Below are 72089 nucleotides of genomic sequence, written 5' to 3' on the forward strand. Positions count from 1 at the left end.
ACTACAGGACGATATCCCGGAAGATCCTCTGCACATTTACGTTTGGGACTATGGGACGATATCCTGGGAGATCCCCTATTAAAATCATTGTGTTCTGAGTTGTTATTTTCATTGATCATATTCTTGTGTAAACATTATATGGGTTGTCCGTTCTATTCCTTATACTTACTAGCTGGTATGAACTATGTTAGGACACTTGCACTAATGCATGATTTTGAAGACATGTATGCAATTATAAAATATTTTTGGGAAAAATTAGGTATCAACAACGCATACCCTTGTTATTGCCTTCCATGTGAGAATGACTCCTTTGGGCACGTGAGTTGTCAGTATGATTAGGAGGTGTGATGAGGGCACAGGATGCCAAGTGTTAGGGTTCAGGTATTGAGACCCTTACTGTATGATTATTAGATGAGGTGACACAGGGTGACTTATATTCGAAGATTATCTATTTGAAAAGATTATATTCGAAGGTACTTATTTTTAATTAACTATTTTGAAATGTCACAAGGTGACTTATATTCGATGAATATTTGTTTGAAAAGATTATATTCGAAAAGCATTTATTTTGAAAGAACTCTTTTGAAAAGAACATTTGTTTGAAGGAAATATATTTTGAAACATTTTTATCACTTGAAAGGTTTGATTATTGGATTGATGCTTGCTGGTTAAGACTTAAGGTGAAAACTATCGGAGTTGTTGAGTTATGACTTGTCTTTACTGTATTTGTGATTTCGAATTTGGGTTGTATCCTCACTTATCTTTCCGTGTTTTCCTTATGGTGTTCCGCTGAGTACTTGTTGTTTTCTTTCCTTATTGCAATTACTGTATTGTTAGTCGTGTCGCGTAGTCTCTATAAATATATCATGTTCTGTTTATTAGACCAGTAGATGTCTTGACTGTTCATCGTCACTACTCCACCGAGGTTAGTCTTGATACTTATTGGACACCGCTATGGTGTGCTCATACTACACTTCTGCACTTTTTTTTATGCAGATCCAGGTATTGTTCGCGGATTCTTGCCGGGGAGACTCAAGGTAGCCTTGCTGCTGCGTTCACAGGCTTCGGAGTCACCTTCCTATTTTATATTCACATTGTTGTACTTATTTCCATACGATTGTGTTTAGAAGGTGTAGCGAAACTCTATAGAGCTTATGACTTGTACTACCGGGTTTTGAGAATTATAAAATTTTGTAGGGGTTTCTGCTTCAAGACTGTTAAATTTCACTTATTATTGAGATATTTCAGTATGAGTTAGGATTACTTAGTCCCCAAGACTAGGTGCCATCACGAAACCTGACTGAGAGGAAATTGGGTCGTGACACATGTGTATAAGAGTTGTGATTTTTGACTTATGATTTGTAGTTATGAGGTGTGGTACCTCGAGATAATTCTTGTTGTAAATTCAGTGTTGGAACGACTTGATTACCTAAGTTGTTATTGTTTTCCTTTATTTATTTCATTTGTATTTTAATTGTGTTTTGATTATTTTGTTGTTTATCACATGTTTACTCTTATTGCTATTTATTGCCTTTACCTTATGTTGTTAGCTTTATATTAATATTCTACATAGATTTTCATGTCTAGTGAGTGCCTTAACTTGTACCTCGCCACTACTCCATCGAGGTTAGTCTTGATACTTACTGGGTACCGTTGTGGTGTACTCATACTATCTTTATGCATACTTTTGTGCAGATTCAAGTACTTTAGATTATGTTGGTTATGAGAGTAGTGTATGTGCGGTTGGAAGACTTCAAGGTATACCTGATATTCCGTTCACAGGCCTCGGAGTCACCCTCTTACTTAGGTTATGCTATTGTTTAATTGTAATCCCAAATAGTATTGTATTTTGGAATATCTTGTGTACTCTTTGTAGAGCTTAAGACTCTATACTACCGGGTTTGGAGATTATAAAAGTTGTATTATGGTATTGGCTATGTTTTGGGTCATTTTTCTCAATTTTATTTAATATTAAGTTGTTATACCCATATTTGGTATTGTTGTGCGATAGGCTTGCCTAGTCGTAGAGACTAGGTGCCATCACGATCTTTAGCTGGGATTTAGGGTCGTGACAAATTAATAAATAATGTAATAACTACAAGCAAAGAACAAAGAGAATTTTTTTGGTGAAATGTATAAGTATAAGACTTATTCGAATTTGAGGTAAAACATAAAGTGGTAGTAAGAATTTTATTAAAATAATATGATTTAATGTGCTCAAACAAGACATCACAACGGGATATGTTTAGTATTCTTTAACATTGACCATGGAATAAAATGCAAGTACTAAAATTACGGGGTTGGATTTTCACATATATAAAAAAAATATGTTATCCGCTACGAGATATGAGAAACAGTTTCATATCCTGCTTCTTAATTGATATTTACGAGATATCTGTAATTTTTATCTGGAAGGTTTAAATTTTAAGGTAATTTGTATATAATCCAAATCATAATTTGATATTTGTATCTGTACGGGTACTAATATTAGTTAACTCAAAAAAGGAAAAGTAAAATGATAAAAATAGATATTCTGATTAATTTGCTAAGTTAATTTGGAAAGAGGAAGCTATGCAATACTAACTCGGACAATAATGGTTTGGCTATAGTGTTTGTAGATAAGTGGAAGATGACAGTTGTAAAAATTCCACGAGGGGGAAGACAAAAACTTGTACAGAATTGAACAGTCTGAGAATATTTGCATCCTTTAACTAAAGTAAAACATGCAACCAAGCGTAATGAGGGAAAAAGCAGGCTAAAGAAGGATTCATCCAAATAGCGGCTCATCTAATATTTTAAATTAAAAATAGCCGGCATATATATATATATATACCTTTCGAAAAAATTAATTATCCTTAAAAAAATTTAAAACAAAAAAAAAAGGAAAGAAACTAACGCCTAACATATAAGGCACGCTTTGAACCATTATGAAGCCTATAAGGAAAAAGAAAAAAAGAAAAAAAAAAAAGGCAACGGTTCATTAATGTACTCAACAAATTACCTTCTATTTTAATATGTGTATCAAGAAGCAGGGCCTGTGATGCTCTTGGATTTTCTCCAAATTCTCACGACGATAAAGAAGTGCAAGAAGAGGAGAGAGGGAGACAACACAAGAGTAAGAGCCTGAATCTAAAGGCCTGCAAAATATTCTTCACATTGCTCTCTGCATAGGATTGTAGGAGTATAAAATGATAATAGGAGTTCCACTAGAGTTTCATGAATTCTTGCAAGGTACATATTCTAATTCTAACGTTGTTTGTTAACAAACCATTTCAACTTTTACTGCAAGTCGATCTCCTCGTCGCTCAATTTCTCTCATCTCTAATGTGGTTATCTGAAATATTAATTTGGCAAAATTACATATATTCAACTGTTCACTAAATGATGTGACAGAGCGAAAACATGAATGTTGTGACAGAGGAATGTCTTCAAACGTGTCAAGTGACATGATTTTTCGGGCCCAAATGATGTTCTTTATGGCCGTTGCTTGGAGTGATCGGAGCAGTTTGACGAAGATAAATACTGATTTCTCGTTAGAACTTATAATTTGTTTTTATATTAGTATTTACCATTTGTTATTTATGAAATTTATTTTGTACAAGTGTTATGGTAGATATTTATTATGTTACGATTTTGAAATATATTAATTTGCAGGTATGTGATGACTAAAAATAACACATGGTTATAAATTAATTTCGTTTTTCCTTCTGCCAAATAAAATTAATTAATTAATATGTAATTTGTAAGCATGCATAAAATATTATGGATAATTATTTTCAAGGTTGAAAGATATAAATAAAGCTTAAATTAATATTTAGAAATATTTTTGTGATCATGAGAAAATTAAAGTTTACATAAATATTGTTTAACAGTTAGTGACATGTTATCATAAATTTGATGTCTCTTGAGATAAGCGTAACATATTAATATTTTATGTATTATGCTCGACAACAAAAAATATGAACAATTTAAAATTTGTGCTCCACATTGGTCATTTAAAGCTCTTGAATTTTAGTCTTATTTATTTAAAGAAGTCTCATTTAGTTAAATGGAATGAAAAGAGAAATCACCTTACTATGTTAAACTAATGTGAAGAAAGGACCATGGTAACAAGAGGAAGGTATAAAGCTCTAAAATTTATTGAAGAAGAAGAAATTGAATACTTTTGAATAGTACATAGAATATACGGAACTTTCCCCTTAATTTTATCTTACTTGATTACCTAATTTTTAATAGGTAGATAAAAGATTAATTATTATGCAATTCGTTTTTTTACATATCCATCAATGATATTATTTGGATTCTAACACTTAATGATGTATGGGTAAGGTCTGCGTACAGACTACCCTCCTTAGACCCCATCTATTGTGATCGAACTAGGTTTGTTGTTATTGTTGTTGTTAACACTTAATGATGTATAAATAAAATATTACTTGTAGATATATATGATGAAATTGAAAGTTTTTGCATGACATATTCGTTAAAACAGGAATAGTATTCCTGAGGCTTAAAATATTGCAGAAAAAATAAATCAACCTTGATAATACAATTGATATTAGTATGGAGGAAGGATATGAAAATATCACAAATGACTAGAAGAACATAAATAGAGTTGGTTAAAGAATATGTTTGTTTGACTTTAATTTATTTATAAAGATCTTAAGATTACACGAGAATGCTAACTTTTTGGTACAATTAAATTATAATTAAAATAAATTAAATTAAATATTTTCAAATATATATGCATTGAGTAATTTTTACTATATATATTCTAAAAATGATATGGAATTCACGTGCAACGCACGTGTAGAGAGCTCGTGTGTGTGTGTGTGTCTATATATATATATATATTGTGTGTATAATTTATGTACACCAAATAGAAAAAGTGTATGTATATATATATATACACTTTTTATATATATGGAATTCATTTGCAACGCACGTGTAAAGAGCTCGTGTATATATATATATTGTGTGTATAATTTATGTACACCAAATAGAAAAAGTAAACAGTGAATCTGACCAACTATTTGTGCAACAATTCCAAAGCTAAATAGAAAAGACGTTGACAATCCCGCTATCAACACGATTGAAAAGTTGAATTGTGTTCTGTTACTGTCATCTAAGTCACCAGTATCCTCGTCATTTTACAGTCTTGTTCTGGTTAATGTTATTCTTGCTCGGCAAAAAATGTGTGCCCGTGTGTTTGCACTGACTGTATTTTAAGTATGAGATTGTCAATTTCCTAATATTTTGGGGTCCAATGACAAATGATCTGACAAATGATCTCCTACTGAGTCGACAATATCCCTTTCACTTTGGCTCCCCAAAAAAAATGAGGATGAGACTAGAGAGTTTCCAACTCTGAAGGGTGCTATTCCAGGGAACTGATCAACCCAATTCATACGATCTGGAAAGCTGAGACATGCGAAGAAAGGAAAATGCAGCTGTGATCAGACCATATTCTCAAAATTCAAGACACAGGAGCAAAGGGAAGAAGAAATAAACCGTAAGACCAATGCAAATTACAGATAACAGGGCATCTGCCAGGATATTTTTCAATTATTTTTATAATTAGCCCCTGCCCGAAAATAACTAGGAAGCATGAACGATCATTGAGAGTTTCTGCGAATACGAGATAAGCAGTAATCAAAACTTTCTAATGCATTTTAATTAATTTGACGAAAAAGTAAAAAACGTGAATAAGTGTGGCATTTGAAATGTTGGTTGCTATTGGACAACGCCTACCAATTTTTCCCACAGTGGTACCAGCCTACGCCAAGAGAGCTTGAAAATAACAAAAGATGACCAAACCTACTGCCTGCACATTGCTCTCCTACTTAGCTGCAAGGCTTGAGAATGAAACAACTAGCCACCTTGATCATAAGAAGGGTCGTCCTAGACCCAGATTCAAGAATGATTGAACCAGGGGCCAATAGAACCATTTACATGGCCATTGCTGTGGATCCCAACACCATTCGGAACAAGAGGTGGGGGCATTCCAACAGCTATTGGAGGAGGAGGAGCAGGAAACAACGCATGAGTAGGCGGAAGGTTATGGGGGATTACTATAGGACTAACAGCTGGACTTCCATTACGCTGTTGGATGGCATGGATCTGTCTGAGTCCTTCTTCATGAATACGTGATAATGTATCCAACTCATTCATTGACAAAGCTTCCAAGCCAGCTCCATACAGTGGGGCATGCCGAGACATTTCTTCCTGAAGTGATGATTCAAGCTGACGGATGTATTGCTGAAAATGAAGCAACAAAAGAATCAACTTTGATACCTAATGCCCATCAGAGTAAGTTTCACACAAATACAAAGCAACATGCACCAAATTGAGCCAAATTTGTACAGTAACAAAGATCACATATGATGTGGAAGAAAGACAGATGAAGGTGAAAAACTCAAGGGGGAAAAAGATTAAATGGTCGAATCATCAGAATAGGAAAATAAATAAAAGAGAACAAAAAGAAAAGAGCAAAGCAATTACAAAGAGATTGGCAGCTTTGCCAACTTTACAGAAAGTGAAAGAAATGTGCATTCGAAAACCAACAACAAAAACTCAGTACGTTAATTTTAGAGCTGTCGAACGGGCTGACCCAACTTTCGCGCACTATAGAATTCAACAGCCTAACCCAGTCCTGCCATACATCTCAAAAGGACATTCAAAGTGCTAGCACACCCAGCCCAAAGCAGGCTGTGGGCTAGCCCTTCAACTTTTCTTTTAAAAATAAAATATATAAGTTTGTCAGTTGCCACCAGTAATGTTACTCAAGGTTTTTTTTTTCTTTTTTTCTTCTTCCATGGCTACAACAAAAAAAAAAGAGAATGAACAAAATAGTATAATTTTGGAAGAAGAAGTTGGTAAATGATGCTCAATGAACTTCAGAAATTCATATATGAATAGGACATGCGTTTCACCATATTCATTGGAACACATCTATCTACCACCCATTTGTAAGGAAAAAGTTCAGACACCTATTACCTAATTGAAAGGAAAAAGTTCAGATACCTACCACCTATTTGAAAAGAAAGCCAAATTGTATAAAACTTTTTAATTTTGCATATCAGTGAAAATTTTCTAAGAATGTTGAGTACACATTCAATAGCACAAATGAGTTAAAATTTCGCTTACATCTTAAATTCGATTAAATCAATACATTAACATATAAGTTGACCGAATTGGCAAATTCTTTTTTAAAATATTTTGCCTTAAGAGACAACCTAGTCTAGCCCTTGAGGCCAGCGAGCCAATTGGAGCTGGGCTAAGAAGCTCAGTTTTAAATGGGCTAAAAATATCGTAGCCCAACCCCACCCAACTAATGGGTTGGGTTGGGCCGACCTCACAAGCCAAGCCCATTAAAAATGGCTCTACTCCGATGTATAACAAAATAAAAGCTTTCCTTATCTTGCATGAGAAGGCGAAAAGAAGATGAAGAACAGAAAAAGGATAGAATTTAGCAATCCTACTAGTGACCTTTTGCGCATGCGGCTCTACAACAAAAATCTTCTACCCCCTTTATAACATTGCTGAAAGAAAAATATACTCTATAACACTCAAATAGATAAATGATCAAATTTCCATCCTTCATCTGGCAGGAGCTAAACAAAATACTATGACGGCTTCATCGCTTAATTTATCAATTTTCATTTTTTTAATTTTCAGCAACCTCAAAGTTCCTTTTTAATTCGACCAAATAATAAAATATCCTTTTTCTTACTTTTTCAAAACATAAAAGATATAAACCACAACCATAATTAAGGCAGAAGACGAGGCATCAAAGAAATAGGAAAAGAAGTATCAAGAACAAAAACCTCGCAAGCCTCCAGCTTGGATTCCATTCCATCAATAAAAGCTTCACAACGAGCAACCTGCTCCTCCTTTTCACGTTTCTCCCCTTCCGTTTGCCCAACTGTTTGAGTCAACCGGCGTACTTCATCCTCAAGTGACTTTCGTAATTCTTCTCTGGTCACTTTCTCTGTGGCATAACGTTTCAGTTCCTCATCAAATCTTTTCCGTGCAGCTTCAGCATTCTTTAACCTTTCTGCAAGAGTATTTTTCTCCTTCATCACTCTCTGCAAGATTGATAGTTTACAGTCAGGGAAAGAGAAAAACATGTAATATGTGAATCCATTTAGGGAACCCCAAAGAAAACAGAAGGAAATCAAACACATAACAAATTTAACAAAGAGGAATTTCCATCTGCAACAATTACAAGCAGAGACCGTCAAAAGTTTTTAAATATTTGCAATTCCAAAAGAAAAAGATCGAACCATTCAGCAGTTCCAGAAAAGTGACTCGGGGCACTCCCTAAAAGCTTCTATAAGAAGAATAATTTATTTGGTTGCACAAAGCATACTCCTTTGTCTCAAATTATTTGGTTGCCTAGTTATGGAGTCCAAGAAAAAGAAAACATACGGCAAATATGGATATTACACCAAAAGAACCTTTGACAAATGTTGCACTCAAGGGTGTGGCCTATACATTGGAAACCAGGGTTCAAAAACCAGCAAAGAAGAAAAAGAGTAAGTGATTTCTTTCCAATTTGCCTAAACCTAGGAGGGCAGAGTTACTTAGTACCTATGCTGGTAGGAGGTAGCAAGTACCCGGTGGTATAGTCGAGGTGCATGCAAACTGGCACGGACACCACCGTTATTTTTGAAGGGGGGAAAATGAACCCTGGTAAAATTTTGTTTTTTGTGTCCAGTGGGCCCTACAACAAGTTATATTACAGCAGATGGGATTAGAAAGACTAATTAGCATCTACATATTAAAAGGAGTTGATCCTTTTGGGAATGACATTAAAGGCCTGAACGAAATAATATAATATACATAGTGGCAGACAACGCTGATATTATCATTTGATTGAACATGAAAGATTACTGGCTTAATAACCAGTTGATTTGTATTATCTGATTATGATCATGTGGGATCAAATTAGATCAGATAAGAAGTTTCAGATTCTTAGGGATTAGATTCAGATTAGAATTCTCTTAATTCTGGACAATCTAGAATCAAGGGATTATTTCCCTTTTTATTGATTTGTTTTCTCCTATAAATGTATAGTCTTTGAATGAATGATACTATTCTGATATCAAAACTTTCATTAACTATCTGTATATAAAGCTACGAGATCAAAAGAGCACCCTAATCAAGATTGACAAACCTAATAAGAACACCACATGGTCTGATTCATAGTCAACCTAAGGAACTGGCAAGAGTTGAAACTGATTCTACTTGGGTAAGTTGCACCAAAAGGCACTTTAAGAAACACGAAGCATTGGACCCCATTTTTAATTAAATTGACATTTGTAAATAAAAATATGGTGATATGACACTAGGAATATCAATCTTCAAAGAAATTCTACCTTTTAAGGAAATATAGATTCGTTTAATTAAATGACCGGAAATCACGGCTAAATTGGTAAATGATCAACAGGCAAAATAAGAGCTTTCAACAGAGAAAGAAAAAAGTAAAACCAGGAAGCGAAAAAATAAAAGAGAAGAAATGTCAAAGAACTAAGGGTCATAAAGGTTTGAAAGCTACTTAACAAACTTAAGATTAAATGTAAACAACAATACTTGCCAATTAATGATGAAATGCAGAATGTAAACAACAATACATGCCAATTAATGATGGAATGCAGACCTTTAATTCATCACGTTTCCGTGATTTCAGTTGGGAAAGTTGTGCCTCGGCATCATGCAAATGATCTTGAAGAGCTCTTTTTTCTGCAGTGAGCTTAGCAATTTTATCATCCCGTTCAGATCGTAGCCATTCATTTTGACTCTCAACTTCTTGTATCTGTTCTGCGAGTTCCTTTCTTTCCCGAGAAAACCGATCCATCTCAGCCCTCATTTCAGACTGATTTTTCAAGGTTTTGTCAAATCAAAATTCACCAGAAAGAGAATGAGATATTCTTTCAAGCAAACATATCCTAAAATATAAACAATAATGACCAAGATACCTTGAGACGATTATTAGTAGCCTCCGATTCGTTAAGCTTTTGGGACATGATAGCTATTTCTTTAGCTATACTGGTATTTTCAGCTTTCCTTTCCTCGCGAATGCGTATAATTTCATCTTCACTAGCACATAATTGATGCCAAAGTGTGGCACGATCAACATTGGCTAGTTCAGCAACCTCCCTCATCATGCTTAGGACTAGTCTAACAATTTCCTGCTCCTCACATATCAAGGTTACCAATATCTCCAAATCTAGATCTACTTCACGCGCACTTTCCGTTGAACTGGTAGCACGATCAACAAGCCTCTTGAGTATCCTCAATCGATAAGACTCATCTGCATACCACTTGAACAATATTGTGTAAAGCAACTTTACAAAACCTCTTACACGTGGATCTCTAGAGAGTGCCAATGTCTCAGCAAGACCAAAAATTGAAGTAAAATCATCTTGCTGGGCTGTCAATTGCTCAATGGTTTCCCCTTCCACAACCACGTCAGTGTGCGGAAAATTTTCAACATATTGAGAGGTCATATGTAATCTCCGAGCAAAACGTCTTTCCAAGACCATGGCTACAGACTGAGCCACAATGGCCCCTCGAGCTACAGCTCTCTCAAATGTTTGGGAAGCTTCCACGGCAAGACATGGAATTGATAACATGTCAATAAGTATATAAATATCAGAAAAATGATGAGTAGAAAGGAAAGCTTGCTCATCTACTTCAGGCGGTCTTTCTGAAGTATGACAACTTTCACCAAATAAGAAAATCCCACATGGTACAGCCGAGCAATTGTCACCAGAATCATTGTCGCAATCAATATCTCTTAAAATAGCTTCTGCAACATCTGCACAGCTATTTACAGTTCGGGTCAAATAATCAAGAACACATGGGGAGACTTCAGTGCCCAGTTGTTTTAGCCGGACACGTACGGCTCTGACCTGCAGCGAAAATCAAAATATTACACTGGTAGAAGGGTGCATAATAAGACCAAAATATATATAAAACCAAATCTTATGCATACTGCTTCTGGAAGATGTAGACAATGAAGGGCAGCCTTGAATATGAAGTCAACAGTTGCTGCAAGAGGTTCATCAATGGAATCTGCTAAAAGATCAAATGACTGGAAAAGAACACGTTCCCACACATCACTGCTACATTCCAACTGGCCAAGGGCACCAAAGACCTGAGAGATTAACACTTAAGCAATCAGATAGATAAATTGCCACTTCGTAAGTGCTAAATGCTAAATGCTCTATGTAATAGAAATGATGCAAAGGTACAATCATTTTTCACGCATGATTGAAGAAACAGAAGAAACTTTCAGAATATCTCACTGGCATCCTTAATGCGGGTTCAGCATCTGGCTTCTCAAGTCGTCCTAGAAGAGCATAAGCAGCAAGTGGATGTTCTGAATGCTCAACCAATTTTGGAACCAATGCAACTAGGTCCGGCTGTAGATGCTTTGGAGCTTTATCCAATACAAGGGCTATCTTTTGGGCAGACTGTGGCCTCCTCCTTGGCTCAGGACAACCTTGTGGAACAGCTCCATCTAGTGCTCTTAGGGAGTTTACTATCAATCCCAGAAGCTCCTCAGACTGCTCTGGCCATTTGGTCTGAAATTAAAAACTCTGTGAATGGTCTATACCAAGACATATCAAACCAGGAAACTTCAACAGGAAGATAGTGGTTGTACCTTAGTACGAAGGGAAGGATTTTCAGAGGAGCCACCAGCAGATGTTTCTGGTGGATATATAGGCTGCCCAGAGAAAGCCTTTTCAGGTGCATTAATCCCATCAATATCCGAGCTTTGGACAGCAGATGAATCCATGCTCTCCTCCGTCACTGTATCCAGTCTATCATGGGCATAAAGTTGCAAAGGTTCTTTTGCACCATTACCTCTATCAGACTCCAATTGACTAGCTGCTCCATTGCCATCTGGAGAAGCTTTAGGCTTCACTTCAGATGACTCACTACTAGAACTTCCTTCTGAAGGTTGGCAACATTCGACCATAATATCCAACAGCAAATCAATGATTGCTTGCTGCAACACTTTTACCCCCATCAGCAAGTTCATCAAACTGGGAGAGGAGTTGTCATTTTTATTTCCCTTCTTTTCATCACTACAGCCAGATATATTAGTAGGAAGGAGCAAACGCTTTACTTTAGCAGGGTCATCAAGATACACACGAAGTCCAGCCAGGAACCCAGCTATTGCACCAGCATCCATAAGGAGCTTTTCCCGTAGAGTGACCTGTGGCTGCGATGGATTATCTCCATATGTGAGGTGAAACCCTGCTCCAGAAAGAAGGTTTCTGAAGATATCCTCTTCATCACTGATACCTTCACTATCTTCCGAGTCAATGAGTTCATCAGGGTCAGTAGTCAGAGCATCCTGATCATCCTCAGAAGCCAACACCTAGAAAAATTTATTTAAAAAAAAAAACACAAAACAGATGGAGAAATTAAGATCTTAGAAATAATCAAATAAATATTCTACTAGCAACTAATATTCATGGGAGAAGAGATGTAGAAGCATGCAAACAAACACTGCCAGACCAAGCCACATGTAATGCCCCAAGTAATGAGCAGGGGTGGTTTGGTTATTTGAAAAAAAAAAAGAAGAAAACACAAAGACACAGCTTCTGAAGAAGCTGAAAGCGGTGAACTAATAGCAGAAACTTCTCTCAAAACCAGGAGCCCACATGGAACTGGAACATGGAAAATCATGGTTCTCAAAACCACTGGTATACTAATTTATTCAGGAGCCCACATGGAGTTGGGACATGGAAAAACATCAGATAACTATGGAATGATTCTTCTTAAATACCTCATTTAAAGTGGGCAATGACACCAACATCAAGTTTTAGAAGGACAGGTGGTTAGAGGGGTCTGTACTAATGAACGAATATCCAAGCCTGTACAGATAGCTCAAGATCAAGACTCCACCATTTCACAGAATTGGCAAGACTATACCTGGAGCATTCAGTTTAGGAGGAATATTCAGGACTGGGAACTACCTCAACTAATGAACATGTGAGCTAAATTGGAAGGACACTGTCAGGCAAGGTGCTGCTGACAGCCTGAAGTGGAAGGATGGTTTCTATTCTGTGATAGCAGGCTACTTATGTTTGAGCTCCTTCAATCAGATTATTGACAGATGGCCTTGGAAGTATATCTGGAAAATAAAGCTCCCTACTAAGGTCATTTGTTTCAGCTGGATAGCCCTTAATGAAGCATGTCTAACCCAGGATAATATCAGCAGAAGGAAGCATTCCAACCATTAGCAGATGCTTCATGTGCCTACAGCAGTTAGAAACCAACAGACACCTAATGCTACGTTGTCCAGTTGTCTCAGATATTTGGTGCATGTTTCTCTCTATGTTTAGTCTTAGCTGGGTCATGCCATAGAGTATTAACGATGCCTATGAATGCTGGTCTCTATGGAAAGTTGATAAGCCCATCAGAAGAATTAGCAAACGATTCCTGCATGTATTTTTTGGTGTGTTTGGACGGAAAGGAATTGCAGATGTTTTGATGGGACATCAATTCCCGCTCCCGCTCTCAAGGCTAGATGTCTTTTATGGCTTTATAGTTGGCATAACTTAGCTCCTGTTAATTGCCCTATTAATTTTTTGGACGTCATCAGCTCACTAGCTCTAGCCTAGCTCTCTTTTGTATTAAGGCTGACTGTCTTATGATGTAATTCCTCTTTTGTACTTTATGCATCTTCTTGATGCCATCAATAAAATCTTCTTGCTTCATACAAAAAAAAAAAAAAATAGCAGAAGCTTTCTCTAAAGCAAGGAGTGAGGAGACGTTGGGACATAAAATGGGCGTAAAGAAACACTGGGGTAAGGTGGGATTGAGCCCTTTAATCCATGGATTACTTAAGTTAACAATCTAACCATCAATCATATTCTTGACTATCTCATAGATTCACCATAAGAACCCTACTACTCAAATCCGAGATTTCTTCAATCTGTGGGCTCAAAGAGGTAATTTTTATGCTCTAGTTTAGTAGTTTATCATTATCTATAAATGGGTATCCTAGATGATGGGTTAGATAGTTGAGAGTTAAGGGTTTTAACTAAGGGATTAAATATAGGGATGAATTTTGGCTAGGGATAGCAATGGGCCAAACCCTAAGTAGGATTATAGATCAACTCGGTGTAATATCATAGTGGGTCACTTGAAATTGTCTTGTCTTACATAGATTCTTGAGTCAGTTGGATTGGAGCAAGTACTTTGGTACGTAGATATAATGTTATAGCATACACATTAGCAGAATATTGAGTTAGGATGTCCATGGCTTTTCTTTATTGGTAAGAATATAAGAAGATTATACCCATTACCCAAAAAGAATGGCGAGGTTCGAAGTCAAAGCATCTAACTTCAGAGTGAAGTCAGATACGATATCATAATTTTTGTCAATTACATTTTTTTATCAAGTAAGCAAACATAATTTTTGTCAATTACGCAAAAAGTAAAATCATAATTTTATGGTTAGAAAGATGAAACAAATGTTTGGAGAAAACTACAGTCAAATAAAACTCATTGACTGGCAATTTTTTATGGAACAAATGAAGTTTCATACGGGGTAAGGGGCATTTGAAGTATGTGTATGTGCATATTTTTGTTGTATTGCACACTGTCATATTGCGTGTCCTGGGAATGGAGTAACTCGTGGTAGGGAGCGCTTCCCCTTTTAATGGGCCTACGTAGCACAAATCCAGATTAGTCGGGCCGGTGGGTTTCGGATACCGTTATACCCACACAATAAAAACAGACAGACCAGGTTCAAGTCCAAGCTACAGTACTACGGAGGCCAATTCTGAAATTCAACAAAAATAAGATTGAACATTGAACCCTCAGGGGTTGGCCTGGTGGCAATTGACTTGAGCCTTGGGGTTCGCTACCTTTCAAGATCTCAAGTTCGAAACCCACTGGGTGCAAATAATTTCTGAGGGTCATCGGACCGGGTAAAACCTGAATTAACCGAGGTGCACTTGCGGGAAACTCCTTGTCGAGGGCCTGTGCACCCCGGGATTAGTCGGGGCTCTTAGAGACTCGGACACCCGGTGCAAATCAAAAAAAAAAAGATTGAACATTGAACAGCAATGCATGACATTGACATTTGACATTTAATGTTCCTTTTTACACTTACGGGTCGTTTGGTAGGGTGTATAAGAATAGTGCAGAATAAGGCGTATTAGTAATGCATGGATTAGTAATGCATGGGTTAGTAATGCAAGCATTAGTTATGCAAATATTATTTCTTATCTAATGTTTGGTGTGGCGTATTAAAATTATAATGCATTGCATAATTTTTAAGAAAAATAGTTGCTTACAAAAATGCCCTCCATATTCTCTAGATTTAAGGGACTTTAAATACAATTTTGTCTTTAACCATGCTAATGCATGCATTAAAGTCTTGGTATTACTAATGCCATGGTTTTCTATGCATTACTTATGCATAGGATAATACCAAGTATGATGTATAACTAATACAAGTATTATAGCCTGTTTGGCCAAGCTTATTTTTGTCAAAAGTGTTTTTTTTTTTTTTGGCCAAAAGCACTTTTGGCCTCAATTTGAGGTGTTTGGCCAAGCTTCTGGAAGGAAAAAAAAGTGCTTTTGAGGAGAAGCAGAAGCAGTTTTGGAGAAGCAGAAAAAAGTAGCTTCTCTCCAAAAGCACTTTTTTGAGAAACACTCTTGAGAAAAATACACTTAGAAGCAGTTTTTTAAAGCTTGGCCAAACACTAATTGCTGCTCAAAAGTGCAGTTCAAACTAATTACCAAACACAAACTGCTTCTCACTAAAAGTACTTTTGAGAAAAGCACTTTTGGAAAAAAGCACTTCTCAAAGTAAGCCGATTTTTGCAGCTTGGCCAAACGGGCTATTAGTTATATACAAGTTGAAAAAATGTACCAAACAAGGTATTAGTAATGCATAGAGCTAATGCTTGCATTATTTTTTCTAATACCTCCTACCAAACGACCCCTTAAAACTTAAGCATATAAGCACCAACTATTTTTTGTGATAGAAATATGAAAAGGAAATGCAAACAGCGCAACAACAACATCCCAGTATAATCCCACAAGTGGAGTCTGGGGAGGGTAATATTTACGCAGACCTTACCGCTACCCCGAGGGGCAGAGAGGCTGTTTCCAGGAGACCCTCGACTCAAGAGAGCAACAAGAGACGATATATTAGTACTATCAATAGACTCATAATAAAATAACATAAAATACATAACATAAAATAACAAAATAACAGCAATATAAGAAATATAGAAAATACAAAAAGGATGGAAAGTATATTAATATCCAACAGATAAAGCCCTGCATCAGTAGCTGATCAGTAGCATCCTAAGACTAACTCCTAACTGGCTAGTCTCACTCTAGTGCGTTGTAGAAATATTCACAACTTCCCCCTAACCTACAACCTTAATGCTCGACCTCCACAATTCCCTGTCAAGGGCCATGTCCTCAGTAATCCTAAGTCGTGTCATGTCCTACCTGATCACCTCTCCCCAATACTTCTTAGGTCTCTCTCTACCTCTCCTCGTGCCCACCACAGCCAGTCGTTCACACCTCCTCACTGGTGCATCAGTGCTCCTCCTCTGAATGTGCCCGAACCATCTGAGTCTTGCTTCCCGCATCTTGTCCTCTATGGGGGCCACGCCCACCTTCTCTCGAATATCTTCATTCCTAATCCTATCCATCCTTGCATGCCCGCACATCCATCTCAGCATCCTCATCTCTGCTACTTTCATCTTCTGGATGTGCGAGTCCTTAACCGGCCAACACTCGGTCTCATACAACATAGCAGGCCTAACCACTGCTCTATAAAACTTACCTTTTAGTAACGGCGACACTTTCTTGTCACACAACACTCCCGTCGCTAACCTCCACTTCATCCACCCCACCCCTATACGGTGTGTGACATCCTCGTCGATCTCCCCGATCCCCTGAATAACTGACCCAAGGTACTTGAAACTACCCCTCTTAGGGATGACTTGAGAGTCAAGCCTCACTTCCATTCCTGCTTCCGTCGGCTCGGCCCCAAATTTGCACTCGAGGTATTCCGTCTTCGTCCTGCTCAACCTGAAACCTTTAGACTCAAGGGCATGTCTCCAAACCTCTAGCCTCTCGTTGACGCCGCGTCGTGTCTCGTCAATTAGGACTATGTCATCAGCAAATAGCATGCACCATGGCACCTCCCCTTGAATATGATGCGTTATGGCATCCATCACCAGGGCAAATAGGAAAGGGCTAAACGCAGACCCTTGGTGCAACCCTATAACAACCGGAAAATGGTCGGAGTCGCCTCCTACTGTCCTAACCCGAGTCTTAGCTCCATCATACATGTCTTTAATCACCCTAATGTAGGCAACCGGGACCCCTTTAACCTCTAGGCATCTCCATAAGACCTCCCTAGCAACCCTGTCGTACGCTTTCTCTAGATTGATAAACACCATGTGGAGATTCTTCTTCTAATCCCTGTATTGTTCCACCATCCTCCTAATAAGGTGGATGGCTTCTGTGGTAGATCGCCCCGGCATGAACCCGAACTGGTTATCTGAAATAGACACCGTCTTTCGCACTCTCATTTCTACCACTCTCTCCCAGACTTTCAAGGTATGACTCAGTAATTTGATACCTCTATAGTTGTTACAGCTCTTGATATCGCCTTTGTTCTTATACAGCGGAACCATTGTACTCCACCTCCAATCTTCAGGCATCCTATTAGTCTTAAATATAACATTGAACAACCCAATAAGCCATTCCAAGCCTGGTCTACACACACACCTCCAAAGCTCAACCGGAATTTCGTTTGGCCCGGTAGATCTGCCCCTCCTCATCTTACGCATTGCCTCCATGACCTCATCGACCTCAATGTCCCCACAATAACTTAATTCATGGGGGCTATCGGCATTTCTCAATTCACCTAGCACAATATCCCGATCCCCTTCTTCATTCAGAAGTTTATGAAAGTAGGTCTGCCATCTCCTCTTAATCTGGTCATCCCCCATCAAAACTTTGTCGTCATCATCTTTTATGCACCTCACTTGGTCCAGATCCCGAGCCGTCCTCTCTCTCACCTTAGCGAGTCGGAATAACTTCTTCTCCCCTCCTTTGTTCCCTAGTTCCTCATACAGACGAGCAAAAGTTGTCGTCTTAGCCTCTTTTTGCAAACAACGCAAAAAGAGAAAGAAAAAAGAAAAATAACAAAAGTAGGGAGATAGGAAAGAGGGCAGAATACAAATCGAGACATTCTCAAAGAGAACCTAAGGTTAATATCTATAATTCATTAGTAAGCTGAAAAAAATTCCTATACCCCAGGTGCACTACTCCCAATACTTCTCTGCACCTCATAAAATGAACTAATGAAGGAGCAGAATGTGAGAGTTTCATATTGTTCTTGCCTGTAAATAATTAGCAAACTGTAAATATCTCACACCCCAAAGTAACATTAGCGTTTTTCTTTGTAGCTCATATAGAGAGGGAGCAAAACGTCTGACTTTCATATTCCCTCATGCCATACCTAAAGACTTAACCCCCCCCTCCAACCGGTCCCCCATCTTCTGATAACTACCTAAAGACTCAAAAACCTCCACTACTTAGGCACATATTTCACTGTTAAATGTTAACTAAATAGAGAGACGGGATGAGCTGCTTGCTTTTCATGTGTAAATTTTCCCTTGGTGCTTTGGTGGGTCCAAAGAGAGGTAGAGATAGGCCAATGAAGTAATGGGAAGAGGTGATCAAGCAAGATATGCACGTCTTCAGCTTACAGAGAACATGACACTTCATAGGAGGGTGTGAAGGTCGAAGATTAGGGTAGTAGGTAGTCGAGCGTATTTATTTTTCAGACCTGTTTCCCTGTTATTCTCATATTTCCTGCTCTTAGATTTTAATTACTACCTATTCCCTCATGGCATACCTAAAGACTCACCCACCCACCCCACCCTACCCCCGGGTCGGTCCCCCATCTTCTGATAACTACCTAAAGACTCAAAAACCTCCACTACATAGGCACATATTTCACTGTTAAATGTTAACTAAATAGAGAGATGGGATGAGCTTCTTGCTTTTCATGAATATAAATTTTCCCTTGGTGCTATGTTGGGTTCAAAGAGAGGTAGAGGTAGGCCGAAGAAGTACCAGGAAGAGGTGATCAGGCAGGACATGACACATCTTCAGTTTACAGAGGACATGACACTTGATAGGAAGGTGTGGAGTAGAGAATTAGGGTAGTAAGTTAGTAGGTAGTCAAGCGTTATTCTCGTATTTCCTGGTCTTAGATTTCTATTACTACATGTTGTTTCTTTTGCTTCGGTTATCTTATTTTTCTAGTTGTTGCTACTGCTTCTCTTCCATAGCTTCTTTAACAACTGTATTTCCTTTTCATTACTCTTGTGACTATGCTTTCCTTGAGCCAACAATCTATCGGAAACTACCTCTCTATCTTCACGAAGTAGGGGTAAGACATGCATACACACTACCCTCCCCAAACCTGACATGTGGGATTTCATTGGGTATGTTGTTGTTGTTAAATTTTCCCTTAGTGGAACAAATGCCAATGAAGGTAACTGAAATTTTATGATCACACAGATTAGACAGAGAAAGAGAGAGAGAGAAGTTGCAGGTAGTTCCTCTTAACAAGAAATGCCTATTTAGATAAAAGATTGATCACTAACCTCCAGGTCAGCAAAGTCAAACCAAGGGCAGCAGTCCAAAATTTCACAAACAAAGACAACTGTATCACGTACAAGGAACCCAGCATCTGATTCCAACATATCTGATACCTTCATAAATTGAAGAACAGAATTATTCCAAGTTTTAGTGCAAATGGAAGATTCCTTCCACACAGTTTTAGACTGACATTTCTGGTTAAGAATAGCCATCCTGTATTTAACCCAAAAATTCTTCTCCGGGTCACTGCCAATAGACTGATCACTCTCCAAATATATACATATAGTGTCAAAAGACTCATATACACCTGCGGTGTAAAACAAGAAGCACGATTGGTAATTGGCAACCATGGGACGCAGACAATGTTAAAATTTTAACAAAAGGGTTTACAGGAAAATACGCACCAATACGAAGCTCACATCCACCTGCTTGAAAATATTTGCTAAATATTTTCCGTGTTTCCATTATCTCCTTGAAGGAAAAAAAGTTCTCCACCTTCCACGTAAAAGAGCTTTTTTTCCCCGCTTTATCCAGCTGAGAACCAGCCTTTGGTTGGTCAATGTCCTCATCTATCAATTCTTCAATGATGGATGACTCCTTCAAGATAAGAACTTCTGCGGAAAATACAACCGTATCCTGAACGAGAAATCCAGAATCTTGATCAAAGAGACTAGTGAGTGTCACAAATTCACGCCAACCCCAGTCCTTTGCAGCCTTAGAGTACCGGTTCTGAGATTCCTTGGTTACTGACTTCTCCTCCATTTTTTGGTTCACAACAGACAAACGATGGCTCACAAAACAACTCCAGTCACTGTTACTATTCCTTGAATCCGTAACTTCAAGAAACACTGAAAGGTGGCATGGTGGCTGAGACTGCCCTGATTCCGTGGATAAATGTAGCACACATCAGTTATGTCATTTGAGCTTATTTAATTACAAGGAAAAGGCTAAATGCGTGAAGATATACAAGGAAGCTTCATGTCTAAAATATTTTGAGGAACGGGTGTTGATAGTGCTCATGAATTTACATGCTCAACAAACGACAGCAGAAGCAATTGAGAGTGCACGAACAAGCAGCATAACACAAAAATTATGACAGAAAAGGTCATTTATGCTGGAGGCAAGAACTTTGCATGATCAGATAAATACATACATTTTACATGAACACATATCTCTAATTTCTGTGGAGCCTTGATATCAGATTTACCATAGCAAAATACTGAAGGAACTTGTTTACGTACTGAAACCAAGCCTCACCAACTAACACCATACTAAAAAGGCAATGAAAGCAGCTGTGAGCATACCGGAACATATTTGAGTTTTCATATGTTATGAGATTACTGTAGGCGGCATAACGCGTACCTCTGGGATAAACAATCAGCCGACAATCCCGGTTTCCAATCTGAAACCTCCTGCTCTTTATGCAAAGCCCCGTAATCTTCCTTTTCTTTAAAATATCCTTCAATCTTGTAAAGTTCTCAATCCTCCATGTAAACTTCCCCATGTGACCATCAGATTTCCTGGAACTACTCCCATTCCGCAGCCCAATCAGTCCACCATTCTTTGAAAAGCTACTAAGCTCTTTAATAACATGGAACGAAGTGCTAAAAACAGCAGTGTCATCTACCAAGAACCCTGAATCCATACCCATAAAATCAACTATTTTCATATAATCATTCCACCCCAAGCTCGTGTTATCCCCGCTCTTATTATCAGCAGCAAACCTTCCATAAGAATCCCGATGCATATGATTGAAACCCGCCTTCTGATTTAACACTGACATTCTAAACAAGCACCAACAACTTCTATCCGAAATCAATGTCTTCTCAGTGTCCTTACTCTCTAAACACATCGACAAATACTCAACCCCATTTACTGCGCTCTGATACACACTAATCCTCAAATTACATTCCCCAGCTGGAAAAATCGGGCTCATAATTTTCTGAGTCTTTATCATTTCTTTAAACAAGCTAAAATTATGAACCTTCCAAGTAAATTTCCCACTTAGAACATCCCCAGAGGAACCAGTAACCACTACATTCGATACAGAGTTCGACTGCAATTCGTTGTTGTTATCACGCGAAAAGCTAACAGATTCATTAAGTATAAGTATATCTGCAGTGACAAGAATGCAATCATTGTTGAATAAAAACCCTAATTTAGGGTCTAATATGGAATTTGAAGGAGTGAAATCACACCAGCCATGAGATTTCTTTTTGGAAGAGAAACGATGCCACGAATCACGATGAATGGACTTTGAGGAATCCCTAGGGTTCTCAATGGCAAGACGGTAACTGGCAAAACAGTCCCACTTAGACGACGTCGTATTGCGAGGGTCCATAATTTGAAGGTATACAGAGATATAACCTGGCAATGCCTGTGAGTCACCTTTTGGGTAAACTAGCAAACGGCAATCGAAACCGCCGACTTCAAAGTACTTGCTCCATAACGCCCTCGCCTTTACTCTTGTAAAATTCGCTATCGCCCATTTGCAAACGGCGCCATATTCGCTCCGACGTTCGACTGTCACAAACTCCGCCGCCGAGGCGACGGAGGTAGGGTCGCGGGTAGCAGCTACGTCCTCCGCCGGCGCCGTTGGTTTCTCCGATGATGACGTGGCAGGAGATGAAGTCATCGAAGGTGGGGCAACGGAGGAGGGCTGAGATTGCTCGGCTGATGATGAAGGAACCGCCGTTTCGACAGCGGACGATAGGTTCTGATGATGGGGGCTGTGGCTGTTTTTCATCCTCTTTTTTCCTTTTTTTTCAATTAATTGAGAATTAAGTTTATTCCTTCGTCTCTGTGTGTATATTGGTGCGTGTATATGTTCTTACTTATTGAGGGATGATGATGAAAGGAGAAAAAGAGGAGAGAAATGGGGTTTATGCAGCTGCGTGTGAATGTGATGATAAAAGGGAGAAAGAGAGATTACTACCCTTTCTCGTCTTCAAACTATTTTCTTTTGTCATTTTATTCTTCTGCTGCAATTTTTATGTTTAAATTTAAATTATGTTATGGTAAATTGCCTAAACAACATCTTGCTTATACGGATGTTTTTTAAACGCCACATTAACATCTATATAATATCTTCTACATTATTATATTATAATATTATTATATTAGAAATAGGTTAGTTAAGCATCATACCAATTGGCACTTTTAAGACACTTCTAAACTAGTTAGAAACATGGAGGTGAAAAATTAATTAAAATATAATAGAAAGAAAATCAAAATCTATATTATTTTAAAAGAAGGTAGTGAAGCATGAGATTAAGTCAAGTGGTGTATTGAGAAAATGTTATTTGGCACTTTTAAGACATAATCTAAATAAATTTTAGACAAATCTAATTTTTATATCTATATAGTTATATATAGATTCACTCATCAACTCTCTTTCTATATTAGCTAGAAACATGGAGGTGAAATTTTTTTAAAAAAATATACATAATAGAAAGAAAATAAAAATATAAAAAAAATATAAATTGAGATAGCTTATGACTATTATACCTTGGGGTAGGTTAAAATATAAAATAAAGTAAAAAAAAATTACTTGAGATATAGAATTGGACAGATACATTTAGTTGATTGGAACTTGTGTGCAAAGTTTGGTTGTAATTTGGTATGTCTAAGTGTGATTCGGAGGCATTCGGTGAAGTTGGAATGTTTGGAAGTTAAGAGATAGATAAAACCACTAAGTTCCTTGGTTTGTAAGAGTCTAATAGTCAAAAACAATAGGAATGTCCTTAGGGACTATGTTGTTTCATGTAAGAACTCTCTTATTAACTAGTATTAATATATCCGTTTTTATCGTTTTAAAAAAAAAAGAAGTTAAGAGATGGATTTGATCTTCGATTCTTGATTTTGTCGTTATTTTTTAAAGTTTGAGCCCTGGAATAAGTTTGGATTATGTATTTGACTTGTTGGTATGTGTACTGGTCCGGTCGGTCGTCTAGAGTTCTAGCATCTCATTCCATGATTTGAGACGTCTCGTAGGTCCATTTGTTATTTATGACTTGCGGGTATGAGTGATTTTGGTCCCAAGTAGTTTGAAAGTGATTTGGAACACTTAGTCCCTAAATAGAAGCTTTAAGTTAGAAAAGTTGACTAATATTTGACTTTTCGGTAAACAGACTCGGAATCATATTTTTATGGTTCCAATAGGTTTGTATGATGATTTTGGACTTGTACGAATATTCCGATTCAATTTTAGAGGTTCCTACAAGAATTCAAAACACCATTTATTGAAAGTTTGCAATTTGAATAACTTAAAAGTTTATAAGTTTGAGTAAAGTTTGACTTTGATGTTATTGGACTTCGGTAGGTGTTTCAAGACTTTGGATAGGTTTGTATAGTTGAATTGAACTTGTGTGTAAAGTTTGAAAATTATCTGAAGTGTCTAAGTGTGATTCGCGCACTCTTTTGAAAGAATGAAGACTGAAGAATTTAAGAGATATTCTATTCGGTTTGAGCCGTAATTCCTTGTTGTGATGTTCACTTGGGTGTTTCAAGCCTTTGGGCAATTTCATATAGGGTATTTGGACTTGTAGGAATGATCGGATGGAGCCCGGAGGGACTCGGGTTACATGATGCAAAAATTCATCAATGGTCGTGATGGCACGTAACCTTTAAGACTAGGTGAGTCATTCACACAATAATACAAAACATCAAAATAATACACATAACTCTGAATTTTTAACATAAAATGCGGAATAAAGCCTCAATAAAGTCAAAACGTAGGTACATAAGTCAAGCTTCCCAAAACCAGGTAATACCGAGTCATGAGCTCTAAATAAAATACATAATGAGTCTCAATAAGTAAAATATTGTTTGAAAGTAATACAACAATATACAAATGAGGGAAGTCGACTCCAAGGGTCTGCGGCGTCCAGCAACACTACCTTGAATATTCTCGAACAGTCACAAGCTCACTCGTAAGATCCACTACCTCCAGCATCCGGATCTGCACAAAAATATGCAGAAGTGTAGTATGAGTACGAAACAACATGTACTCAATAAGTATCTTGACTAACCTCGGTATTGTACTGACGAGGTTCAAGTCATGTGATACTCACTAATCAGATAACCTGTGCAATATCTCAAATAACTGGCAACAATAATACAATGAGATGTAGTACTATCAACACGACGAAAACAAGAGTTATCAACTCAACACAGGTAAATCGTGTCTCACAAAGGAATTATCAGTCAAATAATAGAGGCATAGATTAGCATGTTAAAAACAACATGAATTCATGTATGGTGCATAACGAGCATGAATAATTCACTTGCTTAACCAGGAATGCCACCCCTATACTCCACATTTCATAAACAAGAATGTCACTCTTATTCCACCACACGTGCACAATCAAGATTAGCCCCCTTATTCCGCCACATGTACATAATCAAAAATAGCCACCCTTATTTTGTCACATGTATATATTCAAGAATAACCACCCTTATTCTGCCATATGTGCATAATAATAATCACAATTGCACGACAAAGATCTCGTGCCACAATATCATCACAAATTGTACGGCAAAATCTTGTGCCAACACCCAATTAATCCGCCCAACATTTCCACATGTGCTATAATCGTAACAAGGCAATATGCCAAATTACCATCAAAAGTTGTATGCTCATAAATTATCAACAAAGTGTACAAGGACATGATAATAATAAAATCGCGGATGAGAGTTCAACATATAAAGCATGACTATGGCCAAATTAGGTTAGCAATGATTCCACAAATACCCTCTTGGCCAATTAGAAAATTATAATCCTAACACATGATCTCTAGCATTAAAAGGTAAGCTCGTGTAGTCATACAAAGAATTACACATGTATTATAGAGAGCACACAATCAGATCAAGGCATAGTAGAAATCTAGAGTCTAATTCGGTCATTTTTCATACATAGCACCCGCATATATGCTCGTCACCTCGCATATACGTCACATCACATACATTACAATTAGACAAATAAGGTCTCAGTTTTAGAGTTATTCCTCACACAAGATTAGGTAAGATACTTACCTCAAATGACCAAATCAATCCTCCAAAATCGCCTTTCCTTTAGAAACCACTTCTGAACAACTCGAATATGGCCAAAAATAACTCAATAATGTCAAATAAAGCCATAGAAAACAATCCCAAATAATAAAGCTTCGATCTTTAATCAAATTCACAAAAGTCATAAAGAGTCAACCCGAGACCACACAGTCAAAATTCGAGTCAAGGGCTAAATCTATACATAAACCCCATGAGTTCAAATATATGATTAGATTCTAAAACTAAGTCAAAATCAACTCTCAATTTTCTAAATTTTATTCTCTTAAGTTGTAGACAAAAGCCCAAAATTTTTCTTTAAAAATCTAAGTTTTAGATGTAGAAATTCATGGGGATTCAAGATATAAAGCCAAATCCAAGTGAAAATTGCTTACCTCCAATATAGTAGTAAATATTATAACGCCTTGACCTTGGGGAGCGGGACCAACGCTTGACCGAGGTGACCCAGTCAAGCAAGCCTACTTGATGCTTACTACTAACCTTGACCATGATATTTAAGTAGAAAAGACATGAGATAGTCAACCGAGAAGATAGGGATAAAAAACATCGATTCTGTTAATTAAGCAGTTTCATAGATGGATGACAAAATAATATAACCCGTAGTTTATAAGTGTAAGTAAATAACAAAATGACATTTATAGTTCCTCCATACATACATGACCAACAGTGTCTACGTGGCCTCTAGACTAACATGAGAAAAATATGAAAGTAGCGTTGACAAGACCACAGATGTACCGCAAAATAATGTACGATGATCAATACAACATAAGGTCCCAGATATAGATTAGGGCTCACCAAAATCTGCTAGGGGGGGCATGCTCTTATCAAGAATCTGTGTCATCTGCTGAGGTACCACCAATATCCATTAATGATGTAGCGTCCCCGACAAAAAGGGTACATATGGGATAGTACTAGTATGTACAGCTAAGTACCGTCATATGGAATGAAATGTCATAACGAGGAGAGAAAAGCAGGCAAATAGGGAGAACATCAATAGTAATGAAAATGCCATGTTAAAACATAAGGGGGGGAGCGTAATATGAGTGAAATCCATAAATAAACATTAACATCTTAGTTTGGGAGATTTTTAGTTACCGACATACCCACCATGGCATGGAGTCCGATCTCCACCCGAGCTGCTAAGCCATCCCACCACAATGTGTGTGGATTGACGTGTCTAAAGTCACCATTTGTGCGGAAACACATCCAATTTCAGACAAACCGACTATGTCGTCTCTTCACAATGTCGTGTGGGTTGATGTGGTCTTTGCTAGCAATCAATCCATCCCAATTAAGGGAACATATCTCATCATAATGCAAAGGGAATTTGTTGCCCAATCTTCTCCTACACTAGTACCTATAGTTGTTGGGTATAGGTATTTACAACCTATACCTACTTGATTACATAGCAATACTCCCAAAACATTTTATTTAATCGTTTCATAAAACCTTTTCTTTTCATTTGTCCCTTGGGCATACATCATCATTCTCATTTTGACAAAAGGGGCACATTCCATCCTGATACTTTCATTTCATTCTCTTTTTGTAGACTATTAAAAGACATCCAAAATCATTAAAGTGTTGGTAAACCTTGGCTTCAAATTCATGAGTACATAAGAGCTTAAAATACTTGAAATAACTTTAACAAAATAGCATAGTGGTTGCAATTGAAAATCATGAATTGAACTCATAACTTGTCACGATCCAAAATCCTAACCACGGGACCGTGATGACGCTTAACATTTGTTTGCTAGGCAAGCCAACATTAGCTAAAAAATGAGCCGGTTTAACAATTTAAAAGCAAAATATTAAGAATTAAAGGCTGAAGTACTCTGAAATACATATAATACAACCATAAGTAACGCTATCTATGCTAATCCCAGAAATCTGGAGCCATAAGTGCATGAGTGACTAGAATGCTACAAATAAAGTCTGAAATGAAACACAACTATCCGAAATTAAATATATAGTAAACAAGATAAGAAGGAAACTTCAGGGACTGCGAATGTCGTCGTGTAGCTCTACCTCAAGTTTCCTAGATAGATCTTGTCCAAGCAATCTCCTCTATACTGCTAAGTCCAACTCTGGGATCTGCACAAGAAGTGCAGAAGTGTAGTATGAGTACAACCGACCCTATGTACTCTGTAAGTGTCGAGTCTAACTTCGACGATGTAGTGATGAGGCTATGACAAGACAATCACTATAAACTTGTACGAGTAACAAATAGAAGACAACAGAAATATAGAGAAATCAGATAAATTCATAAGAATGGGACCATAAGGTCAATAATACAGGGCCCCAGAATAACATCATATCGTAATCTCATATCACAGTATGAAAAACAAAACACCATAGCTACAAATAGTTACAACACAAAATTTCCCTGTAGCAGCATGCAACCCGACCTATTACCAGAACAACATCTGTCGCAGTGAGTAACCCAATCACAATATCATTTCAATATCTGTTGCAGCGAGTAACCCAATCCCAATATCATTTTATTTCCATTTTGTTGCAGCGTACAACCCGTTCAAAATATAATTTCATTAACATTAACAACTCAACCAACTCCAAAATCACAACATAAAAAGGAACTAGAGCGTATAAATTATGATGGAAATACGAGTAGAAATAGAGAACACCCAACAACTCAAATCCATAAAGTATCCTCACATCGTAGGAAAACATGAACCCCAACAAGTCATTAACGAAAGAATAGCCAAGGGCACAAACAATTGAATATAACATAATAAATTGCAACAAGTAACATGTAAAGGCAATAAAGGTAGGTAAATGCGTGAAACATTAAAGACGTCCACTTCATACAGGTGAGAACATATAGTAGGTAAAGCAAATAATAAACAAGGAACGAATAAATAGAAACACATAACAAATAAATGGTCGGTAACAAGTAAGGGCATAAATAACAAGTAAAGACATGTAGCAATTAAAGCATGTAACAAGATATAACATGGAATAAATGTGTAACGACCCAACCAATCGTCTTTAGTATTTTAGCCTTGTTCCCCTATTTATTACCTCCTCTATGTTAAATTGTGATTATGTAACTTGTCGGGGTGGTTGGTTTGGTTTCGGGTGAGTTTTGGAGTGAATTGGGATACTTAGTCCCAAAGTTGGAAGCTTAAGTTGAAAAAGTTGACTGGAGTTTGACTTTTGTATAGACGACTCCGAAATGGAGTTTTGATAATTCCAATAGCTTCGTATGATATTCTTGGACTTAGTCATATGTCTAGGTCCATTGGTTGGTTTGAGGCATTTTGGCGAAAGTTGGAAAGTTGAAAGTTTGACTAAGGATTGACTATCGGGTCCAGATTGTGATTCCGGGAGTTGGTATAGGTCTATTGTGTGATTTGGGACTGGTCTGGAAAATTTAAGGTCATTCGAAATTGGTTTGGTATGGTTCGACATTAGTTTTAGAAGTTAGAGGTTCATTAGTTCAATAGGCTTGAATTGGTGTGCGATTCGTAGATTTGATATTGTTGTTGTAATTTTAGGCCACGAGTAGCTTTGTTATGTGTTTTGAGACTTGATGGTTGATCACGCCCAACTCTAGTCCTAAAAAGAATAAGCGGTAGCTGCAAATATAATCTGGTCTAAAAGTTCGGAGTCGAATCCCACAAAGAACTAAGGTTTATCTACAACTATTCACTATCACCAAGAAGACAAGTTTGAACAATTCCTAAGTTATAAATATAAAAATTCTTATGTCTATCTAATTAACCAACAAATTAAAGGAGTGAATTAATAATTAAAGATACTAGGGTTGGAGACAAGATTAAGGATGTCTCGAGTTATGATTTCCTCAATTGTCGAAATCCTTCCCACTACGTCTCCTATAATTTTACCTAATTATTCTCTACTGATCGTGAGCACTTCGGGTATCATAATTCTCTCCCGAGCAACTACCATAATTTACTAGATATATTCTTCAGAACTATGCTAGCTGGTACAATCTTACCGCTCACTATGAACACGTCAAGGCTTTGTTATTTCTAAACCCACCTTTAAACCTGCCGTATTAATTCCTCGTATACGTTAGGAGTGATGTTGTTCAACAACTACCTAAATATGTACTATTTCCCAAGCAATTCATAATAAATATGCACAGTCAATTGATGGCCATTCAATCAACAAAAATAAGCACGTAGTTGAACTAGTAAAGAAATTCAAAAGCTAAATTATATTCAATCTTAACAAGAATTCATCCTCCAAATGGTTCTATCAAAACCCTAAATAATAAATTAGCTACTCATAGTAGTATGTGAAAATACAATACTAAAATTCATAACCAACAATTATAAACATGAAGAAGAAAGGAAAAACTCGTGGTTGAATCTTCCTCCTTACTCCTAGTGGATTCTTGCCTCCAAAGGCGTTGTGTAACCCTACAATAGTGTCTCATACTCAAACAATTCTATAAAAATCTGTTTAGCGTGTATTTATATAACCTAGGTAGGGTGGAGGGACGTCCAATACAATCCCATCCAATCTCGGATAGGAGAGCTAAAATTCATGTCTGCCTTCGCGTGTCGCGCGCCCATGGATGCGGACTTAGCTTTTGAAATTTTTTCATTTCACGAAGAGATCCGTGCCTTCGATTCACTTCACTATTTTGTGCCTTCAGTTTTCTCCTCTTTCACGTCCATCTTCGTGCCATGCACGAGATTGGACGAGCTCTCAATTCTTTCCATCTCTTCCTTTTGTGTCAAATTGTTATTTTTTGATCATTTATCATCCAAAATCATTCCTACACTTAAAAAATATATAATGAGCATATTTCACTTCAAAAATCACGTAATCTCTCGCGACTCATACAAGATAATATGCAAATATACTAAAAAATATGCACTTTTCATCATTTATCAATGGTATGTTTGGACGGGGTCCCGGGGGCCCGAGTTGTGATTTGAATTGAATCCGGATTTGTTTTGGCCTTCGAAGATTTTCAATGCCTGTTGAGTTCTTATGAAATCGCACTTGCAATGGTATGGCCGCAGGTGTGGCACCGCAGGCGGCCTTTGAGCTGCAGAAGCGAGATTATGCCTGGTGAACTGTGTTCGTAGGTGCGGAGGTTCATGCGCAGGTGCACAATCGCATATGCGGTTATCTTTTGCCGAAGCAGAGTTTTGCCTAATGGCTTGGGACCGCAGGTGTGAGTATTCTCTATAGAAGTGCTTTTGGTCCGTAGAAGCATAAATTGCTGGGCTTTAGTGTGGCCACATCTGCAGAGACGTAGAAGCGACCAAATGTTTGCAAAAGCGGAATAACTGGGCAAAAATAGTGGAGATAGAGGGTTTTGTTCCATTTTCACATTGTGAGTTAGAGAGCTCGATTTTGGGCGAATTTGGAGGGCATTTTCAAGGATTGGATTGGGGTAAGTATTTTTCACTCATATTTTCTTATTATTAATGATCCCACCATTGTTTTTATTATTTAATTAGTGTTTTGAGTTGAAGAAATTGGAGAATATAGCGAACACTTCCTAAACTATAAATTGAGGGTTTGAATGTTGATTTGAGGTTAGAATTGGATAATATTAGTATGGTTGGACTCATATAAGAATAGATGTTCTGATTTTGTAAATTTTGTCAGCTTCCGAAAAGCGGGCCCCGGGTAGACCTTTTGAGTTGACTTTTTGATTTTCTTTAAAGATTGCAACTTTATTATACACAATCATTTTCTATGGTTTGTATTTATGGTATTAAGTTATTTTGTCTAGACTCGAGCTGTTCGGAGTTGGATATTCGCGGGAAAGGCTTACTAGTGGGTTGATTTAGCTTGTTTGAGGTAAGTATCCTGCCTAACTTTGTGTGGGGGATCTACTCCTTAGGATTTGGGTTGAACGTGCTATTTGTGTTATGTGGAAGACGTGTACGCGAGGTGACGAGTGTATATAAGGGCTAAATGTTGTATTTGGCTGGTTTAGGTTATTTAAACTCTTTCCATACCTTTAATTGAATTGTCATAACATGTTATATCTTTCATTGTTAATCTACCCTCACATGTGTTAATCTACCCTTACACTCTTTATTTGATATTGTTAATAATTGTTCTACATTGTTATTTTTCTCTTATATGCTTTAGTTGATGTTATTGCCTTCCTTATTGTCTTGTTACTTCTTTAATTGTTGAATTACTTTACTTAGAGTTGTATTTCATGAAATATCTTCTTGTTGAGTTATTGGTGTTGAAGTTGTAAAAGCCATTAATTACATTGAAGTGAAGTTGTTAATTGTTGAGATATATTTCTTGTTGAGCCATGGGTTATTTGTTGTGGAAACATTGATATTGTTGACTTTGTAGCAAGATGTGGCATATGGGCACTTGTAGTGCGAGTTCTGATTGTGTTGTGATATTGATACGCATGCGGTGGTATTTCTGTATGCATGTTAGGCTTACCTAGTCTTAGAGACTATGTGTCATCATGACATCCTAAGGTGGGAAATTAGGGTCATGATAAGTTGGTATCAGTTCTCTAGGTTCATAGGTTTTGCGAGTCATAAGCAGGTTTAGTAGAGTCTTGCAGATTGGTACGAAGATGTCTGTACTTATCTTCGAGAGGCTGCGAAACTGTTAGGAAAAATCCGCTTCTTTGATTCCTTATCAAGCAAATTTATTGACTTCGAAATCTGAATCTTTGTCTTTCTATTCTCTCATAGATGGTGAGGAGTCCCACTACTAGATCCGACGATCGGACACCCACCCCCTACTAGAGCCGCGAGAGGCCAGGGCCAGGGTAGAGGATAAGGAGGGGCACATGGTGTAGCTAGAGCACCTTCCCGAGCAGGGACTGAGGAGATCTTAAAGGGGCCTTACATTCTTCCCCACTTGGGATTCGTCCTCGAATGTTGGATCTTAGCATTCTTCATCCTTAGAACGAGTACTTAGTTTTTTTTGCTACTTATTCATCTTCTTTAGTTTCTCAAACCTTAATCGACTTCCCGATGAACTTACAAGACCTAGCTATATCCTCCTTAATCCTAAACCATCATTTTAATCCTTCATAAATTACCCTCAATCCTTGGTGTTTCAAAATTTGACTAACTCCTTAAATTTCCAAAAATCTTGGCAGAATTTTCCCTATATTTGGGCCTATCCGCCTGTTAGAGAACCACAAAAATCAATCCGAACAACACACCCATAGCTCAATGAAGCATCATTGACGAGCGCAAAACACACACTTAAATTCTGCTTGCTAATCAAATATAGTATAGTATAATATACACAGGGACTGGATTTAAATAGTATTCTCGTAGTTTGTAGCTCAATTGCTATCCAAGATGATCAACAATTGAGAGTTATAATATGTCTAACTAATATTAACTAAGAATCTAAAGCTATTGAGTAATGACAATCGAAACAAGGAATAAGCAAAGAAGGTTATCAATGGGAGAAGATAGGGTTTTGATGGGATTGGTGCAAGATAAGTGTTTGGGATCTCACTCCAGATAATTCGCTTCTAATGTTCAAGTGAGTCTCCCAAATTAACTTAATTATTAGTTCAAGTGTTCAGATAAAACTCCTATCTCGATTAAGTCTTAACTTCACAAGATGAACTAATTTAAGCTCGGTGAAGATATGCAAGAATTCATAGTGGATTGATCTTTAGGAGAACCTCTCTCGATTATCTTCCTAACTAGGTTTAATCACTGATTCAACTAGCCTCTTTCGATTACTAAGAAGAATTAATGAACTCAAATAACAATATAATGCAAAGATATCACAAGTTTTGCCTCTGTCGATTACATGAACTAGTGAATATAGATGCAACAATTAAATTATCCAAAACAATTCAATACATAAAATTATAGTTATATTCTGCAAACAATCATCAATACACCCAATCCATCAAACCCTAATGGTAACTACCCCATAGATACAGAGTAATTCATCACAAATATGTTTAAAGTATAGGATAATATTAAACGATCTAACTCGGGTCTTGAGTGAGGAATGGATGATGAAATCCTTGTGCTTGTGTTCTTTCCACTCCTTCTTAGCCTCCTTAGGTCTAATATATGTCAAAAGTCAAAGAAATAATGTTTTCCCATGTATTTATACCAAGTAGGGTCGGACCTATATGAAATCACCCTTTCCTAGCAAAAATCGAAAAATTACTCTGTAAAAAATGCACAGGCGTGCTGCATGGGGCGACGCGCCAAGCGGGACAGCAATGAGTATTATCAAGGGGACTTGCACGTTTGTAACAAGCAGCTTTTGTATAGCCACGATTCCCCACGCGCCGCGTCACGCACCGTGGCTATAGGATTTTCTCAGAATACGGCTTTTCGCTTGTGTTTTGACGTCCAGACTTGGTCCTTGACCCCCGAATACGATCCTGCTTAATTCCTTGGGCTTTACTCAAACTTCAAAGCTCCAAATAGATGGAATTACCTCCATAACATCTATATAGCTTGGAATCACTCCTACAAGGCATAAAACACACAATAAGTGCAAAACACTACCAATTAAAACGCAACACAATTAAAGTGCAGTGAATTAAAGTGCAATAAGCGATTCTAATACGTAATTATAGTCTACCATTAAGTACAATATCGTAACATGCTCGCCTCAAGATTTGACTCAAAAGCACCAAGAATTTTTATAACCCGCTCACTTACTCTAACACAGAGGTCAAATATTACCTTTCCTTTATGAATCAAGTGCCACTCATATAACGATAGAGAGTAATTCCACACATAATAAAATTAAGAGCAATTAGGAACTCAATATTGAAAGAATTCTCTCACTCTTAGAAACAATATTCATGTGCCACAAACGATGTACCATAGGCTTGCACGTAGTGTACTACTCTACTAATTAAGGTCATTCAGTCAAGGATCAAGTAGGACTTCATTTGGTTGTAATGTAGGCTGCGGGATAGATAGGATACATTTGGATATAAGAGTGACCACACCTTCCTAAGCACTTTAATACATGTACTTAATCGTTCAAAACCCCATACTTATGTCAAACCATAACTCCATCTTCACATCAATATACATCAACTCCCTAATTCTTTAAGCACAATTACATCAAGAATTACCACTATCAAGGAATATTTTTCACAATCATACACTTATTATTTTTTTGCTGCTCTTTTCGATTCAAGTGGATCTTTCTTTTTCAAAACAATGCACCTTTCTCCTATTTTAATGGTTCCACTCAAAAACGAAACCACCACCCCACACTTTAACTTTTACAAAGTTCATAAAAAATTCAAGTGCACACAAGAGGTAAAAAGTTCAAATAGATGGTCACTTCAAACGAATGGGTAAGGCTTGTAATGTGGTTGCCAAAATAGGATTACATGCTCAAAGGGGTTAACTAAGATACATAACAATTATGTGGGTAGAAGCATATAACTGGCTCAACAAAGAAACACCTATATCACTTTCAAGACTGAATAAAACTACTATTTTGCTTTGCAAACACACGGGGCAAGTTCTAAACATCAAATGCAAGACAATGAATAATATAAAACCTCATGCACACATGGCACATAACTCACTCAGTATCAGACTATCAAGACACTTTAGTCAAAGCAGTTAAGTAAAGTTAAGATCATACAATTTAAGGTACTTATACAAGAGTCAAAAATTGGGCCTAAGCATCACAACTAAAACACTCACTATTCTCAAGACATAATAAAGTCAAGAGATATTGCCTTCTATTCAAATCATAGCACAAGGTTTCCTGATCCTAAAAAAAAACTAAGTACACCTGGTTCAAATAAAACTCTTGAAAAAGAACCGCAACACAAAGAAAAACCAAGGGGAACTTGTTACACTACCTAACAAAAGAAAATCTTTTTGTCTTTTACCTTCGACTTTAATCCCTCAAGAAACCTGTCGATGAATTCGGGAAAAAATGATTTTTTTTTAAAATTTTAATGTTTTTTTTTCAATTTTCTCTATCTACTACAACTACTAAAACTAACAAAATAAACACATATACATACAAACATACATATGGCATGTACCTATGACACATAATTAAAAAGCATAAGATAAAGGAAACTTCCCTGAACATCTAGTCAGGTCGGAATCGAAGTCGGGATCCATTCCTCTCGCCCGAACTAAAGCACACATCCATGCAAACAACATCTTCTCAGCCTTCTTGGGGTACACCCCACACTTATCTTTCTCCCTCACCATAGCCTTCTCTTTCGAGCCCTTCACTATCCACTCAACACTTGCAGCTACTTTTTCTTTTTGTGCCCCATTTGCTATATTCATCTCAAAAGTCTTAGTCTCCTCACCCACTCTAAGCATGATTTTTCTCTCATGTATATCTAATATAGATCTACCCGTTGCCAAGAATGGTCTTCCTAGGATGAGGGGAACCTCCTTGTTTTCCTCCATATTCACCACATAAAATCCACATGAAATACGAATTTATCCACCCGAACTAACACGTCTTCCACTATCCCCTTGGGTATTATGGTCATTTGGTGGCAATCTGCCAACTGCAAGGATATGGGTGCAGACCTTATCTCTACAATTTCCTTCTCCAATTTCCTGTAGATAGACAGAGGCATTAAATTAATTGAAGCACCATAATCACATAAGAATTTATCAAAATGAATAGTTACTACAGAGCAAGGTATAGTAAAACTCCCTGGATCTCCACACTTTTATAGGAGTTTATTTTGCAATATCGCATTGCAATGCTCTGTAAGCTTGGCCACTGAGGTTTCCTCTATCTTCCTTTTCTTCGTAAGGATGTCTTTCAATAATTTGGCATAAACAGGCATATGTGAGAGCACTTATGTGAATAGTAAGTTTGCATGAACTTGTTTCAGCACATCCAGAAATCTCCCAAACTGCTTGTCCAACTTTTCTCTACTTTGCTTTTGCGGAAATGGTAGAGCAGGCATATACTTGCTCTCCTCAGGTTTCTCCCTTCTTGAGTTTTCATCCTTCTTTTTCTTCTCAGCTTTCATCTGACCTTTCTTCTTCTTATCAACATCACTTTTCATTTGCTCCCCACTTTCTTTTTCAAGTCTCACCAACTTTTTGGATTGGGGTGAGTTCTTTCAACACTTGCCCACATCTCAAAGTTACAACATTTACTGTTTCTTTGGGATTTCTTTCAGTATCAGCAGGAAGAGCTCCTAGAATCCTCTCAGACAATAGAGTGGCTAGCTGCCTAATCTGTCTTTCCAGGTTTCGAAAACCCGTGCCTAGTTCTTTGATAGCTGCACCATGTTTCTGTATAGCTAAGCTATGAGCTTCAAGTCTCTCATCAGTTTTGATAATAAAAGCCTTCATTAGATCTTCCATGCTAGACTGAGTAGGCTGTTGAGGCTGAAATTGCTGCCTTTGCTGATTCATAAAACTCGGAGCTCCTTGTCCCTGGGGTTTGGGGTTGTTCTATTGCCAAGCACTCGTACTACCCCCAGGTGAACTCCATGAAAAACCGGGGTAACACTAACCCATTACATTATAATTTCCCACATCATTCACTTCCTTAGTTGAGGCTTGACACTCATGAGTAGATTATCCTCTTTCGCATATATTACAAACTGCGTGAGGCTCATTTTGTATCGAGGCTAAGGTCAGCTTTCGTATTTGTTTGGCCATAGAATCAAGTTGTACCTACACAGATGTATTAGTATCAACTTGGTGGACACCAGTTGATTTTCTACTTTTAGCACTCTTTGAGGGCTACTGATTTGCATCTTCAGATCACTCATCAAGAATTATAACTATTTCCTTTGGAGTCTTCTTCATCAACGGGCCTCCAGCTGCATTGCTCAATGTTCTATGTGAGGCTGGTGTCAATCCATCCCAAAAGTCCTGGAGTTGCATCCAGAGTTCAAATTCTGCTATGTTGACACTTTCTGACTATCTCCTTAAACCTTTCCCATGCTTCAAAAATAGTTTCAGTCTCTTTCTGGCAGAAGCTATGGATTTCTCTTCTAAACTTGCCCACTTTAGCTAATGAGAAATATTTTTCAAGAAATTTCTGGTCATCTTATCCCATGTTCTAATTGATCCCATGGGCAAGCTTTGAAGCCAATACTTTGCATCATCTTTGAGTGTAAAGAGGAATTCCCTTAAGTAGACTGAATCCTGTGACACCCCATTGTATTGAAAGGTGTTCATAATCTCCTCTAAGTCCATCAGATGTGTGTTTGGATATTCGTTCATCGTACCTCTAAAAACACAACAGTTCTGAAGGGTTTGAAGCAACCCTTGCATCAACTCGAAATTGTTAGCTACAATTGGAGGTGGTCTAACACTTGACAATCCTTGGTTATAGACCGGTCTTGCATAATCGCCTAGTGATCTCCCAGGACGGGAGCTATATTTCCAAACTAATCTACAACCAAGGGTTGATTTTGAGCAATTCTCCGACCACTCTTTTCTTCATAAATAATCTATGCATCTATAATAGCTGCTTCCTCAGCATTCCGTGTAGCTTTTTCTCGTTGTTGGGTTGCCTCTCTTGCAGCCAAATCGATATTATCATCACCGTTTTTGGCCATAGTTTCTTGGGTTGAGGATTGCCCAACATTTTCTAACTTCTCGATGAGATCTCTTTCTTTCCTCACCTGTCGTAGTTGTTTTTCTAACTTTGGCTCATATGGTAGCACTTCTTTCGCAAAAGCTTGAGTCATACACCAATCTTAACATGTAACCTACACACAATCAAGGAACACCAACCGTAAAAAAAAAATTTAAAATAAAAAAATTCCTAAATTAGCACGACAAACTATTTCAAACACTATTGATTGCCAATTCTGGCAACGCCTCCAAAATTTGATGAGCGCAAAACACACACTTAAATTTTGCTCACTAATCAAATATAGTATAGTATAATATCGTATTCACATGGATTAGATTTAAACATTATTCTCGTAGTTTCTACCTCAATTGCTATCCAAGATGATCAACAGTTGAGAGTTATAAGATGTCTAACTAAAATTAACTAAGAATCTAAAGCTATTGACTAATGACAATCAAAACAAGGAGTAAGCAAAGAACGTTATCAGTGGGAGAAGAAAGGGTTTTTATGGGATAGGTGCAAGATAATTGTTTGGGATCTAACTCTAAATAATTCGCTTCTAATGTTCAAGTGAATCTCTCGAATTCACTAAATTATTACTTCAAACGTTTAGCAAAAACTCCTCTCTCGATTAAGTCTTAACCTCACAAGATGAACCAATTTAAGCTCGATGAAGATATATTCGTAATGGATTGGTCTTTAGGAGAACCTCTCTCGATTATCCTCCTAACTAGGTTTAATCACTGATTCAACTAGCCTCTTTCTATTACTAAAAAGAATTAATGAACTCAACCAACAATATAATGCAAAGATATCACAAGTTATGCCTCTATCGATTACAAGAACTAGTGAATGTAGATGCAATAATTAAATCATCCAAAATAATTCAATACATAAAACTAGAGTTATATTCCACAAACAATCATCAATACACCCAATCCATCAAACCCTAAATGTAACTACTCCATATTTATAATTCATCACAAATATGTTTAAAATATAGGAAAATATAAAACGATCCAAACTTGGGTCTTAAGTGAGGAATGAATGATGAAATCCTTGTGCTCGTGTTCTTCCCACTCCTCTTTAGCCTCCTTAGGTCTAAAATATGTCAAAAGTCTAGGAAATAACAATTTTCCATGTATTTATACAAAGGTGGGTCGGGCCTAGGCGAAATTACCCTTTTCTCGCCGAAATAGGAAAATTACTCTGTAAGAAATACACATGCATGCCGCATGGGACGACGCGCCAAGCAGGGTAGTAGTGGGGATTATCAGGGGACTTGCACTTTTGAAACAAGCAATTTTTGTACAGCTGCATCGCCCCATGCACCGCGGCTGTAGGATTTTCTCAGAGTACGGCTTTTCACTTGCGTTTTGACATCCAGACTTGGTCCTCGACCCTCGAACATGATCCCAACTTAATCCTCTGGGCTTTTACTCAGACTTCAAACTCCAAACAGCTCGAATTAGCTCCATAATATCTACATAGCTCGGAATCACTCCTACAAGGCATAAAACACACAATAAATGCAAAACACTACCAATTAATTCTCAACATAATTAAAGTGCAGTGAATTAGAGTGTAATAAGCGACTAAAATAAGTAATTATTGCCTACCATCATTCACAAACGTGGAAACAACACTAGCAATAACATTATGTACATCTTAGCATAAGTTGTACCGATCTAGAACATATCTCATAGAAAAGTAAACTTCTAACATTATTCTAAACATAACTAGGTGGTTCTACAAACAAATGGGGATATTTATTCTTCATATTCTCCTCTACTTTCCAGGTGGCTTCTTCGACCTGATGGTTTCTCCATAGTACTTTGACGGAGGCAATCTCCTTATTCATCAACTTACGACCTTGTCTGCCGAGCAGAGCAACATGAACCTCCTCATAGGTCAAGCCTTTATTTACTTCAATAGTCTCCACAAGCACAACGAGGGATGAATCCCCAATTACTTTTTAACATAGACACGTGAAATACCGGGTGCACTAAGGACAACTCTAGCGCTAACTCAAGCCTATAAGACACTTGGCCAACCTTTTGCAAGATTCTATAAGGTCTAATCTAGGGCTTAATTTTTCTTTCTTTCCAAATCGCATAATGCCTTTCATAGAGGGCTTTCAGGAACACCCAATCATCTTTGTTGAACACCAAACCTCCCCGCCGCGCATTTGAATAATACTTATGGCAGCTCTGAGCAATTTTTAGCCGCTCCTTAATTAACTTGACCTTATCCATAGCTTGATGCATGAGGTCTGGCCCTATTAATTCTGCTTCTCCTACTTAAAACCAACCAATAGGGGATCTACATCACCTACCATATAGAGCTTTGAACGTCATCATGATGCTGGCATGATAACTGTTGTAGGAAAATTCTATGAGCGAAAAATGATCATCCCAGCTACCCTTGAAGTCAAGAATGGATGCACGCAACATATCCTCAAGTGTCTGTATAGTTTGCTCAACTTGACCATCGGTTTGTGGATGGAAAGCTATACTAAGATTCACCTGAGTACCCAAACCTTGCAGATATTTTTGCCAAAGGTTAGCGGTGAATTGCACTCCTCAGTTCGAGATGATGGAAACTGGAGTTCCATGCAACCTAACTATCTCATTGATATACAGCCGGACATAGTGTTCTGCAGTGTTAGTGGCTTTAACATGCAATAAGTGTGCCATGTTCGTGATTTGGTCCACAATCACCCAAATTGAGTCAAACTTACAAGGTGCGTGAGGTAGACCTACCACAAAGTCTATATTGATCATCTCACACTTCCACATTGGGATTTTTATATTCTACGCCAAACCATTGAGCCTCTGGTGCTCGGCCTTCACTTGCTGCCAATTTGGGCATCTAGCCACAAAGTCCATTATATCCTTTTTCATTCCACCCATAGATTTCCTTGGGGTCATGATATAATTTCATAGAGCCTGTGTGCACGAAATACTCGGAACTGTGAACCTCGGTCATGATTCTCTCTCGAAGACCATCTACATTTGGAACACACAATCGCCCTTGTTACCTTAAAGTACCATCATTCATACCAAGTGAAAAAGCCAGTCTTGTCTTTATTAATTCCCTCCTTCAATTGCACCAATAACGGGTCATCGTACAACTTTTCCTTAACTTTCACTACCAGCGATAAGTCGGCTCTATTTTGTACAATCACCCTACCGTCGCTTGAGTCAGCGAGATGGATTCCAAAATTAGACAACCGATAAATTTCCTTGGCCATCGTCCTTTGGTGTGCCCCCAAATGAGCCAAAATACACATAGATTTCTAGTTAAGAGCATCAGCCACAACATTAGCCTTTCACGGGTGATAGAGAATGTCGATGTCGTAGTCTTTAAGTAGTTCAAGCCATCTCTCTTCCTCAGATTCAACTCCTTCTGCTTGAATATATATTTAAAATTCTTATGGTCCGTGAATATGTCTATATGGACCCCATACAGATAATGATCCCCAATCTTCAATGCAAACACCACTGCGTTAAGCTCTAAGTTATGTGTTGGATAATTCTTTTCATGGTTCTTGAGTTTCCTTGAAGCACACACCACCATCTTCCCATAATTCATGTCAAATGCAAGGTAGTGGTAGCAGCCTCATTAATAACCAAAAGACTAAGGCCTTGCACAAACCAGCGCACCCTAGCCTCCATAGTAGGCAACATGTAAGGTCCATACCTTGAATGATTCATGAACTTCATATATAGTCCCACACACTCATATTACCTTGCTTCAAATTCTCAAACTCGGCGACACAAGTTGACCTAGTCTCAGCAGGCAAGAAATGATCAATAAAAGCATCTACTAACTCGTTCCACTTTGCTAGAGGGGTTCCGTTCCTTTCAGCACCCATCCTACAACTCATACCAAGTATACGCCACTTCCTTCAGGTGATAAGAGGCCAACTCCACTACTTCTGTGTTAATGGCAGGCATAACACGAAGGGTCTTGTGCATCTCATCAATAAAATTTCATGGATCCTCCTCGGGCTTAGTATCCGTGAATACCAGAGGATCCAACTGGAGGAATATGTTCACCCTAGAAATAGCTAAATCCCCTTAGTAACCGGAGGAAGTAGATATAACATTCAGTCTCTGAGCTTAGGAAGCCACTGTCTGAGTCAACAACTGAATGGCTCACCTAAGGTCGCCATTGGAAGCACTAGGACCGAAGAAAGAAGCTGGAGGTGGAGATGGAGTACCAGTTGGAGGAGGCATATGTACATTCCTAACCGGAATCTCTGCAGGAGTGCCTTCTCCCACTATATGCTCACCCACAAAATCAGACACTACATTAGCTTCCACTTTTGGAGATGGCATTTGCCCTTTGACTACTCTTCGCTTTCTTCCTAGCCACTATGTACTGAAAAATAGAATAATGCACAAGTTAAAAGGGCAGTCTTATAATCAAGCTCTATCGCACGATCTAGAGTATCAAGAAGGGTGACATTCCTACATGCCCAAGTAGTCTCCTAATTATAGATGTGGTCGACTTCACACCGATAAGGACTCTACTAGATAGGGCTCCGAGACAGCTTAGGACACTTAAATCCTTAGGCTCTATCAAGCTTGTCACACCCCGACCTTGGGGAGTAGGACCAGCGGTTGAGCAAGGTGACCCAGTCAAGCAAGCCAAATTGATGCCTACTGTCTAACCTTGACCATGAATAGTTTAAGTAGAAAAGACATGAGATAGTCAACCGAGAAGATAGGGATAAACAACATTGATTCCGCTAATTGAGAAGTTTTATTGATGGATAACAAAATAATACAACCCATAGTTTATAAGTGGAAGTAAATGACAAAACGACATTTATAGTTCCCCCATACATACATGACCCACAGTGTGTCTACGGACCCTCTAGACTAACATGAGAAAAATATGGAAGTGTCAGTGATAAGGCCTCAACTATACCTTAAAATAATGTATGATGATCAATACAACATAAAGGCCCACATATGGAGTAGGGCTCACCAAAATTCGCTGAAGGGAGGGTACGCTCCTATCAAGAATCTTTGCTGCCTGTTGAGTACCACCTGCATCAATTATAAATGCAGCGTACCCGACAAAAGGGACGCTAGTACGTATGTAATAGTACTAGTATGTAAAGCTAAGTACCCTCACATGAAATAAAATGTCAACACGAGGAGAGAAAAGCATGGAAATAGGGGGAAAATCAATAGCAATGAAAATTCCATATTAAAACACCAGGGAAAAAGTGTAACATGAGTGAAATACTCAAATAAACATTACCATCTTAGTTTGGGAGATTATTAGTTACCAACATACCACCATGGCATGGACTCCATTTCAGCGCGATCGGCTAAGCCGCCCCACCACAATCTGTGTGGACTAACATGATTATGTGAAACCACTATATGCGTAGTATGGCATCTGATCTCGGCCCGATTGGCTAGGCCGCCTCATCGCAATTCCATACAGGTCGACATGGTCTTTTCTAGCAGTCAATCCATCCCAATTGAAGGGGAAGTATCTCATCATAATGCGAATGGAATTTGTCTCCCAATCATCTCCTACAACACCACGTGTAGTTTTCGGTTACAGGCCTTTACAACCTATCCCTTCTCGGTTACGTAACAATACTCCCAAAACATTTTATTTAAAGCATTTCATAAAACCTTTTCTTTCCATCTGTCCCTTGGAACATACATCATCATTATCATTTTGACAAAACGGCAACATTCCATCCTCATACTTTTATTTCATTCACTTGTCGTGGATTATTAAAAAACATCAAAGATATTTAAAGTGTTGGTAAATCTTGGCTACAAATGTATGAGTAAATAAGATCTTAAAATACTTGAAATAACTTCAAGAGAAGAGCATAGCGTTTGCAATTGAAATCATGAATTGAACTCATAAGCATTTTTATAAAGCACTCATACTTGAGATATTTTTGAAAGGAGAGCATAATGACGGCAAATGAATCTTGACATGACTACATGAGCATTTGAATAAATTAATGACCAGAAGCAATTCAGAATAATAGGAATAGGAACTTGAACAGTCCACAGTTGGAGTTTATAAGGAATTTATGAAATTCGATTCTATGAAAGGAAATTAGCCAAACATACCTCAAATTCTCCCCTTAATAATACTACAATAGTCCACTACACTAAACAACTTCAATCTACTACAATGTAATACAATTGTACCAATATTAGTAAGGATGTTTTACATTTTGCTCACTTAGGCATTATGCCAAGCATCTAGTGTGCATATTTCTCTACCACCTTCATTAATGATATTTCTTCATCCAATACCCCCTATTTTCCCCTCCAATTCATACTACAACCAAATTTAGATGGTTTAGGACATCCAACAACATATTCATGTCTTACAATACACTCTAACAAACAAATTCATCAAACAAATCACTTTTTATTCTCTACAAATTCTCAAAATTCTAATTGGTGAATTCATGACTTCCAATCACCATCCCATAAGTCCTACATCTAAATTCCTACTCATATATTCATTATTAAGCATTGAATGCAAGTCCAAGAATATGGAAGTATCTTTTGGGAGTAAATATTTCAAAGTCCTCACTTGAGCTCTTGGGAAGATTCCTTGGAAATCTAATGATTTTATAGTGGATTGAGTTAATTTTAGTGCGGAATTGATGGAATAAAAATACTAAACTAGTGGGGATTACTCACCTTGAAGATAAGAGGAGTTGGAGGATCTCGAGAGAGGGGAGAAGTGCTCCAAAAATTGGCTAAGTGAAATGGGAAAAAAAGATCACCAAAATAAACTTTTTAAAGTCTGGTTTGGGCGTTGGTCCAAAAATGGCTCCTGATTTGGGTGCTACAGGAGGCGCCACACGCTGGCCTGCGCTCTGGATTTTTCTGCTAGACAGCCTTCATACAAAATGTCATAGCCTCCTATAGGAATTTCCAAAATATGTACAGTTTTAAGCATTAAAAACTAGACTCAAAGAGATTTTATTTAATAGGTAGATCACCCCCTAACTCTTTATACTTTGGTAGTTGTGCTCGTTTGAAATTGGGTAATATGTAAGCTCATTCAAAACTTTAGTCTGTCACATAGTTTCCAAATTAGCTTAGTCCTAGGGATTACCTTAGACCTAAACCACATCAAATACACCTCTAGAACTTAGTATCATGGCAATCTAAATTGGTTCTAGTCCATAGTCTCACAAAACAGTAGTTAAGAAACTCATGAGCGTGCTTTAGATTCTTAAATCATTAGGAAATTTTATGGGGGCTTAAGAAAATGCTCTCCAAAACCTCTATCATGAATTCTAGGGTTCAAAATATGAGAGAATGGGTAAAATCTCAAAATTATAAAACTTAAAAGTCTGTCCAGTGATACCTTTCACGAAGGCAACCGCTGCCTAACGTTTGCGAAGCACAGACATGCACTACCTCAAATTAACCCTCCACGAATGCGGCATCTATCCTGTGATTGCGATGAACAATCTCCCCCAGACCTACGCAAACGCAATCACACACACACGAAATGTGAAGTATTATCTCTAGCCTTCCCCCAGCCTACCACCTCATACGCAAATATGATCTCCTAGGTGCGAACATGAAGGCTAATCAACCACGACCTTGCATCCGGGACACCCTTGTTGCAAATATGAAGTATAAGCCTTCCCAACACCAGAATGAACTTCACAATCACGAGACCACCTCTGCAATCATGAAGAAGACATCACACTAGTAAAATCTACGACTTCCAATAATGCTCCGGTTGGTCCGAAACTCACCTGAACCACCCTAATCCCGTCCAATCAAACCAACAAGTCCATAAAGACTACCGAAACCTATCCAAAGCCTCCAAACACATACGATGACATCACAACAATGAATAAAAGGCCAAAATACAAATTGAACTTCTCTTAATTTCAAGAACCTTCAAACTTCAAACCAAGCGTCCGATTCAAGTCTAACCTATTAGGATTACAACCAAACTTTGCACACAAGTCCCAAATGTCAAAACAAACCTATTCCAACTTCTGTGACTAAAAATTTGAATCTGATATCACCAAAATCAATCCCTGGCCAAACTTAGGAACACTCCAAATCTTCAAATTGCCAACTTTCGGCAAGTAGCACAAAAACTCCCTAGTAACGTCCAAATCCAAATCCGAATATACGCCTATGTCTAAAATCATCATACGAACCTACTAAAATCATCAAATCACTAATTCGAGGTCATTTACACAAAAGACAAACTTTTGTCAACTTTTATAACCTAAGCTTCCAACAAAAGAACTAAGTGTTTCAATTCACTCCAAAACCTTCTCGAAATGAAACGAACCATCCCTGCAAGTCACATAACAACAAAAAACATATAATAAGCATAAAATAGGGAAAGGGAGCTCAAATACACAAAATGGCTGGCCTGGTTATTACATTAGGTGAGTTTGGAAGTGTTTGGAGAGTAGTTTGGAAGTGGAAAGGTTGCAGAAAAATGTATCATATTTGGAATATAAGGTGGAAGCTTCGCGTCCACCCTCTGTTGCAGGTTAACACAAGGAGTGAAGCTAAGATGCTTTGTGTCCGAGATAGTGTCCGACACCTGAAGCTGAAATTTTTTGATTTTTGCTATTAAATCCTATTTCATGTTTGGACATCATTATATCATTTTGGGATCTAGGGTGCTTGTATTGAGGAAAATTTTAAAGGGATTTTTACCTAAGATTGTAATGCCCATGACAGAGGGTAGGCTGATTGTAACGACTCGATTAGTCATTTTTCTTTCTAGATCCATGTTCTTGTATTTAAGACTAACTATATGTGCTTTTACTGTTTTTATGACTTGTGGGGGTGGTTGGTTTTGTTTTAGAAGTGTTCAGGTTGAAATTAGAACACTTAGTTCCTTAGTAGTGGCCTAAGGTGGCCAAGTTTGACTTGAGTCAACAATTTAAGGATACGATCTCAAAACCGAGATTTGATGGTTCCAATAGGTTCGTATGATAATTTTGGACTTGGGCGTGTGTTCGTATCAAGTTTCGGGTGATCCGGGAGCATTTCAGTGCTTAATATTGAAAGTTAGCGTCTTGAAGGTTTTAGAGTTCTTTAAATTTGGTTTGAAGTAAAATTTAGTGTCATCAATGTCTGTTTGGGATTTTGAGCTCAAAAATAGGTTCGTATGCTGATTTATGACTTACACGCAAAATTCAGCGTCATTCCGAGTTGTCTAAGTATAATTCGTTGCATTCGAAGCTAGTTGAAGAAATTTGAAGTTCATAAGTTGATTAATTAGGTTTTAGGGTGTAATTATTAGATCCTATATTGGTTTATGTGTTTCGAGTCTTTGAAAAGGTCCGTAATATATTTATGGACTTGTTGGTGCCTTTGGACGGGGTCCCGGGTGGCTCAGGCGTGTTTCGGACCACCTAGAGCTAAGTCTAATATTGTAGAAAATGCTGGTTCTAGTTTCCTTATGTGTGAACGCGGAAGTGCTATCACGTTCATGATGAAGGATTTGGGGGCTGGACATTTTTTTTCTTCGCGTGTGCAATCACACGGCTATGTTCGCCAAGGCTTAAGACCTGTGGCCTTCGGTTCACATTGGAAGGTCCGCGCTCGCGTAGAAGGAAGAGGTCCTGGGGGTCAGTGGGTCATTGCCCTTCGCATTTGCGAAGGGTAGGTCGTGTTCATAGAGTATGGGTTGGGATGGCCTTCGCAATTGCGAAGACCTGGTTGCGTTTGCGAAGGGTTTTTCAGAGCCTTGGATTTAGCCTTCATGATCGCGAGGCCCTTTTGGCCATCCCGAAGAAGGGACACCTGGGCGGTGTTCTAATTTTAAAATGGGACTTAGGCCATTTCTTTCATTTCACCTAGCATCTTGAGGTAAGTATTTTCTATATAATGAGAGTTAAATACATAGATTATGGGTTGATTTTAACATATATATTGTAGAAATTTTGGAAATTTGTTGAAAAACCTAAGTTTTGATAAATATGGGATTAGACTACGAAAATAATTATGGAATTGAGTAAAATTATATATTTGTGTTCGTGAGGTTATGGGTAATATTTATTTACAAAAATTTCCAAAATTCGGGTACGTGGTCCCGGGGGTGATATTTTGGAACCTTCTTAATTTGGATGAATAATTACTCTAATAGTTTAAATTATGAACTTTTGAGCATATATTGATTCGTTTGTACGACCTTTGGCTAGTTTGAACTTCTCGGCATCGATTTGAGGCTATTAGTGTGATTTGCGAACCAGGAAGAGGACTTGGAAACGCGTTAAGTCTCTTGCCTAACGTTGTAAGAGGAAATTAACCCCATATATGTTTAAATTTTTATTTGCTAATAATTTGTGAGTGCTACGTACGCATGAAATGATGAGAGTCCGTAATACATAGCAAAAATCATGTTATGTTTATGTGCTTATCTTGGGATTGTTAATGTATGCCCCATAGTCCGAAGAATTTCCCTACTCCCGTTGATTGGGCCAAATGCCTCGGCAATATTTATGTATAATGAGATGCATCCATGGATCGGGCTATATGACCTCGGTAGTGTAAGTACACGAATCAGGCCGTACAACCTCGGCATACATCGTGTGATGTCGTTGGGAGTCTGATTATACTCGATATTCCTTTATGACATGAAAAACTATAATTACTTGGTGGTCCTTATTTGTTGAAATTGGCATGTGATATTTGGTGATTTTTAACTTGTTATTTTTGTTAAAGAATATTTATTTATTGTTTCTTATTTATTTGTTATTGTTTTATTTCATGCCTATATAAAATTCTTGCACTTTATATATATTGACTCTAGTAAGTGTCGATGACGACCCTTTGTCACTACTTCTTCGAGGTTAGACTAAATACTTACTGGGTACACGTTGTTTACGTACTCATGCTACACTTCTGCACAAATTGTGTAGGTACTGAAGCAGGTACATCTGGTATTCGGTCAGAAATGCATCCACACTATCTGGAGGCCTAGTAGTGAACTACTTTAGATGCTCTGTTCTGTAGCCTCAGAGTCTCCTATATTTTATTTATTATTTTTTTCTATTTTCCTTCAGACACTAGTTATAGGGGATTTTGTATATTCTACTAGATTGCCCATGCACTTGTGACACCGGGTTTTGGGTATTTCTAGTAGACGTTCATGGTTTTGTCTATCAATATTACTTCTTCATTATCATATTTTATTTTATGCCTTGTACTACCATGTCCTTATATACATGGTTTTCTCTATTAAATAAAAAATTCATGATTTTAAAAGTAATAAAGTGAATAATTAAATGGATATTTCATTGTTTGCTTGCCCAACAGCGGGTTGGGGCCCATCACGGTTGATTGTGGGAATTGGGTCGTGATATTGATAAGGGTGGGTCAAGTAGGACTGACAGGCTTCTAGGATGCCAAGCTTTTGAAAAAAGGGTGCACATGTCACCTTATGCGAATCTCATATCGGAGTGTGAGAGGAAAGTGATGAGCTTTATAAGGCATGACACAAATTTACATGGCATGCACATTTTTTGGGCTCGAGGTGGCGTAGCCCGAAAAACAAATCTATGTGGCCCTAGGCCCAAAGCAGATAATACGTGCCATGGGCTTGGGTCATGAAAAATATGGTATCAGAGCGAATCTTCTTTAGTACAGTGGTGGGGCAAACCTCAACGACCAACTTTGGTTTGGTGAATCCCACAATTTTGAGAAGGTGGTGGGGCAAACCTTAGCAAGGTCCTGAGTCCCAAGAGGGTAAATGTGATGCCCGTAATAGAGGGCAGGTTGATAAGGGCGGTTTCAAGTAGGATTGGCAGGCTGATAGGCTGGCAAGTTATTAAAGAAGGGTTGCATATGTCACCTTAGGTGAATCGCACATTAGAATAAGAGAGAAAAATGATAAGCTTTATAAGGCATGACACAAGTTCACATTTTGAGGCTTGAGGCGGCGTAGCGCGAAAGAGAAATCCGTACAGGCCTAGGCCCAAAGCGGATAATACATGACAAGGGCTTGGGTCGTGAAAAGGACGATGGTGTAAGTGATTGTCACTCAAATCTATGATTATAACATGAATATATGATTGGTTTTTGCTCTAAACCAAGGAATCTTAATGAAGAAAAAGGGGATTTAAAGATAAAAATTGTATTTTATGGTTTTGAACACTGAATTTGACTCTGATTTGGTATCTAATCACATATTTGGACTCGGTAGGTTATGTATCATCGGGATTTGGTTTCGGTTTCGAATTTTGAGCATGTGTGCCTAATTTGACTTTTGTTGACTTTTTGAAAATTCTTCAAAGATCAAAGCTTTATTATTTGAGATTGCTTGCTATAGCATCATTTGACTTCCTTGGATGATGTTTAGCTAGATTTGATCCGGTTGGAGGTAATTTCTAAAGGAAAAGCGATTTTAGAGCTTTAGACTAGCCCGGATGAAGAAGTGCCTTGCCTAGCTTTAGTTGAGGGAATTTTTCCTAATAAATGGTATTGTTTGATACAATTGGGGGGGGGGGATATATATTCTAGGTAACGAGCGTATATGCATGTGCCATTGTTATTTATGTTCGGGGTATATTCTAGACTATTTTATGCTTTACTTGATTTGATGGCTATGTGAGCACAATAAACCATGTCAGAGATAATATTTAGATCAATGATATCTTGATTTGGGAATGATGAGCTATTCTTAAAGATTATTAATGTACTTGATTTAGTTGTAGTCACACTTATTATTATGAACACACGCCTGCACATGTTATCCTTGTGTCATGCCTTAAATTGTTGTATGGCTACTTGAGTTTCCTTATACCCATTAAAGACTGTGATTGGGATTTTGATGTTTATTTGGGCATGATGATTATTTGGATGATTCATTACATGTTAGGGCCGTAGTCATACGTACATATAGGCATACATCCTATCTAGAGACCATCTCTTGTATACATGCATACACTCATGCATGGTTATTCCTCTGTGCATATGCATTATATATATTTATCTCTAATTCATATGCATACATTCCTGCATATGTTTCTCTGATATAGATTGAGGATTTTGGCACGAGATTTTTGCTGTGCAAATATTGTTATTTTATTGCACGAGGTTTCTGTCGTGCAGATATTGTTATCGTTAGATTTTTGTTGTATAATGCACAAGGTTTTGTCGCGCAACATGTGGATATAGATCTATCCCCCTAGGGTCTCCCTCTCATGTTTCTCTCTTGATTGCATACACACATGTTGTGTGTAGCCCACGGGTTTCTGGTTGATTGTGATGTGGGATCCGATGTGATGAGTTATTGAGCATAAAGGTGGAAGCTTTGACCATTCAAGCAAATCCTTTGCATATTCATGCATTTATATGCTTTATCCAGGCATATCTTCTCTTTATGCTAGTTAATGTATTTTACATATGCATGGGACATTAATGAGTTGTTGGACTCTTGAAGAGTGTCAGATTGATGTTAAGAGAGAGTTATCATCATACATTGGCATATTGATATCATATGAAGGTTTCATAACATGCCATTTGGAGATTTATATGAAATTGGATCATTATCGTGTATAGGCACTTATATCCATGTAGAAGTATTTGAGTACATGTTACTTGGTGCATGTCTCCTTTGTATGCAGAGTTGGTCCAAGCTGTATTTGTTTTGACCTGTTAAATTGGAAAAGAATGATTATGATATTTTCTTCGATTGAGAACCTTTACTATTGATATTGGTTTTTCTATGATTGTTTCTTTGGGTACTTCTCTGTATTATAGATGTTATTGAGCCGCACAGATTATAAAAAGTGAGAATATTTTGACTAAAAACCTCGTCATTACTTCACCGAGGTTAATCAAAATACTTACTGAGTACATGGGATTAGTTGTAACTCATATTATACTTCTTCACCTTACGTCTTAATTGTGGAGCTTAGCTGATGTGGAGGACAAAGGCTAGCATTGGAGATGAACCAGCATTTTGGACACAAGCTATAACTTGTTCATGGTAGCTTAGGATTTATACTTTTGTTTATGCATATTCAAAAAAATATTGTATTTTTTTCGTACCAGCTTTGCAGATATAAATTTTAGTGCCTCGTGACTTGTATTACCGGTCCTTAGTTGTATTGATTTATGTAGTCTTATTTATTTTTTGTTGATGAATCCTCCTAAGAGTTGCATTATATCTTGTTTGTCTTACTTAGTGGGTTGGCTAGGTGCCATCACGATTTGATAGGATTTTGGGTCGTGACAGTATGACTGGTCGGGGTCTCTTGGGGATCAGGTGTGATTCGGGATAGGTTTGAACCATTTTGGTGGAGTTTGACATAGCTGGTTTTTTGGTGGAGTGCAATGTTTCGCGAGCGTGGAGCTGAGTCTCGCGATAGCGGAGAAGAGATGTTGGCAGGAGAAGCTTTGAACTACACAATCATGGTGGGGGTTGTGTGATCGCGTAGAAAGATTGCTGGGTATGAGCAGGTGGTTCATTACATTTGCAGACAACTAGACGCGATCACGTAGTTTTATGGGGCTGGCTTGTTGTCACGACCCAAAATTTGCCTAGTCATAATGGCACCTAACCCAACCCGCTAGGTAAGCCAAATAACGACCAACACAATATAATGATAATGATAAAAGTCAAGAAGTTCAATAACTGAACTTTATACAATTTTCCCAAGGACTGGTAGGACAAGTCACAAGACACTAAGACTCAGATTTACAAAGCTGGTATGAAATAATACAATATATGTTTGGAATATACATAAACAGAATTTAAAATCTAAAACGACCAAGGACAAGTGATAGCTATATGCGGAAGATAGGTACATCTTCAATTCCAGCTCCCGCCATACACATCAGAATCAACTCCCAAATCTGCACGCAAGATGCAGAATTATAGTATGAGTACAACTGACCCCATTTACTCAATAAATATCATAACTAACCTCGGCGAGGTAATAAAAGCAATAATTATAAATGATACTCGCCATCACCTGCACAGTTCATAAATTCCAACAAGTATAGAACATGAATATGATCAAATATGAAATTATAGATAAAACCACCTTGGTGCTAACATATTTTCCCAACATATTCAGCTTAGTCAACAATCCAACATATAAAGAAGATATGCAAATAAATCAGGTAAATAGCCAAGAAATTTGCAAGTACATAAGAAATATAATAAATAAATATCAACCCGTTGTGGCGCGCAACCCGGTCCAAATAGAAATCACATCACGGCTCTTAGGCCACATCAAAATCTTAGTAACCGAACCAAACTAATAACCATTTCTCCTAGAGAGCACATCAACTAGAAACCCGTCGGTTTCTACAATCCGCGTGTACACCGTCAAGAGAGAAACATGAGAGGGTGACCCTAGGGGGATGGATCCATATCCACATGCTTTATGGCCAATTCAACATGTATCACAGACAACTCACATGCTAATAATATCATCCGCACGGACAACTCACGTGATGCACGGACAACTCACGTTCTATAATATCAATATCTAGATCCATGCAAACAACTCACGTGTTACACAGACAACTCACGTGCCAATAATCACAATTCGCCCGGCGTGGTCACAAGCATAACAACACAATCCACCCGACGTGGTTACAGGCATAATAACACAATCCGCCCGACGTGGTCACAAATATAAAAACACAATCTGCCTGACATGGTCATAGGCATAACAACACAACCCGCCCGATGTGGTCATAGGCATACAATCCAAATCCTATCACACATAAGCAAATATGCAAAATATATGTATGTGATCAATGAATATTAGATTTCATGTTTCTGGACTAGTATAATGAGATGTCAAGGGATATGCATGTGCAAAGTGTGCTATCATAGCTCAAATTGGCAATTTCATCATAGAAATAACAACTATCAAATTCATTTAGGGAATTAGCCTCTATGTAACCTCAAATATAGATCAAATAGTTCTCAACAGGGTTACAAATATGAGAAACATCACAATATAAAGCTTAGCAATCAATTCAAGGCATTCCATAAGCTAAGCACTAACCGAGCATGGATAATTACCCTGGTGCTCGCACATGGGCTCAAACCCCACACATATGCACACACATAGCACGTAGCTATCACATAGAACTAAGGCAAATAGTGTCTCAACTAAGTTTGGATAAGATACTTACCTCAAACAAGCTAAATCAAATACCGAGCAAGCTAAGCAATACTATAGAAATGCCATCCCTCGCGAATCGACCTCTGAACAGCTTAAAACTGGCCAAAATCAACTCAAAATTATCAAATAATGCCAAACGAAATAAACCCAAATGATAAAGATCGAATCTTTAATCGAATACTCAAAGTCAACCAAAACTTTAACTTGGGTCCGCACCTTAGAATATGACAAAACTTATAAATTTTGACAACCCATTCAATTACGAATCCAACCATACTAATTTGACTCAAATATGACTCCGAATCAGTGTTCAACCCCAATTATTCACTTTAGGAAAATTTAGACAAAACCCCCAATTTCTCTTTTGGAATCATCAAACAAATGCCAAAATCGAAGATAGAATCATGTAATGTAATCAAATCCAGGTAGAAAATACTTTCCTCGATCCATGTGGTAAAAATCCTCTCCAAAGTCTCCCAAATCTGAGTTCCCCAACTCAAAATGTGATAAAATGAGCTCAATTATGAAATAAAGTACTTTATAATCACTACCCAGCTATATGCATCGCGATCGTGGCATGACCCTCTACGCGTTCGCAAAACAAACCACGCGAATGTGATGCCCACAGATGCCAAAGCTCTGCAAATGCGATCTATGATACGCGAACGTGAAGAAGAGTTCTCCAGCTCCCAGCTGGCCAGCACGAACATGATACCACTATGCGAACACGATGATCAAACCTCCACAACCTACACGAACACATCCATCCAGTTGCAAATGTGATGAAGAAAACACCCAGCTCTAACTTTGCACAGATTTAGTTACATCTTCACAATCGTGAAGAAAAATTGAGGCATCAAAAACCACGAGAAACCAGTAATGAAATCATTCTCTAAAATGATTTGAAACCACTTTGAAACTCACCCGAGCCCCTCGGGACCCCATTAGAACATAAAAATAAGTCCCAAAACATAACACATACCTACTCGATCCCTCAAATCACTCATAAAAACATCGAAACCATGAATCGCACCTCAAATCAAGCTTAATAAGCTTTCAAACTTTCAACTTCCAAAACTCGTGCTGAACCATATCTGTAATGACCTGACTGATCGTGTTGTGTATTTGAGATTCATTCCCCATTTTGATTCTTCATGAGTATTTGTGGTTTTATGACTTGCGGGGTTGGTTAATTTTGTTTCGGGAAGGTTTTGGGTTGATTTGGACCCTTTAGTTCTTAGTTTAGAAATTTAGTTGGAAATATTGGCTGATGTTTGATATTTATGAAAACAACCAGAATGGTGTTTTGATTGATCCTATTAGTTCGTATCATGATTTTAAACCTGGGCGTATGCCCTAAATTGAATTCGGAGGTCCCTAGGTTGATTTGACATGTTTTGTCGAAAGTTGTGTCGTGCCCCCTTTTTTCCTCCGCGGAGAGGAGTCCGAGTTTCGACATTCATGGGGTGTAATGACTCATTTCCCTTTTGGAAATTGGGTATTTGAAGAGTCGCCACCTAACGATTTTAAGGTGCGTTAGGGCACCTATAAGGTCCAACTACAACTATGTTTGACAACCAGAGATAGGGTAAGAGCTTGAAATTATCCTAAGGGGAAGGTGTTAGGCACCCCTCAGGATCCACTAGTGTGGTTCCCGGCCAGATGGTTTTTATGAATTTGTGCAATTAGCAAGTAAACAAATAAGGCTCAAGTAATAGGGGATTTTGCGTTTAAATACACGAGTGTTTGAAAAACAATAAAAAGCAAGGTTTTGAAAAGAGTTATGATCTAAACGTGCGTATGAATGTAAAAGGGGTCCTAGGTTTGTTTGTAATATGAATCACATCAATGCAATACCTGGTATGACACTACTCAGAAAAGGGGATACACGTGGTATTAGTACACCGGTCATCATATCAATATCTACCCTTTCCCACCCCATGAAGGTAATTAGAGCGATGATTGGTCTCGACCTCAATTGCATGCTGCTACCCGTCCCATTCCTATCAGTCCCGGAGGAATTTAGGATTCTTATTCCTATAAGAAGGAGGTTCTAGGCTGACCCTTAGGTTTAAAGGTAAAATGCTAAGGCGACATACAAAAACATATAAAACAGAGAATTGGTCGATCTGCATCCGTACACGGTTTTCTGCTGCGGACCACATAATTTTGAGTGCGGTCCGCACATTCAACTAATACAATTTGCCCTAACTTAAGAAGGGTGTTTAAGTCAGAAAAAGATTCATTATATAACTCAGAAAAAAGTCCGAATCAGGCATGCCTGCTGGTTGTAGCAGTTGATAATTAAACAAAGGCAATTCCAGTTTTATTTATGTAATTACCTAAGGCTTCTAGGCATAAGCAATATTCAGCAGTTATTCAGAGTCATTAAGACGGTTTGGAGATTATTTATATTACTTACAACATGCTGTTCTAGGTGTTCAGCACACAGAATTATGGCCAGTTGCTTGTAAAAACTGAATAAAATTGTTTTATTCCTTTTATGCATTTGTAGTTAGCCTAAGCGTGCTTAAGCGAATATAAATGAAATCCTAAAGACATGATATCTAATGTGCAGAGATACAAAATGATGTATATGCAGAATTCTAAGTAGGATTTCTATATGCACAAATATTACAGCGTTTAAACATCTTACCAGAATATGCAGAGATGATATGTTTGTTAGTGTTGTTTAAGCCTAAAACATGATCTCTAAGTGTGCATGGCAGTAAGAACATGATCACAGAAACACCAGTTATTAACACATTTAATGCAGGATTTACTAAGTGATGTGATAGTGAAATGGACATGCTGAAACAATAAGTGTAAGTCCTAGGGAACATGATCTCTAATGCATGAAATGAGTCCTAAACATGGTTTCTATTACGCAAGTAGGAATGTTAACCTAATAACATGTTTTCTACCCTTTTGATAGCTAAAGCATGCATAATCACCCCTTCCCTTTCCACTATCCACCCCAGAGTTGTTTACAAATCATTACAGACTAAATGATTGAATTACAAAAGAAGTGCAAAAATAAGAAATTACAACCATAGGAAACCTGATCCTGACTTCCTCTCTGAATTATGTAATAAACAACTTCAATGCCAATATTGATCCAAAGCCTTGCTCATATCTGGGTGTGTCAAAGTTCCCTAAGGACCTCAAAGGATCTCGGGCAGTGCTCACACCTAGATTGCATAACCAAGAGAGTGAGTGCAGTGTGGAAGGGCCAGCTCTTATGTGTCCAAGTACAGAGAGAGCTCAAGGATCCCAAGGCAAGGCTCGCACAAAAGGGGAAGAACCTAGATTCTAAGAGTATAGTATAGTGGAAGTGCAGAACACGGGTTGAAAGGGATTTCTTTAAAAGCTGGACTGATAGTCCATTTTTGAAAGCAATCAGTAGCAGAGGTGATTAAAATCAGTTGTAGTAGTAAACAAAACTCAAAACTCCCAAGATGGGGTCACACATAGAATCAGTAGTCACACAAGGGGTCAAGGGGTTTGCGACACACAAACATTTGACTGTAAACATATAACCCCATCAAGGGTCTTAGGACTAGTTGGACATGCATAACAATAGCTGATACTGGCATGATCACAGACTAGTCAGAAAGAACATAAGCACATTGAAGGTATAGGGGCTTGGGATGACAAGTACACAATTAGTGACTGACAAAGTATGCCTTGAAACACACATAGGGGAGTGCATTAATCTAAAAGGGAAGGGAAGACATTATAGCATGCTGGTAATGTAACTTGACTGCAGGTTTCACGACAGAATCACAAGAAGAAGTAGACAAGAATGAGAGAAACTGAAACAATTAAAGAAGCATGTTGATATTGAAGCTTTAAAATTCACTAGGACATACCAGTTGAGAAAGCAAAGCGCAGAAACGTAAAGCAAGCAGGATTCCACAGTCTAGCCTTGGCTTTCAGCTGGCTAGACAAAGCAGTAGCACAAGTAGTAGCAGAGAAAGAGAGTTTTTGAGTGTATAAGTGTGTGTTCTGAACTAAATTGTTCGTGTGTTTAGAGAAGAGAGGGTGGAGTATTTATAGCTTTGAAAATGAGTAGAAAATAAGGTAACAAGTAAAGATTTAACACAAATATGGAAATAATTACAATCAGAATCCCATTAATACAAGTACTTCCGTTTAATCAAAGAATTCCTGTTTAATGGATACTAACAAGGATAATTAAGGAAAGAAAATCAATTTGAGGAAGATTGATTTCTGACCATATAAGGGATAGTAAGAATATAAAGTATACAATTGAGTCTAGGTATAGAATATATTTAATTGGGAAAGGATCCAGCAGGGGTACAACATCACAACAAATAGAGGAAAGGAATCAATCAACTCAAACAAATGGGTAAAATTAGGGGTTTATAAGAAAACCTTTGCAATCAGTCGTAACTTGAGGAAATCAAGATTAATCAAGAAAAAATCATGATTCTGAACTTTTCCATATAAATAGAGAAGAATGAACAATAGTATCAGACATGCAAGGCCAACAATATTGACAAAAGAAGCAACTGGACGAACACAAACATACAGCAGTAACAGGAGTAGGCTTAGGGTCTCAGTAGTAAAAGGATCTACTCGAAGAATGGTAGTCAACAAGTCAAGTAGTCACATAGAATCAAAAATGAAGAAACCAGTCTAACACATAGTAATAGGTAAAAGAGATCAAAACACAGCAACAAGAAAAGTCTTTAAACTCATAGCAATACGTGAAGAGAAATTTATAAGGAATTAGAGTTATTATAGAGCTAAGTTAAAAAGGTAAGAACTTAGAATCAGTCAAGTTAAACAAAGAAAAGGATCTAAACACAAAGAACTCAGTCGAAACCAGTACAAAGACAATTCTAAAACTCGGATAAAAAACCAAAATACTTAAGGTTTTAAACACGATGAACCATGCAGAAAAAGAACATAAACAAACCGTTTAATCATATAAAATCATAAAACAACACTGAAAATCAGAGAAGAGATCTTTTAAAAAAAAAGTTTAAGAAACCCTAATTTTTGAAGACAGAGAGTCGCTTTGAAAAAATCAGAAAAGCTTTGAGGAAAACACTTAAGAAGTTCATAACATACACAGATCTAAGATAGATCTGAAAGAAAATTGAAAGATCTTAAAGGTTAGGGTTTCAGAGAACCCAGAAAAGTGAGAAAAACATCGAAAAGTTACCGATCTAGCCAGAAAAGTCAAGGATCTGACTCGAACAACCATGGATGGCCAGAAAGAGGCCATGGATAGGAGTTGAGTAAGGACTGGACCAGATTTCTTGGAAATCTGTTCATGAAATCACACAAGCGGGCCACCAGGGGACGTAGGAGACGAGTACACGTCTCAAACAGCCCTAGGAGTCCATGGATTAGGTGAGGATCAAAAGGGATTAGGGTGGATTTGGGTGGCAGCGGCTAGGGTTAGCCTTAGGTTTTCAGAGAGAGTGAGAGGAAAAGGGATTCAAGGGCGGCGAGTTGGTAGAAATGATTTAGGTTAGGGTGGTCGTTGGGTTAAAAAGGTAATAGTGAATAGGGGCCGTTGATCTCAGAGATCAACAGGATTAGAGGGGGTCTGGGTCAGGTAGGATTTGAATGGGTTAGGGGCGGGTTTTAATTGGAATTGGGTTGGGAAATTTGGGGTCTAATTTAGGCTATAATTGAAATATAAATGGGCTGTTATTTAAATAGCTATTTTTCCCTTTTTAATTTATAAGAAATAGTAAATAGTTTCTGAAAATAAATTGAAAGTACTAAAATGATTTATAACACATAAAAATATAGGATCCAATTTTATGTGTATAAAACATAATTAAGCCTTAAAAGGGCCAATGTCGCAATTATGTGCAATTTAGCTTTAAAAATACTAAATAAAATTGTGAAAATATGTAAAAATTACTTTAGCCATATTTTGGCATAAATATAAAAATTCAATAGATGAATTGTCGAAATAATAATTTTGGAAATAATTATTGAGATTTTATGGATAAAAAAGGAGAAAATAAATCAATTTAAACCTTTAAAAATTATGAAAAATAATAAAACATTTGGACATACTTATATATGCATATATATGCTATTTTGAAGTGATTTTGCATATTGAAAATATATAGAAAAAAATTGGGTATCAACAACTGCCCCTCTTTACTTGGGAAGGATGAAATAGTTATCAGGCAAAGATATGATAGCCAATTTTGACCGAGCGAAACGGTTTGAAGAGGTTTAGGCCGCACCCTGGCTTTTGAGCTGCCTACATATCTCTGGTTTCGTACGAATCCGGCTGTATGTAGTTCAGGATCCATCGACGGCGTATACCGATGAAGCGATTTCAAGAACAGACGCAACATCTAGGGTTGGGTGAGTGAACAGTTTACAGGAATGGTTAGGTTTGATATGGCTTGGGGGAACCAGAGCAGGACCACTCATTCTGGGATGGCCGTTGCTCGCCGGTTTACCTAGAATTGGAAACAATACAAGCGTATATTGTACATAAATTTAAACATGATGCAAATTTCCGTCGGACCATGAATGTTGTCTTTGGACGGTTAGGATGACGTCTTTAGACCATGATGTCCTGGGCCATGAAGCGTATGATAAAGGATTCATAGTCCATGAAATGATGCTTTCGGGCTATGAGGATGGTGCCTCCGAACCATTATGCCTTTGAATAATGATATGCAATAGATTGAAAGAGATCATCAGGCCATGACATGGTGTTCTCGGGCTATGAAGATGGTGCCTCCGAATGATGACGCATTTGGATGAATTGGCGATATTTCACCCTATGAAAGATGCAGTAATATGATGCGGACAAGACAGAGCTTGGTCTTGAGAATTGAAGGGCAGAGCGTGGCCCGTAAGAAAACCGAAATAAATAGTGCTTGAGATGGCGCTTAATTTTAAAGAAAATTGGAAGCAGAGCTTAGCCTCAGAAGGCAGAATGATAGCCTTATGCAAAGATGCGAATGTAGATGGAGACAACATTTAGTCTCGGAAGGCAGAATGGTAGCCTTATGGAAGTTGGAAAGCAGAATAGTAGCCTTATGCAATGCATATGCGAATGCAGACGGAGGTAGAGCTTAACCTCGGAAGGCAAAATGGTAAGGCAGAGTAGTAACCTTATGCAGAGATGCGAATGCAGATGGAGGTAGAGCTTAACCTCAGAAGGCAGAATGGTAGCCTTATGCAAATTGGAAGGCAGAGTAGTATCCTTATGCAAATTGGAAGGCATAATGGTAGCCTTATACAGAGATGCGAATGCAGATGGAGGTAGAGCTTAACCTCGGAAGCCAGAATGGTAGCCTTATGCAAAGTGGAAGGCAGAATGGTAACCTTATGCAATGCAGATGCAGATGGAGACAGCGTTTAGTCTCGGAAGGCAGAATGGTAGCCTTATGCAAGAAATAAAATAACAGATGGCAGTAGAGTTTTCTTATCTGATAGCGGATTGCAGCATTGTGATTACTGGGTCGTTGTGACATACATGACATCACTGGTGTATGCTAATAGCAAATGTTTGCAAGAGCAATGGTTTTGAGAGTCGTACTCTTGAACAACGTTTGTTCCATGTAAGTGCAGTGTGTTTGATGATTTTGCAATCTTAGTGCCTGCATCCACAGAAAAATCATGAGTTTTGTGAGGGGGAAGGTTAGTTCGCATCCCCTCATGGCTTTGCTGGACTCGTTCGGTTTTGATTTGGTGATGTCATCTGTATCCTTGGGGTAGCGTTGCTAAACAAAGCTATTTCAATAGTAGTCATGCATGATTTTGTAAAAGTATGACATAAATGTATAATTAAAAATAATTTTTTAGATGAACCGACGATTGTGACATTGCAACCTCTCATGCTATGGAATTTTGAGGGTTCTCCTCAAAATTTTACCCCAGTTTGATAGGTTGACGTTTCTGACTGCTGCTCGTGCAGCGATTGGCTGAAATTACTTCGGAATTTTGGGGGTCCTCCTCAAAATTCTGCCCTAGTTTCCAATTGCGGGGGGAAATGAAAATTTTATTGAGCTATGACCGAACCCGTAGGGTTGCCTACGTATCCCCTCTTAAACGGAAATCAGGTCAGGCGTAGTTCAATTTACATCATACAAGGAAAACATAAAGATTACACATAGTAACGCTTGACTGCATCTGAATTAATCGGCTTTGGCCAGACTTCTCCGTCCATTTATGCAAGTATGAGGGCTCCTCCTGTCAAAACCTGGTGAACCATGTATGGAACCTGCCAGTTGTTGGCTTCATCTTGATGCGAAAATTTTTTCTTTAACACCAGCTGCCCCGATGTGAACTGTCTTGGCTTGACTCTTTTGTTGAAGGCTCTGGACATTCTGTTCTGGTAGAGTTGACCATGGCTGACTGCATTTATTCTCTTTCCGTCAATAAGGGCTAGTTGCTCATAACGACTTTTTACCCACTCTGCTTCATTGAGCTCAGCTTCTTGTTTGGTCCTTAAGGAAGGAATTTCTACCTCAGCGGGAATGACAACCTCTGTACCGTAAACCAGCATATAGGAGGTTGCCCCAGTTGATGTGTGGACTGTGGTGCGATACTCTAGAAGAGAAAATGATAACTTCTCGTGCAACTGTTTATGCTTCTCTATCATTTTCCTCAATATCTTATTGATATTCTTGTTGGCGGCTTCTACAGCTCCATTCATTTGAGGCCTGTAGGTTGTGGAATTCTTACGTTTGATCTTGAAAGTTTCACACATAGCTTTCATCAAGTCACTATTGAGGTTGGAGCCATTATTAGTAATGATTGACTCTGGAATTCCGAATCGACAAACAATGCGGTCGCGAACAAAGTCTACCATGACTTTCTTAGTTACTACTCTGTAAGATGCTGCTTCGACCCATTTAGTAAAATAGTCGATGGCTACTAAGATAAACCAGTGTCCATTGGAATCAACTGGCTTGATTGGTCCAATAACGTCCATTCCCCAAGCTACGAACGACCACTGTGAGCTTGTTGTGTTAACCTTGTTTGGAGGTACCTTTATCATGTCTGCATGTATCTAACAGCGGTGGCATTTCTGGACATACTGGATGCAGTCCGTTTCCATAGTCATCCAAAAGTAACCAGCTCGGAGTATCATATTTGCTAAGACAAAACCGTTCATATGTGGACCGCAGGTCCCAGCATGAATCTCCTCTAGCAGCCTGGATGCTTCTTTAGCGTTGACATATCTTGATAATCCCAAATCAGGAGTCCTCTTATACAGGATTCCTCCGCTATGAAAGAAGTTGTTGGATAATCTCTGAAGTGTGCATTTCTAGGATTACCAAGCTCCGAGTACTCTCCTTTTGCCAAATATTCCTTGATATCATGAAACCAAGGTCTTCTGTCTATTTCTTCTTCAACATGGGCACAGTAAGCCTGCTGATTATGGATTTTCACCGGAATGGGACCAATGAAATTCTTGTCTGGATGCTGTATCATAGATGATAGGGTAGCCAATGCATCGGCGAACTCATTCTGGACACTGGGAACATGATGGAATTCCGTCATTGTGAACCTTTTTCTTAATTTCTGTACATGATGCAGATATGGGAGTATCTTGGAGTTCTTGGTTGCCCATTCTTCTCGTACATGATGTGTAAGTAGGTCTGAATCTCCAATCACTAGAAACTCTTGAACGTTCATGTCAATGGCCATTTTGAGTCCTAAGATGCAGGCTTCATACTCGGCCATATTGTTGGTGCACGGGAACCTGAGTTTGGCAAGACACCGGATAATGCTGACCGGTTTCTAATACTAGAAATGCTCCTATGCCAACTCCTTTGAAGTTTGCCGCTCCATCGAAGAACATTCTCCAACCGTCATAGGATTCTGCGATGTCTTCTCCTATGAATGATACCTCTTCATCAAGAAAATACATTTTTAGGGGTTCGTATTCTCCATCTACGGGATTCTCAGCGAGGTGGTCTGCTAGTGCTTGTCCCTTGACCACTTTCTGAGTTACGTAGACAATGTCGAACTCACTCACAGTATTTGCCACTTGGACAGCTTGCCGGTGGGCATGGGCTTCTGAAAGATGTACATCAAAGGATCCATTCTCGATATAAGATATGTAGTATAGGCACAGAAGTAATGTCTCAGCTTCTGAGCTACCTAAGTCAAAGCACAACAAGTGTGTTCCAATAGAGAGTATCGGGCCTTGTACGGGGTGAACTTCTTACTGAGATAATAAATGGCTTGTTCCTTCCTCCCCGTTTCATTATGCTGCCCCAGAACGCAGCTGAAAGCTTCATCTAACACTGCAAGGTAGAGTAATAAGGGTCTACCTAGCTCGGGCGAGACTAAGACTGGCGGTGTTGACAGGTGTTCCTTGATTTTGTCAAAGGACTTTTGGCAGTCCTCGGTCCATTTGGTAGTGGCGTCCTTCTTCAACATCTTAAAGATTGGCTCGCAGATAACTGTAGACTGTGCTATGAATCAGCTGATGTAGTTGAGCCTTCCCAGGAAACTCATCACATCCTTCTTGTTCTTTGGCGGTGGTAGTTCTTGAATGGCTTTGACTTTTGATGGATCCAGTTCTATTCCTCGGTGACTCACAATAAACCCAAGCAATTTCCCGGTAGGAACGCCAAATGCGCACTTCGCGGGGTTTAGTTTCAGGTTGTGCCTTCGCAATCTATTGAAGAACTTCCTCAGATCTCCCATGTGGTTAGTGGCCTTCTTAGATTTGATAATAACATCGTCCACATATACATCTATCTCCTTGTGTATCATATCATGGAAAATGGTAGTCATGGCCCTCATGTAGGTGGCCCCTGCATTCTTCAGGCCGAAAGGCATCATCTTGTAATAGTACATTCCCCACGGCGTAATGAAAGCCGTTTTCTCAGCATCTTCTTCATCCATCCAGATCTGATGATAACCAGCGAAATAATCTACAAATGATTGCAATTCATGCTTGGCGCAATTGTAAATCAGGATGTGTATGTTCGACAAAGGGAAGTCATCTTTCGGACTGGCCCAGTTGAGATCTTGATAGTTGACACAGAATCTGACCTTCCCATCTTAATTTGGCACTGGCACAATGTTGGCTAACCATGTCGGGTATTCTACTACCCTGAGAACCTTAGCTTTGATCTGCTTGTTGACTTATTCCTTAATTTTCAAACTCATATCAGACTTGAACTTTCTGAGCTTTTGCTTTACCAGTGGACACATTGGATCGGTTGGCAGTTTGTGAGCCACAATAGACGTACTCAGACCAGTATGTCATCATACGACCAGGCGAATATGTCCTCATATTCTTTTAGAAAATCTGTGTATTCTTTCTTTTCTGATGGCGATAGGTGAACGCTGATTCGTGTTTCCTTGACATTTTCTGCATCTCCCAAGTTGATAATTTCGGTCTCGTCTAGGTTGGACTTAAGCCTGTTCTCAAAGTTCTCAACTTCTTTGACAATCTTGTTAGGTATGTCATCTTCCTCTGAATCAATATCCGTTTGTTGCGTTGTCTCATTGCATGTCACATTTATTGGTTCATCAAGATAAGTAATAGTAATGCTGTATTGGTAAAGTAAGGAAAGAAAATGATAGCAATAAATATTAATTCATAAGAAAAATCAAAATGTTTTTGATAAGTTGAATAACTGTTTTGAACATTGAATATCTTATTGCGGGAATTGAAAATGCGAAAAGAAAATCATTTAGTAAAAACAATGAATAATGCTTGTTTTAGCCTTACTACCTCGAGGCACGTCGGGCTTTGGTTGTCCTAATGGACCAATTCTTGAGATATTCCCCTCTGCTCACAGCCTGTATGGAAGGGCCTTCCTCCTCCTCCTCCTCCTCGACAACAACACAACAGTCCATATCATTGTCTTCTAGGAACAAATTCTTTATCGCTGCAAGTGCTTCTTCTTCATATGACCCATAAACAATGTCGGCCTGTTGGAAAGTCTGCTCTAGATGCGGTATTAGCTGCTCTAGTAGATAGTAAGGACTGCGCCATGGTGGCGACCAGTTGTTGAATTCTTCCCAGGTATAATCATATCTCAAACCGAAGGTAGTGCCATGTTTCTTGAGTTTTGGGCTTAGCGATTCCTTGGAGGTTCTTGCCGAGCCCTTTTCCAGGTTCATACCCACTCCAATTCAGTATACTCTCGATTTTGCTATCCCACCATTTGTCTTTGTTGATAGCATTGACCCGTTCAATGTGGTGGTAAGTCTCCCACCTAGTTTCCTTCTTCCCTCGATCGCCGGAATGGTTTGGCGACTGTATATAGGGTTGCTACCGTCGCCGTGAATAGCCCTAGCAGTATGAATCCATGGCCGTCCCAGTAGCAAATTGTAAGATGCTGGCACATCTATCACCTGGAAATTGACCTCGAACCATGTTGGTCCCATCTGCAAGCATAGAATAATTTCCCCAATGGTGGACCTCTAAGAACCATCGAAGGCTTTCACATTGATTGCTCTATCCTTTATCTCATGCATTCCTTTACCCAACTTCTTGAGTGTTACCAGCGGATAAATATTGAGAATGGAACCTCCATCGATCATGATTCTGGTGATGAAATAATCTTCGCATTATACGGTGATGTGCAGTGCCTTGTTGTGCCCCAGTCCTTCAAGTGGCAGCTCGTCCTCATGAAAGGTGATCTTATGGCTTTCTAGCACTTATCCTACCATGTTAGCCATTTCCCCGCCAGTGATGTTACTTGGTACGTATGCCTCACTTAGCACCTTTAACAGAACATTCTTGTGCGCCTCAGAATTTTGTAGCAAAGAGAGAATGGATATTTGTGCTGGCATCTTGTTTAACTGGTCGATGACAAAATATTCCTTGGCCTGTATCTTCCTCCAAAGGTCGTCCAAACCTATCTCAATGAGGGGCGACCGATTGGAGTCCTGCTTGCTTGATTCAACTAGGTGTTTAGGGGTATAGACTCTACCAGTTCTTGTCATACCTTGTGCAGCGATAGTTTCTTTGAACTTGACCTTGCCTTTCCTTCTTGCCTCGGCTGTATAGTCCCAAGTTATGGCATTTGTATGGAATGGTGTCATGGTCGACATCTCCACTGGGATCGGCGTGGCTATCCTCACCCCGAATGGTACATGTGCCTTGGGTGGCAAGACTGCAACCTCAAAGGGTGTATTTGCCGGAGACACGAATTAAACCTCAATAGGTGCCGGTGTCTTTGCGAATGATGTTGCTTCAAACTCAAGTGGTATAGACATATTTACCTTAGCGTCCTCAGATGGTTGAATCTAGACTATAATTGGATTGAGAGTAATTGTTGGTTTCCTTGGGTCATCACCTTCTGCAATCAACCCGATTGACCCCTCGGGATCCCAGTCATCTTCTATTTCAATTATGTGGATACCTCCACCCTTATGGTCTGGCAGAGGGTTGTTGTGGATGTTTGGAGCGGGTTCTTTTGCCACAATGATCTTGTTATCAATCAAAGACTATATCTTATCTTTCAAGGAACGACATTCATCGATGGTGTGCCCTTTCAAGCCGGAGTGTATGCACAGGATTTGTTTGGGTTAACCCACTGAGAAGGATTCTTAGGGGTTGCAGAAGGGATGAAGGTGACATAACCAACATCTTTGAGCCTTTCATACAGCTGGTCGATAGGTTCAACAATGGCTGTATATTGTTTTGGAGGTCTACGATAAAAAGTAGGTCAGGGTCTAGGGAAATTTTGGCGTGCATGAGGTTATTGATAGTGGGATGGTTGAGCATTATAAGTTTGGTGGACATGAGCGGGTTGGGAGTATATAGGTGAAGTAGGTTGATATGTAGGAGGTGGAGATAACTGATAAATGGGTGGCGGAGCTTCGTATGAAGGTGAGAGTGCTTGGTAATTTGGGGTTGGCTGGTATGTGAGTGGAGGTGTTGGATAAGTTTGGTATTTGAGGGGAGATTTGGTCCTCTGTGAAACCATCACGGCCTCTACGTCCCTTTTCTTGGATACACCACCGGACTGTAAAGCCTTATTTGTGGCTTGCAAGGCCTCAAAGTTTGTAACCATACCGCTTTTAATACCTTCTTCAATTCTTTCACCCAGTTTGATAATGTCGGAAAACTTGTGGTTCTCAATCATCATCAGCTGTTCATAGTACTGCGGGTCCTGAGCCCGGACAAAGAACTTGTTCATTTTCTCCTCTTCTAAGGCAGGTCTAACCTTAGCAGCTTTGGACCTCCAGCGAGTAGCATACTTGCGAAACATCTCTGTGGGCTTCTTCTTCAAATTTTGGATATAGAACACATCTGGTGCGTTCTCTATATTAAACCTGAATCTGTCCATAAAGTCAGATGCCATACCTACCCAGCTTAACCACTTCTTGGGATCTTGGATGATGTACCAAGATAATGCATCTCCCTTCAAACTCCTCATGAATAGCTTCATGCGGATTCTTTTATCTTTCCCTACTCCAACCAGCTTGTCGCAATATGTCCTCAGATGGACTCTTGGATTGCCCGTACCATCAAACATCTTGAACTTAGGAGGTTTGTACCACTCGGGTAGTTCGTCATCAGGTTGTATGCAAAGATCCTCATAGTTCATCCCCTCGATTCCTTTGCTTCCCTCAATGCCCTAAATCCGGCTGGTCAGTTTCTTAAGTTCCTCGGCCAAGTTCCTGATAAGCAGATCCTTTTCATCAGACTCAGGTGTGCATGAGATAGGTTAGGTGTAGTGTGGCATAGTCTCCATGTAGATAGGAGTGTTATGGTGGCATGGTGTATGAGTGTGGAAATGATCGTTTGTGGAGTTTTGAGGTTCTGGGATGAGTAGTGGAGTGTTGTTTGGGGTATGACAGGTGTTGTATTGGGTCTTTGGTGGAATAGCGTGATGGTGAGGAGCGGGATGATTCTTTTGCTTTGGGATATTTTGAGGAGGTGCAGGGTTTTGAGTGTTAGGGAAGTTGATATCTGGGGTGCTGAGGGAAAATGATAGGCTTGCCAAATTCCGAACCTGATCGAGCTCTTCCTGAAATTTCTGCAGCTTCTGTTCAAGTTGTGACACATTCTCATTAGGAGCCCGAATACCATGGCCATCAGTGGCCTCAACCTGTTCAACAGTGTTCTCTTTCCTGATGTTGTTCAAGTCTTCCATTTTGCCTTTGTTCTTGCCTTTAATGGGACTGAGAGAAGGAGTGGGTGGAGGGACCCTGGATCTTGTGAAATACGATGATGATGCCAGAATGCACGAACTAACCTTGGGGAGGGTAATAATAAAACAAAACAAAAAATAAAAGGTAATCAAGTTAGTGAGGATTATGAAAAGTATTGCAATATTTAAACACATAGTGCGGGAATGTAAATCGTGTCCTAATTTGTGAACCTCTTTGTGCCTGAGGTAGGCCTAGCGACAAATTGATTTGGAGAACTTAGAATGCTAAATGCCTCATTTTATTGATAAAAACAGATGAACCCCAAATCGACACTAAATAAACAAGAAATAAAAGTCACTAATGGCCATTGACCTTATTATATTTATAAAGCAAAAAAGATAAACTCCTATCTACTTGGTCCTAGAAGGACCTTCCCCAGATTCGACATCCTTGGCTCCGTTGAATAGCTTCCTTAACTCGCGAAGTCCCAGCAACAGGTACACTTTTGCTAGATGTCCACCTTTGGTCCCTTCAGTCTCTTGACAGTCTTCAACCCTTTTGAGAAATTTTCTTTCCAATTCTACTATGCCCCGATCCAAGTATCCCAGCCTCTTGTTGGCACTAACAGCCATGTCCTTCCATTCCTCAATCAGCTTCTGGTTGGACTCTTGTATCTCGCGATGTTCACTCTTGTATTCACGGATCCTTTTGCCCAACTTGTTGCACTTGAGTTGCGCCTTGGCATTTTCATCTATAATTCTGTGACCTCGAACAAACCCTGGATGGCCCAGACCATCATGATTGTCTTCCAACCAACCTGAGTAGAAAGGAGCACAACCATCATAATATCTGTCTGGCTCGATGGTATCTCTGCCCATTACGATCTTGCAGTGCCACATATGCTGGGCTTGGCACTTTTAGGGACTATCATCGTTTTGGAAGTCAGCTCGGAAATGGCTCATCTTGTCGACCTTGGGTATAACTTGCTTTCTACTAGCTTGCCTCATAACTTGAAGAGGATGTAAGGGTATGTTCCTCTTAGACCAATCAGTATCAAGAAAGGTGCATCTCTGGATCGAGCGATGAACTCTTCTGTTAGAAACCATTCGAACATCCATTGGACCTGTTCTTCGGTCAGATTATCGAATAGCTCAACCCATCCTTTGGCATTCTCAGGCTGAGTGAACATGTCGGGGATATAAGTCCTTCGTTTTGGATGGTCGAAAGCAATGTGATCATCCCAGTCCCTTCGCTGAATTTCTTATCGGTATTCGCCTCTTTGGAGATATTCCATGAGCCAGAGTTGAAGTAGTAAATTGCAGCCTTCGAAGTGTTTTGCTCCTCATTAACACTTCTCTAAGGCTCGATATATGTCTGCAATGATCATGGGCACAATGCTGAATGTCTGCCCACCAATCCCCTCTATTAAGGTCTTAGTTACTATAGCCAGCCTGGTATGGATTCTCCCTTTCTTCATCGGAAACGCGATTAGACCTAGGAAATAAAGCATGAAGACGAAAACCCTATGATGGATGTGTCCCAAGGATGTGATGGAAAACTCGTCAGGGTAGGTACGGTAGAATTTGCTGTGACCGTACCTTTCATACAGGTAGTCAAAAGATATGTATGATTCCTTCAGGCATGTCAATTCTGTATTCTTCTTCAAACCCATCATTTTAAGGAAACCCCTACCTTTGCGGTTCTCAAGCATTAGCAAACCCAGAGTTTCCCACACTAGACCAGCCATTCCTCCTATCTCCTCCAGCAAAGGTGTCATTTCAATGTCCCCGAAGCGGAACACGGCCCTTTCACAATCCCAAAACAATGTGGCAACTTTTATGATCATGTTGTTAGGTTGGATCTCCAGGAGGGATGGTAGATTTCCCAGATATTTTCTGACAAGAGTTTGGTCACTAGAGTGTAAATCTCTCCACCAACTTAGTAATCTTGGGTGGATGTTGGTGACCATGCCGAATCTGGGGACTTCGTGCCTCATATTTCTGCAAGACAAATAAGGTTAGACCCTTACCCCCGCCGGACTCGACTATTTAATATTAATAATTAGCATGAAGCATTTGGTTCTCCAAATAAATGTACAGAACGTGATGATGTCTGTTTGTGTTTAGGGAAACCCAATGGACTTTAGACAAGGCTATCTTAAAGGATCCTTATGTGGACAACATAACTGACTTGGCTAGGTTTGACCATGATGCATGCACAATTTAAATAGAGTAAGGTTTCTATGGGGTCTTAGACTTGTACCTTTGAGCGGACAACCCAAGGGGGAAGGCACGGAACTATCGACTGCACCGCTGATCGACTAGTTTTACCGCAAATATGCCTTTCCGAATTTAGGGGGTAATGATATAGGAAGAGCGCAATCACTCATTAAAGCATTGCTATAGTATTTGTTTGGCACGAGTGGAGTATGATGTTGAGCATGATTATGCAATAATTAAAAGCATGTTGACATGTATTTGCACGTTAAGAAAGCGATAAATATAGCAGTTTTATAATTTAAAGCAGCAGTAAAGGAAGGAAGCAAGGAAGATACGTCAGTTTTGCT

At 38.6% G+C, this 72089-nt stretch overlaps 1 protein-coding gene and 1 non-coding gene across 3 annotated transcripts; one reads left to right on the top strand and one right to left on the bottom strand.

Moving 5' to 3' along the window:
* Positions 1 to 5646: 5646 nt before the first annotated feature.
* LOC107764257 (uncharacterized) lies at positions 5647 to 22641 on the bottom strand. 2 transcript variants are annotated; one of them, XM_075249318.1, is made up of 10 exons: positions 21037 to 22641; positions 20079 to 20552; positions 19680 to 19981; positions 11669 to 12391; positions 11310 to 11588; positions 10997 to 11158; positions 9978 to 10913; positions 9659 to 9874; positions 7824 to 8084; positions 5647 to 6255 (listed from the first exon to the last, which is right to left on the bottom strand). In XM_075249318.1, exons 1-10 carry the CDS (start codon positions 22418 to 22420, stop codon positions 5911 to 5913), a joined length of 5082 nt encoding a protein of 1693 aa, XP_075105419.1. In that variant the 5' UTR covers positions 22421 to 22641; the 3' UTR covers positions 5647 to 5910. The 2 variants fall into 2 exon arrangements, with proteins under 2 accessions (XP_075105419.1, XP_075105420.1); XM_075249319.1 differs by lacking the exons at positions 5647 to 6255; positions 7824 to 8084 and adding an exon at positions 8564 to 8722.
* A 14944-nt stretch (positions 22642 to 37585) lies between these two features.
* Positions 37586 to 37692, top strand: LOC142179747 (small nucleolar RNA R71). The gene has a single exon (XR_012708284.1). It is a non-coding gene; the product is annotated as a small nucleolar RNA R71 (small nucleolar RNA).
* Positions 37693 to 72089: the final 34397 nt, after the last annotated feature.

The sequence above is a fragment of the Nicotiana tabacum genome, chromosome 3, assembly GCF_000715075.1.
Source record: "Nicotiana tabacum cultivar K326 chromosome 3, ASM71507v2, whole genome shotgun sequence".
NCBI classification, from domain to species: Eukaryota; Viridiplantae; Streptophyta; class Magnoliopsida; order Solanales; family Solanaceae; genus Nicotiana; species Nicotiana tabacum.

What these genes read in the sequence shown, in the direction of transcription:
- LOC107764257 (XM_075249318.1), bottom strand. Translation starts at nt 22,420, where the DNA reads ATGAAAAACAGCCACAGCCCCCATCATCAGAACCTATCGTCCGCTGTC. An exon ending in TTGACTTTGCTGACCTGGAG is followed by an intron (nt 12,392 to 19,679) that starts GTTAGTGATCAA and finishes AAATTTTTCTAG; the next exon opens with GTGTTGGCTTCTGAGGATGA. An exon ending in CCAAGCTGGAGGCTTGCGAG is followed by an intron (nt 6,256 to 7,823) that starts GTTTTTGTTCTT and finishes CTTCATTTTCAG; the next exon opens with CAATACATCCGTCAGCTTGA.